The following is a 72,089-nucleotide window of genomic DNA, read 5'->3' as shown; positions in this document are numbered from 1 at the left end:
GCTGTGTGCGAGGCAACCCGCATTTATTTAATTTCGCATTCGTTCTACTTTATTATGTTAACTCAATTTCTTAGTTAAAATTTTTAATTTTCTATATTTAAGTACTAATTTTAATCGTTTTATTTTTTGCAGGTTATTTATATATATAAAAAAAATGTGAAAATACAGATGCATGCGCGCCCCTGGCGCGACTTCTCGCGCTGCAGCGCGCCCAGAACCAAGAGCGATCACAGCTGCTAGCGCGCCATCGCGCGACTTCTCGCGCGGCAGCGCGTTAATTATCAGAGGCAAGGGACAGAAACCCGCGCGCCCCAGCGCGAGTTCACACTCGACCGCGCGCGCATACTTAGTCGCAGATGAAAGAAACCTAGCGCGCGGTCGTGCCACTTCTCGCGCGACCGCGTGCATCGTACAGATTTTTTTTTTAAACAAAACCCTACCTCTCGATTTTGTGTACTCACAAATCTCTCTCCACAACAAACAGCCGCCACCCTCACAAATCCTCTCCAAATCATACTCCACCACCTCCATAACTCAATCCAACTCCTTCTTTCACCATCAAACCTTCACACAACTCATCTCCATCATCAAACCACCGCCGCCTTCCACAGCACCCGCCGCTCCTTCACCCAGCCGCCGCCGTCGTCGCCGCACTTCCAGCAGCAAGTCATCGCCGCCGCCTTCCCCGGCCGCTGGGTATCATCTCAAGCTATTGTCTTCAAGGGTACCGTTTCTTCTACATTATTATTGTTTGGGATAATTTTCCGATTTCAAGCAATTGTTGGTGGGTTTGTGCTCTATATTTGTTAATTATTGGTGTGAACATAAATTGAACATTATGCCGCCGAGAAAAAGATCAAAGGATGGGGCTTCCTCGTCTCGTTCCTACGATGCTCACAAATTTTGGAACGAGGAAGCCTTTCGGGTATATGAAAGCACCATGTCTCGATCTATCATTAATGAAAGAGGGCTAGATATGACCCACCTTGACTGTAATATAATTGAGGAAGTTGTGCGAAGGGGATGGGTAGATATAGCACAGTCTCCGCCAGACGCCGTGATATCCGTAGTCCGTGAATTTTATGCGAATTTGAGAATCAAACATGAGGAGTACGGAGTTTTGGTGCGAGGGCAACTCGTCTATTTTGATTCGGCCACCATTAATGCAATCTACAATCTGCCGGATTTTGAGAATGACGGGTACACTGAGTTGATCACTGGGGATGTGAACTACGATCAGATTATCAGGACCTTATGCATCGACGGTGCAGAGTGGCGATTGAATCAGGGCTCCCCGGTTACGCTGAAGAAATCTGATTTACACCGTGACCCACGCCGCTGGGCATCTTTTATTCTCTCACGGATCATGCCCTCCTCCCATCAAACTGAAATTACAAAAGATAAAGTGGCGTTGATTTACGCCATCATGACTGGGAAAACCGTCGATCTTGGGAAGCTCATTCACAGTTATATCATGCGTGCTGGTACGGGACTCATGACCGTCAGTCTCCCTTGTGCACATACTATCACCGCCTTATGTCTTCATGCCGGTGTGCAATGGGGCGCCGATGAACATGTTTTGAAAGCCAAGGGCCCAATCACAGTATTTGAAGTAGACCGTTCATGCTTTGGATACAAAATAGAACGACAAGAGGCCAGGGCAGAGTACAACTAGAGGGCCAGAGCACGCAATCCGCCACCACCACCCTCGATCCCTCGATCAAGTTTGGGAGATCGCATGTTCCGACTAGAACAGGATATGCGGGTCGAACGCCAAGAGCAAGCTGAACACCGACACACTACTGGTGTCTTCATGTCTTTTATGATGGACTTCACATCAGTGCTTGCCCAGCGTTTCCCACCTACTGGACCCACGGATGTTCCCTATCCACCACATCCAGTCTGGCCACCACAGTACCCCCCACCAGTTCTATCACCACCGCAGCCCATGGATGATGATGATGAAGAGGCTTCGAACGATGACTCGAGCCCCGAGTTCTGACACTTGGGAGCGAGGTATGTGTTGTCATGTTCTTCATTTCTATACATTGAGGACAATGCATACTTTAAGTTTGGGGGGGTGCAATTGCTTTGTTAGTTAGTTTTTTTTATATATTGCGTAGTATTAGTTAATTTGAATTTTTTTTATTGCATGTTAGAACTTGTTAGGTAGAGTCGTGGATAAGTAAATGTGTGGCCGATGATGAAAATTGAATTATGGTCCTGAAGTTTATATGTGTTCATGATAACTTAAGAGTCACAATTATTCTGCACTGTCGTGTTTGTTGATACTATCATTGCTCAGAGACAAGTTGCATGCCTGTGATGCTAAATAGACGATGGAGATCCGATTCTTGGTAAATCTTGCATGACATTGATTGACACTTTTGCAGACATAGAAATGATCTAGGCAATTTTTCACAATATCTTTGGGCCTGTCTTCTTTGTCTAACTGTCAATTGTAGCCCTTTAAGCCTCGAAGTGATTGAGATGCTTAAAATTTCTTTTATACCTACCTCGTATATCATTTTGATTGAAAATTGCATGTGGCTGGTTTGTATGGGTTGATTAATGGATTGACGGTAATCTAGAACTTGTTTGAACACTTTTCGAGGCGAAATACGGATAATATGTGACATAGGAATGATTTAGGCGATCTTTGAAATCGTTGAGCCTTCGAACCTACCAAATGAACATGAAATATCCCTAGTGTCCCATTTTGAGCCAACTGAAAAATCAAGTGGTGTGTGTCAACGACATACAATTAGCCCCCACTTGTATCTATTCTATATCCCACAACAACTACCAAATGAAGCCCATACACTTATTTCCCTACCTGATTTTGAGAGAAATAAATTCATTGGTGTTGTAGTGATTCAAATTCTCCTTAAAAAAGAAAAAAAAAGAAAAAATTAAAGTGTGCAAAAAGGAGTTGGCAAAGAAAAGAAGAAGAAAAACAAAGAAAAGGATGAATCAAAAGTGGTGAAAAAGAAAATATATGGGAGATGAAGGATATGAATGAAAAACAATAAGTGGATGGCAAATGAAAAGAGAATGAAAAGGAGTGAAATTGATGAAGATTTAATTATTTCTCTCAAATTTTGAATTCCATACCTTTTATTGTAGCCGTGAGCTGTGGCCTAACGTTACAAGCCTACAAGACCTATTAACCTTGTCACATTTATCTAATATACTAGTGGAGAAAAGTTGTTCAATTCAAGCCTATGGATACCTGAAAAACATTGTCATCGAGTATAGACTTTAATCACTTGCTTGCGAGCATCTCATTGTGTGATTTCATCTTTGGCATACGTGTGTTGACCATCTTTCGAGCCAAATAATCACCGATAAAGTCCTATGTGATCTATGAATGCGAATTTATATTTTGATGAAGTGTGAGTTGAACTAAACTGATGATTTCTTGATTCTGTAAGGTGGATGGGCATTATGACTCTATTTGAGCACTCGATGGGGTAAACGAACATTGACTTATCACACATACACGTGACTCTTGGGAAATCATGAATTACATTAAAATAGATAAAGTCTGAGGCCAATATCACTTTTTACGAATCCAGGACTGTTAAGAGTTTCATTACTTGTTAATTGTCTTCCTTTTTTTATTCTATTTTGCTCGGGACTAGCAAAAGTTTAAGTTTGGGGGGTTTGATAAGTGCAAGATTTGCACTTAATTTATATTAGAATCCATTTTGAATTATGCTGGTGTCGAACAGAATTATGCATTTTTTGGTTTGTTTTTGTTGTCATTTCAGGAATGGAAAAATAATTGAAGACGAAACCAAGTGGACCAAGAAATCATAAACCGAGCCGCGAGTACAAAAGTTGTCGTTTCTTGGAATTTTAGCCAAGAAATCAGAAATCATAAACCGGTTTTACTGTTCACGGTACAGTAGCGTACTGTTCACCCGAAAAAAAAATTAATTTTGAATCGGGTGTTTCTTGGAATTTTAGCGCTTATATTTCAGAGTTAATTTTGTCCTTGTCGTTTAGTCGCATTCTAGTCAATTTTCAAAGTTGCTTGTTCTTGTGTGGTCTAAGTGAGTCGAATTTCAAGCATCACAGGATTGATCTCATAAGTTTGATACGTGGACGCCACGAGACTTAAGCGCCCCCTTGAGAATTCTCACTTGAGTGAAAATATTTGAGTGGAGTGAATTTTCATTGGAGTGATTTGTGAGATTTTGTGGTGAGGAAAAAACAAAAGACGAGTGCGAGCGAATTTTCATTGGAGTGACTAGTGAGAATTTGTGGTGAGGAAACTTTATTCTTTTATTGTTTTACACTAACCTTTTCTTGCAGGTATAATGGTTGACGATCGTCAATTTAAAACGATGTTAGGAGGGTTGGATAGAATGTGGGAGAAGGAGTTCAAGCCTCTACGAAAAAAATATCGGAGGTGTGAAGAAGAGGAGATGTATGATATGCATATTGATGAGAATAGGCGAGGTAGTAGAGTTGGAGGAGATAAGTTGTTGCACGTGGATCGTTATGATGATAGGAGATTTGATGAGGATAAGGGGTATAGAAGCCGATAAGGGTATAGACTGAGTGGCACGAAGATGACCATTCCATTTTTCAGTGGGGAAGCCGATCCAAAGGCGTACCTTGAGTGGGAAGAGAGAATGGAGTGTGTATTTGAGAGTCGGGAGGATTATACCGAAGCAATGAAGGTAATACGAGCTTGCAGTGAGCTTGCCGACTATGCTACTACTTGGTGGGATAAATTAGTACTGCGTAGGAGACGATGTAGGGATGACCCTATAGTTACATGGGATGAGATGAAAATGGTGATGAGGAAGCAGTTTGTTCCAAATCACAATAATAGGAGAGGCGATAGAAGAGATGAGCGTGGCTTGTATGAGACTCCTTTGACATCCAATGGGAGGACGAGCTTGGAAGAGAAACACTGCGGTAGGCAAAAGAAGGAGTCGAGACGTGAAGCTAGTAAATATGAATATCAAGGTACATTTAAAAATTCAAATTTTAGTACTTGTGATATTATATGTTGTTGGTGTTTAGAAGTTGGGCATGATATCACCCAATGTCCACATGAGGAGATTACTGTAATAAAATCGCCAGTTGAGTTTAATTCTCAAATGGAGGTTGATGTTGTGGTTGATAAAGTTGTTGATGATAGTAGTCTATTAGTTGATGAGTCGGAGGATGTTGAACAACACATTGTGGAAAGTGAATCATTGAGTAATGAAGTTTTTAAGTTGTCTACTATGGAGGAGGAAAGTAGGCAAGAGAAAGTTATGTTGCATACATGTTTGGAAGAATCTTGTGCTTCTCTTGTTCAATTGAATCCTAAAGGAGTCCTTGAGGTTCAATTAACACTTCATGAATTGAGCGAAAAAGAAATTAAAATGACCGAAAGAAAGAGAGAACAAAAGAGTGAGATGGCCATAGGAAAGAAAAAAAAGAGAAAAGATGAAAATGCAAAAGAGGCCCAAGAAAAAGAAAAGAAAAATGAATTAAAGGCCCAAAAGAGTGAAAAGAGTGAGGATGAGAGTGATTTAATTTTGTATAAATCTCTCCAAGTACCTATGTACAAAGATGAGATTTACATATCTAGTGATGATATAGCCGGTTCAATCCCGAGCAGTATTAATTCTTCTTTGCAGGACTTTGGCGACCTCATGATGAGGGGAAGAGCAAGTGTTGATGATTTTGGAAAGCCATGGGATGATCCATATGACTTCGAGAGCAATCAAGGTGAGGTAAGGTTAGTTGCCAACGCAACAACCATGAGGTATGACTTCCGTCCTTATCTTACTTCTTTGATGTATCGTTTTCAAGAACTTGGAAAGCATGTTGAAAATGTGGTGGTTAAGGGGTCGGATGTAAATTTACCCTTATTCCTTGATTGTTATTAATTTGAGACCATGGATGAATTGCATGTACCTATTATGAATTTTGATGTCTCAGTATTTACTAAGTTGATGGGGTTTGCTGGCTACAATGGTTTATATACATTAGACTTAGATTTTTGTGATGAGATGAGATATTGCATTGATAGTACATGAGACGTGTCTTATTTCCATGATTTATATTTTAGTGGTGATGGTTGTGAAGATTACATGGGTAGTACATTTAGTGTGTTCTATTTGCATGATTCACATTTGTTTGATGATGGCTTTGGAAATAGCATGAATGAATATAAGAATTTTTATGTGCATAATGAGTACAATTTTAAGGAGAATAAATTCTTCATTCTATATTCATTGCATGAGTTACGTACTAGTGATGCATATAGTGGTGTTTTTATCTTTGATAAAATGCATGATTATATGTGTTGGTTGCATATGAAGAGGTATGTTGAGTGGGATTGTGAGGCATGCATTGCACATAAAAGATTGACATTTGTGCTAGATTCTTATATCATGCATGAACTATGTCTTATTCCTAGTGAGCTATGGTCGTACACATGTATGGATTTCATTTTTGTGTTAACTAGGTCTAAGAAGGGGAGAAACCTTATTTTTGTGATATTTAATGGTATTTTATCATTTGGTGTCCTTTATTCTTTGGTATGAGGTAAAGTTTATGAGTTTATAGGAAAGACAACGGTGATGCTGGGAATTCCAGTGCTAAGGGAGCGGGCAAACAATAGCACCTACAAACTTAAATTTAAAGGTAAGCATGTTGATAATTTAATTGTTTTTATTACTAACTTGCTTCGTTTTTGCGTAGGTAGCCAAGATTTGAGGACAAATCCTTTTCAAGAAGGGGAGGATGATGCGATCATGGAAGCGTTGCATGGGTCTATGATGTATCAAGGAGGGTTTAAGTGCAAGGAGCAATGTTCCAAAGGAGTCGTGATGCATCGGAGTGCATGGGAAAGCCAAAGGAACATTATTCAAGCATTGTTCAAAAGAACCGAGGCTGCACGGACCCGAGCACGGACCCATACACGGGGTCCGTGTCCATTACACTTGAGGAAGAGGAACCCCGAGCCTACACGGACCCAAGCACGGACCTTTACACGGGGTCCGTATCCATTGTTTTCCGGAGAGTAATTTTACAGAGCCTACACGGACCCTCACCCGGAGGCCTACACGGTGTCCGTGCACTTTACGTTTGGACGAGATTTATTTTCCTATTTTAGAGTTTTTATTATCTTGGAAAGTAGATAGCATATCTTGTGATTTGGTATCAATATATAGACGAATTTTATTGATTGTAAAACAACTTTTGTTCATTATTGATTTGATATCAAATTGCGAGATTTTCTCTCAACCAAAAAGCGAAAGCTTTTGTACACTTCGGTGTTTTAAAAATCAAACTTATCAAAAGATTTATCTTTTGTGGCGTTTGTCAATCGAACAGCACGAGGGTTGCCAAGGACGGGTTCTTTGGAGGTTCTCTTGAACGAGATTGTTTCCATCGTTGATCAATTGTTGCTAGACCGCGTGATCTAGAGGCGATTATCACACCTATCAATTACTTGTCTCAAAGATTGGGAAAAATCAGAGATCTCGTGGGCGGGATCGCATCAGGGGGGCTCTGGGCTCGGTTGAGGGCTGGCTAGGTGGTCTATACGGTGGTCAAGGATGGTCCAGTGAAGGTCAGGAAGGGCTGGGCTCGGTGGTTGGGGCCCTAGCAGCAAAGACGCACGATACGTGAGTTGTGGCAGCAAGTTAAGGCGAGGGGGATGCTTCTGGTTTAGGGGCTTCGTTGATGAGTTCCAGGGCTTGGGTTGGCCTAGGCTTGGGTTAGGCGTGGTCTAGCGAAGGTCAGGGTCGTGAGGGGTCAAGTGGTTGAGGGCTGGGAGAAGTCCTAGACTAGTTAGGAGTCTTATGGGCCATGGGAGACTCACGCTTGAATCGTGCAGAAATTGGGGTGAGTTTCCAGCAAGTTTTGGTCGGGCCAGGGCTTGTTTTCCGGGCTGGGCTTGGTCAGTAGGGTCCCTAGGTGGGTTGGCTAGGTTTTGGCTCAAGGTGGCTCGGGCGTGGCTCGAGTAAATTAGAAGATGGCTCGGTGCGTTCGGTAGGGTGTCATATTTCAAAAATAAAGAACTAAAAAATGATCCAAGGGTCCACTGGGGTGGCTCATGACTTGGAAGGGTAGAATAAATCATAAAAAGGTTATGTTTAAAATTTGAGATCAAAATAATGAGTTTTTGGTATTTTTCGGGATTTAATCGCCGCACGAAACGCTAATTAACGAGTTAATTGAAAAGCCTAGTTTTATGCCTCATAAAATTATGAAAAATTATATTTAATCTTAAATAATTATTAGAATTCTAAGTTTATAATTTTGGAATTTTATATTAAGGTTTGGTTTAATTCGGGATTAAAACGCATTAATATGTTATAGATAAAGATTAATTTAAAAGTCATCGAATTAAGCCAAATAAAAATATGGGAAAATTATGTAAGCTTAAATAATTATTTGGGACATGTTAGAGTCAATGAAATCAAGAAAAAGTCAAATTCGAGGAATTTTACGTCTAGGAGTAAAACGATCTTTTTACACCTAGAAATTAGTAAAGGTCATGGCAGTGCCCGAAATGCTGTTTTTTTGCAAATATGATTATTTTTATATGTTTATGAATTTCCCATGATTTAAGTATGATTTTTAAATGTCTAAGGGATTTTACGATTTTAAGAAGACATTTAAAATGCATGTTGCATGCTTGGTTTCAAAATGAAAATGTAAATATTATTCACGATTTTTATAAAGTGATGTGAATGAAAAATGTTGAAGGAAGTGAAGTGATTGTGACTAATTCGTTAGAAATGGCGACGTCGTGAGGGTGATGGTCCCAGTGGGAGCCCGACGATCGTGTTTCAATTATTACGAATATGAGGTTATGAGGATTTGAGGTTTGAGGTAAGAATGGGAATGTCGTGAGGGGAGAAGGCCCCAGAGGGAGCCCATTTATGGGAAAAGGCCCCAGAGGGAGCCCCGACGATCGTATTTCTATTCGATAATGATAGGCCAAGGCTCAGTTGACCGGTGAGAGTGTCGCTGATGTCCCCGCCGCCCAGTACTGTGGTTTTATGTAGATGGATCCATCGTCATGTCATGTCATGTTGAAGAAAGTCACAATTAACGATCTGAATTTAACAAGGGAAAAAAGAAAAAATGTTTATGATCATGAAAAATGTTATATGTCATGTCATGTTGAGGAAAAAGGGAAAAGGTTAAGGTTTATGAAATGCATCATGAATATGTTTATGTTTAAATTTATGCATCTTCATGAAAATGATATTTTAAGTACAAGTATTTTTCACTGTTATATGTTAACTATATTACGTATTATTTGTTATAAAGATTATGGTGTGTTGAGTCTTTAGACTCACTAGGTGTGATGGATGGAGCTGAGGTTGAGGAAGGTCTTGACAGATTATTTGACTGGACTGATGGCGCACACAACCCGAGGACCAGCTCTTCTATTTTTCCGCATTTACGTTTATGATTCATGATTTAAGCTAAAGATTTTTCGACTTTTTATTTATGTTTTGAGAAATTATAGTATGGGCTTTATTTCTCCAAGGTATAGTGGGTTGTTTTATTTAAAAATGATCTCCAAAATATTTTATGAAAATATTTTTATATATGGTAAGGGTTCGGCCGATTTAGTGAGGTTTATTTTAAAAAAATTTCTAGTACTTTTAAAGCAATAAAAAGGGCAGACATTTCAGTTGGTATCAGAGCAATGGTTCTGTGAAGGGTTTTGCCACCATCAGTGCCGGGAAGATCAGTCGTCAAGCCTCAAATTTTTAAGTTTACATGCTTTATATGATTTTATGATGTTACCTGAATAATTATATGGATTATGTGTTTACGTCGCATGTTTAATAGTTTTATGATAAGTTAAGATTTATATGCTTTGAATTTTTATAAGTGATACGATATGAAATGAAAAATTATTTTATTTTATCGCATGTTGGTTTGGTGGTGGAATTAGACGATGTTGATTTTTGGTTTCTGGTATTGACGTTTTGGGCTATAAGTTAATCGGGAATATTATGAATGTTTTATGGGACACGTAGATTTTTCTAAGAAAATACTGATGATTCATGGTTATTAGTTGAATTAATTTTTGGGAATTAGACATAAGGAATAATTATTCGAGTATTGCAACGACTTTGGGAATAAGAAAATAAATAAATTGGGATTTTAAGTTGATGAAAAGTTAGATTGGTTATAGAAATTTATTTTTGGATAAATAAGTTTAACCTTATTGAAATTATGTCATGGGAAAAATGTAGAAGAAAATTAAGAATACCGAGAATTTATGGGTTAACTATATGATTTTTGAAATTAAGGACCAATTAAGCTAATTTTGAGGAAATTAAGAATTAATTTGGTGAATATTAAGGAATTTGGGGACTATTTTAGCATTAAAGGATAATTAAATGGCTTAAATAATAAGAATTTTGATGATTTAGACTTTTAAGAATATTTAAAACCTTGGAATATCTTGGTTATACTGTTATAAGGAATGTTAATCATGGGTTTTTAAGGATGAATCAATACTAAGCTTGAAAAATCTATGAATTTGAAGGTGAGCTTGGGATTTAATATTGAAATTTGATAAGTTGATGAATATTTTGGTATAAAATAAGGAAAATAATATACGATAAGTATGGCACTCCATCTTTTAATATTGGGAATCGTAAGAAAAATTTAAATTCGAGGTTATAATAATAATAACACTAAGTATTTGGGTCTTTTTAAGTTGTGATTTGAAAAATAAGGATTTAAGATGGAAAATTTAATTGGGATAAAGAGACGTAAGGACATTCTAGAGTTTAAGTTCTATCAGAGTAAGCGCAGCGGAAACGTGGATTTTTGGGATACTAGAACTAAGTCTAAACTTTGGGTTATTAAGGATACGCGAATTTCGAGGACGAAATTCAATTTAAGGGGGGAAGATTTTAACGCCCCGAAAATTTAAAAGTCCACGAAAACTACATGCATACAATTATTAAATTCTCCTGTATTTTAATTAAATGTTTTAACTGCCTTAATTAATTATGTTGTGCATGTTTACATGTTTAAAATATATTTTCTACATGATTGCATTAAAATGTATTTTTGAAGGTTATTCGAGTTGCGATCGAGGAACGGAGACCGAGGGCTGAAAAATTGTAAAATGTTTTTATTAAATAATTGTTTTAATTCGTTTAAATTAAGGGTGATGCTTTTTCTTATTTTTGAAAATATGGGGTTTATGCAGTGATTTTATACGCCGGGACGTAAATTTTATCGGTGTTGGTTTTTCAACAAAAATGCGAACGTTTTCGCAACCCGACTAATAAATTCACAAATTATTTAAAAGAAAAACCTTGATAATATTTTATTAAATCCTAATTAAAACTAATGGTCTTAATTTAGGGGCTTAATAGGACTAAAGCCTATTTAGTTGTTTAATTAGAATTTAAAAAGCTAGAAACCCTTTTCTTTGCATCACAACTTCACGCCTCACAATTTTAAAAATTCAGAACTCTCCCCAAACCCTCCCACGAGCTTTTTACACGGCACACACAATTAAATTGAGGGAAAAACATCAAAGGTTTGCAAGGAAATTCAGGCCATCGTTTCTTCATCGCCGTTCTTCGTCGTCAACGATTTTTCGTGCGTTTAAAACGCAAAGGCACACCATATTTCTTTCTTTCAAACATCTATCACACCATAATATTTATTTGATCATGATTTGAAAGAAAACATGACACACAAATTTATTTTCGTAACTATGTGTATATAGGTGTTAAACTTGTGTTATTTGATTCCAAAATCATGTTTTATGTTGTTCAAGGGGCTGCCATGGTTAGGGTATGGATTAAGCATGTTTTTACACGAGTTAGGGTCCAAATAACACAACCAAAACGTTGCAAAAAATTAAAAAGAACAAAGCTGGAACAAGGGAAGAGGCAACCGTGAGTATGGTTTCGGTTTTGTAAGGTGGAAGGTTCGGTTGTTTCGCATGTGTTGGAAACGAAATTCCGGCGTTTGACAAAAGATTGACCAACTGATTCTAGCAACTGAATTGGGCCAACTGATCGACGTAACTGAACATGTCATCAGTCAACTGATCGCTTCAACTGAAAGTATATTTCTTCGTCAACTGATCTTTACTAGCTGATCTCTCAGCTGTACACGTCATCAGTTGACAGCGACAACCGACATATAGTACAACCATCTGCAACTGGTAGTTGCTCGCCGCATTTCAGAAATGAACAGTGTACTATTGTCAGGATATATCGACGTGGCAATCAACGGTTAGAATATTCAAATATCTTTAATGTTACCGTTGAAAGGGAAGCCTATAAATAGTCGAAGGCAGTAGCTGAAGCACAATCGCATTCTTAGTTATCTCACTTGCTGTTACGCTGCAAAAATATCCGCTCATACTCAGAAATCAAGCCCACGTTTATCAGTTTTATCAGTAGTATTCTAGACTACGTTCTTGAGCTTTCATAGCACATTGTAATAGATTGATAGAATTTCTAAATTGTGCTAAGATCAGTTACGATCTGTAAAAGTGTTGTATGCTAAGAGTCTCAGTATTGGCAAAGTGATAAGTCCAAACTGAAGTGGGTCAGTACACTGATTTGTATTTGATCAAAGTATTTTAGTGAAAATCCTATCTGTGTGATAGAAGGGGTGACGTAGGAGTTGTTCAAGTCTCCGAACATCCAGAAACAAATTGTGTTGTTATTACCTTCAGTTATTATTTTCAGTTAGATACTCTATCCTTCAGTCAGTTAGTTTTTCCGCAACTGTTTATTCAGTTTAACTGATTGTTGTTGACCGAAAGAATATTTTTAGATTCAGTTTGTAATACAACTGAAATCAGTTTGTCGAAGAATTATTTCAATTGAGCAGTGTTTATTCAACCCCCCCTTCTAAACACTCTTCACTCGATTCACCGATCCTTTCAGCATGGTCCAGTGGGGCTTGTCCAGGACTATCAGGGGCTCGAAGAGGGTCAGGGTAGAGGGTCTAGTAGAGTCCTAGCACGGCTAGGACACGAGGGAAACGCTAGGGAAGAGTCCACGGCAGTAGGGACTCCTCTCCTTGCGCGAACAGGTGGGCATCAGGCTGGGGGGCTCTGGGCTCGGTTGAGGGCTGGCTAGGTGGTCTAGACGGTGGTCAAGGATGGTCCAGTGAAGGTCAGGAAGGGCTGGGCTCGGTGGTTGGGGACCTAGCAGCAAAGACGCAGGATACGTGAGTTGTGGCAGCAAGTTAAGGCGAGGGGGCTGCTTCTGGTTTAGGGGCTTCGTTGCTGAGTTCTAGGGCTTGGGTTGGCCTGGGCTTGGGTTAGGCGTGGTCTAGGGAAGGTCAGGGTCATGAGGGGTCAAGTGGTTGAGGGCTGGGAGAAGTCCTAGACTAGTTAGGAGTCTTATGGGCCATGGGAGACTCACGCTTGAATCGTGCAGAAATTGGGGTGAGTTTCCAGCAAGTTTTTGGTCGGGCCAGGGCTTGTTTTTCGGGCTGGGCTTGGTCAGTAGGGTCCCTAGGTGGGTTGGCTAGGTTTTGGCTCAAGGTGGCTCGGGCGTGGCTCGAGTAAATTAGAAGATGGCTCGGTGCGTTCAGTAGGGTGTCATATTTCGAAAATAAAGAACTAAAAAATGATCCAAGGGTCCACAGGGGTGGCTCACGACTTGGAAGGGTAGAATAAATCATAAAAAGGTTATGTTTAAAATTTGAGATCAAAATAATGAGTTTTTGGTATTTTTCGGGATTTAATCGCCGCACGAAACGCTAATTAACGAGTTAATTGAAAAGCCTAGTTTTATGCCTCATAAAATTATGAAAAATTATATTTAAGCTTAAATAATTATTAGAAGTCTAAGTTTATAATTTGGGAATTTTATATTAAGGTTTGGTTTAATTCGGGATTAAAACGCATTAATATGTTATAGATAAAGATTAATTTAAAAGTCATCGAATTAAGCCAAATAAAAATATGGGAAAATTCATGTAAGCTTAAATAATTATTTGGGACATGTTAGAGTCAATGAAATCAAGAAAAAGTCAAATTCGAGGAATTTTACGTCTAGGGGTAAAAGGGTCTTTTTACACCTAGAAATTAGTAAAGGTCATGGCAGTGACCGAAATGTTATTTTTATGCAAATATGATTATTTTTATATGTTTATGAATTTCCCATGATTTAAGTACGATTTTTAAATGTCTAAGGGATTTTACGATTTTAAGAAGACATTTAAAATACATGTTGCATGCTTGGTTTCAAAATGAAAATGTAAATATTATTCACGATTTTTATAAAGTGATGTGAATGAAAAATGTCGAAGGAAGTGAAGTGATTGTGACTAATTCGTTAATAATGGCGACGTCGTGAGGGTGATGGTCCCAGTGGGAGCCCGACGATCGTGTTTCCATTATTACGAATATGAGGTTATGAGGATTTGAGGTTTGAGGTAAGAATGAGAATGTCGTGAGGGGAGAAGGCCCCAGAGGGAGCCCATTTATGGGAAAAGGCCCCAGAGGGAGCCCCGACGATCGTATTTCTATTCGATAATGATAGGCCAAGGCTCAGTTGACCGGTGAGAGTGTCGCTGATGTCCCCGCGGCCCAGTACTCTGGTTTTATGTAGATGGATCCATCGTCATGTCATGTCATGTTGAGGAAAGTAACAATTAACGATCTGAATTCAACAAGAGAAAAAAGGAAAAAAAATTATGATCATGAAAAATGTTTTATGTCATGTCATGTTGAGGAAAAAGGGAAAAGGTTAAGGTTTATGAAATGCATCATGAAAATTTTTATGTTTAAATTTATGCTTTTTCATGAAAACGATATTTTAAGTACAAGTATTTTTCACTGTTATATGTTGGCTGTATTACGTATTATTTGTTATAAAGATTATGGTGTGTTGAGTCTTTAGACTCACTAATTGTGATGGATGTAGGTGAGGTTGAGGGAGGTCTTGACGGATGATTTGACTGGACTGATGGCGCAGACAACCCGTGGACCAGCGCTTCTATTTTTCCGCATTTACGTTTATGATTCATGATTTAAGCTAAATATTTTACGACTTTTTATTTATGTTTTGAGAAATTATAGTATGGGCTTTATTTCTCCAAGGTATAGTGGGTTGTTTTATTTAAAAATGATCTCCAAAATATTTTATGAAAATATTTTTATGTATGGTAAGGGTTCGGCCGATTTAGTGAGGTTTTTTTAAAAAAAATTTCTAGTACTTTTAAAGCAATAAAAAGGGCAGACGTTTCAGTTGGTATCAGAGCAATGGTTCTGTGAAGGGTTTTGCCACCATCAGTGCCGGGAAGATCAGTCGTCAAGCCTCAAATTTTTAAGTTTACATGCTTTATATGATTTTATGATGTTACCTGAATAATTATATGGATTATGTGTTTACGTCGCATGTTTAATAGTTTTATGATAAGTTAAGATTTATATGCTTGGAATTTTTATAAGTGATACGATATGAAATGAAAAATTATTTTATTTTATCGCATGTTTGTTTGGTGGTGGAATTAGACGATGTTGATTTTTGGGTTCTGGTTTTGACGTTCTACTTTTTGGGCTATAAGTTAATCCTGAATATTATGAATGTTTTATGGGACAAGTAGATTTTTCTAAGAAAATACTGATGATTCATGGTTATTAGTTGAATTAATTTTTGGGAATTAGCATAAGGAATAATTATTCGAGGATTGCAACGACTTTGGGAATAAGAAAATAGATAAATTGGGATTTTAAGTTGATGAAAAGTTAGATTGGTTATAGAAATTTATTTTTGGGTAAATAAGTTTAAGCTTATTGAAATTATGTCATGGGAAAAATGTAGAAGAAAATTAAGAATACCGAGAATTTATGGGTTAACTATATGATTTTTGAAATTAAAGACCAATTAAGCTAATTTTGAGGAAATTAAGAATTAATTTGGTGAATATTAAGGAATTTGGGGACTATTTTAGCATTAAACGATAATTAAATGGTTTAAATAATAAGAATTTTGATGATTTAGACTTTTAAGAATATTTAAAACCTTGGAATATCTTGGTTATAGTGTTATAAGGAATGTTAATCATGGGTTTTTAAGGATGAATCAATACTAAGCTTGAAAAATCTATGAATTTGAAGGTGAGCTTGGGATTTAATATTGAAATTTGATAAGTTGATGAATATTTTGGATATAAAATAAGGAAAATAATATACGATCAGTATGGCACTCCATCTTTTAATATTGGGAATCGTAAGAAAAATTTAAATTCGAGGTTATAATAATAATAACACTAAGTATTTGGGTCTTTTTAAGTTGCGATTTGAAAAATAAGGATTTAAGATGGAAAATTTAATTGGGATAAAGAGACATAAGGACATTCTAGAGTTTAAGTTCTATCAGAGTAAGCGCAGCGGAAGCGTAGATTTTTGGGATACTAGAACTAAGTCTAAACTTTGGGTTATTAAGGATACGCGAATTTCGAGGACGAAATTCAATTTAAGGGGGGAAGATTGTAACGCCCCAAAAATTTAAAAGTCCACGAAAACTACATGCATACAATTATTAAATTCTCCTGTATTTTAATTAAATGTTTTAACTGCCTTAATTAATTATATTGTGCTTATTTACATGTTTAAATTATATTTTCTACATGATTGTATTAAAATGTATTTTTAAAGGTTATTCGAGTTGCGATCGAGGAACGGAGACCGAGGGCTGAAAAATTGTAAAATGTTTTTATTAAATAATTGTTTTTAATTCTTTTAAATTAAGGGTGATGCTTTTTCTTATTTTTGAAAATATGGTGTTTTTGCAGTGATTTTATACGCCGGGATGTAAATTTTATCGGTGTTGGTTTTTCAACCAAAATGCGAACGTTTTCGCAACCCGGCTAATAAATTCATAAATTATTTAAAAGAAAAACCTTGATAATATTTTATTAAATCCTAATTAAAATTAGTGGGCTTAATTTAGGGGCTTAATAGGCCTAAAGCCTATTTAGTTATTTATTTAGTATTTAAAAAGCTAGAAACCCTTTTCTTTGCATCACAACTTCACGCCTCACAATTTTAAAAATTCAGAACTCTCCCCAAACCCTCCCACCATCTTTTTACACGGCACACACAATTAAATTGAGGGAAAAACATCAAAGGTTTGCAAGGAAATTCAAGCCATCGTCTCTTCATCGCCTTTCTTCGTCGTCAACGATTTTTCGTGCGTTTAAAACGCAAAGGCACGCCATATTTCTTTCTTTCAAACATCTATCACACCATAATATTTATTTGATCATGATTTGAAAGAAAACATGACACACAAATTTATTTTCGTAACTATGTGTATATAGGTGTCAAACTTGTGTTATTTGATTCCAAAATCATGTTTTATGTTGTTCAAGGGACTGCCATGGTTAGGGTATGGATTAAGCATGTTTTTACACGAGTTAGGGTCCAAATAACACAACCAAAACGTTGCAAAAAATTAAAAAGAACAAAGCTGGAACAAGGGAAGAGGCAACCGTGAGTATGGTTTGGGTTTTGTAAGGTGGAAGGTTCGGTTGTTTCGCATGGTCCAGTGGGGCTTGTCCAGGACTGTCAGGGGCTCGAAGAGGGTCAGGGGAGAGGGTCTAGTAGAGTCCTAGCACGGCTAGGACACGAGGGAAACGCTAGGGAAGAGTCCACGGCAGTAGGGACTCCTCTCCTTGCGCGAACAGGTGGGTATCGGGCTGAGGGGCTCTGGGCTCGGTTGAGGGCTGGCTAGGTGGTCTAGACGGTGGTCAAGGATGGTCCAGTGAAGGTCAGGAAGGGCTGGGCTCGGTGGTTGGGGCCCTAGCAGCAAAGACGCAAGATACCTGAGTTGTGGCAGCAAGTTAAGGCGAGGGGGCTGCTTCTGGTTTAGAGGCTTTGTTGCTGAGTTCCAGGGCTTGGGTTGGCCTGGGCTTGGGTTAGGCGTGGTCTAGGGAAGGTCAGGGTCGTGAGGGGTCAAGTGGTTGAGGGCTGGGAGAAGTCCTAGACTAGTTAGGAGTCTTATGGGCCATGGGAGACTCACGCATGAATCGTGCAGAAATTGGGGTGAGTTTCCAGCAAGTTTTTGTTCGGGCCAGGGCTTGTTTTTCGGGCTGGTCTTGGTCAGTAGGGTCCCTAGGTGGGTTGGCTAGGTTTTGGCTCAAGGTGGCTCGGGCGTGGCTCGAGTAAATTAGAAGATGGCTCGGTGCGTTCGGTAGGGTGTCATATTTCGAAAATAAAGAACTAAAAAATGATCCAAGGGTCCACAGGGGTGGCTCACAACTTGGAAGGGTATAATAAATCACAAAAAGGTTATGTTTAAAATTTGAGATCAAAATAATGAGTTTTTGGTATTTTTCGGGATTTAATCGTCGCACGAAACGCTAATTAACAAGTTAATTGAAAAGCCTAGTTTTAAGCCTTATAAAATTATGAAAAATTATATTTAAGCTTAAATAATTATTAGAAGTCTAAGTTTATAATTTGGGAATTTTATATTAAGGTTTGGTTTAATTCGGGATTAAAACGCATTAATATGTTATAGATAAAGATTAATTTAAAAGTCATCGAATTAAGCCAAATAAAAATATGGGAAAATTCATGTAAGCTTAAGTAATTATTTGGGACATGTTAGAGTCAATTAAACCAAGAAAAAGTCAAATTCGAGGAATTTTACGTCTAGGGGTAAAACGGTCTTTTTACACCTAGAAATTAGTAAAGGTCATGGCAGTGCCCGAAATGCTGTTTTTATGCAAATATGATTATTTTTATATGTTTACGAATTTCCCATGATTTAAGTATGATTTTTAAATGTCTAAGGGATTTCACGATTTTAAGAAGACATTTAAAATACATGTTGCATGCTTGGTTTCAAAATGAAAATGTAAATATTATTCACGATTTTTATAAAGTGATTTGAATGAAAAATGTCGAAGGAAGTGAAGTGATTGTGACTAATTCGTTAATAATGGCGACGTCGTGAGGGTGATGGTCCCCGTGGGAGCCCGACGATCGTGTTTCCATTATTACGAATATGAGGTTATTAGGATTTGAGGTTTGAGGTAAGAATGGGAATGTCGTGAGGGGAGAAGGCCCCAGAGGGAGCCCATTTATGGGAAAATTATTATGGTGTGTTGAGTCTTTAGACTCACTAGGTGTGATGGATGCTGCTGAGGTTGAGGGAGGTCTTGACGGATTATTTGACTGGACTGATGGCGCACACAACCCGAGGACCAGCGCTTCTATTTTTCCGCATTTACGTTTATGATTCATGATTTAAGCTAAAGATTTTACGACTTTTTATTTATGTTTTGAGAAATTATAGTATGGGCTTTATTACTCCAAGGTATAGTGGGTTGTTTTATTTAAAAATGATCTCCAAAATATTTTATGAAAATATTTTTATGTATGGTAAGGGTTCGGCCGATTTAGTGAGGTTTTTTTTAAAAAAAAATTCTAGTACTTTTAAAGCAATAAAAAGGACAGACGTTTCAGTTGGTATCAGAGCAATGGTTCTGTGAAGGGTTGTGCCACCATCAGTGCCGGGAAGATCAGTCGTCAAGCCTCAAATTTGTAAGTTTACATGCTTTATATGATTTTATGATGTTACCTGAATAATTATATGGATTATGTGTTTACGTCGCATGTTTAATAGTTTTATGGTAAGTTATGATTTATATGCTTGGAATTTTTATAAGTGATACGATATGAAATGAAAAATTATTTTATTTTATCGCATGTTGGTTTGGTGGTGGAATTGGACGATGTTGATTTTTGGGTTCTGGTATTGACGTTCTACTTTTTGGGCTATAAGTTAATCGTGAATATTATGAATGTTTTATGGGACACGTAGATTTTTCTAAGAAAATATTGATGATTCATGGTTATTAGTTGAATTAATTTTTGGAATTAGACATAAGGAATAATTATTCGAGGATTGCAACGACTTTGGGAATAAGAAAATAGATAAATTGGGATTTTAAGTTGATGAAAAGTAAGATTGGTTATAGAAATTTATTTTTGGGTAAATAAGTTTAAGCTTATTGAAATTATGTCATGGGAAAACTGTAGAAGAAAATTAAGAATACCGAGAATTTATGGGTTAACTGTATGATTTTTGAAATTAAGGACCAATTAAGATAATTTGAGAAAATTAAGAATTAATTTGGTGAATATTAAGGAATTTGGGGACCAGTGGCGTAGCCAGAAATATTTTCTCCGATGGGCAGAATGTTTTTAAATTTTAATTTGAACTTCATATAATAGAAATAAAAAAAACTATAGAAACATACCTAATTCTTATAAATATTAATTTAAACTTCACATAATAGAAATAAAAAAGAAGTTAAAAAGAACATACTAAATTTTTATTTAAGCCGAATTTTGCGATTTTTCAATACATCAAACTTGTTTATGATAAATTCTGTATCAATACCCAGAGCGATATCTCTCTCTATATAAACAACCATGGTATTGGTAAGAAAGGTCATTTTCCATTGTATTACGAAATAGCGTCTTGTTTTTATTTTTTCAATAATGATATTACAATCTACACATAATAACATTTTGAATTCGATTTTAAATCTGTACATTTAATTACCCATTTGAAGTGGGCTTTAACCATTAATGGACTTTAAAATTCAATCCATTATTTTCTTGTTTTTTGTGAGATAATGGTTCTACAAATTTAATAATTACCTCTAAATAAATTGGACTTTAAAATTGGGCTTTATACATGCATACCTAGGCCTAAAATTTTAAAAAAAATCTGCTGGGCTTATGCCCAGCTTTGCCCACAGTGTTCTCCGCCCTTGTTGGGGACTAGTTTAGCATTAAACGATAATTAAATGGTTTAATTAATAAGAATTTTGATGATTTAGATTTTTAAGAATATTTAAAACCTTGGGATATCTTGGTTATAGTGTTTGATGATTTAGATTTTTAAGAATATTTAAAACCTTGGGATATCTTGGTTATAGTGTTATAAGGAATGTTGATCATGGGTTTTTAAGGATGAATCAATACTAAGCTTGAAAAATCTATGAATTTGAAGGTGAGCTTGGGATTTAATATTGAAATTTGATAAGTTGATGAATATTTTGGATATAAAATAAGGAAAATAATATACGATCAGTATGGCACTCCATCTTTTAATATTGGGAATCGTAAGAAAAATTTAAATTCGAGGTTATAATAATAATAACACTAAGTATTTGGGTCTTTTTAAGTTGCGATTTGAAAAATAAGGATTTAAGATGGAAAATTTAATTGGGATAAAGAGACATAAGGACATTCTAGAGTTTAAGTTCTATCAGAGTAAGCGCAGCGGAAGCGTAGATTTTTGGGATACTAGAACTAAGTCTAAACTTTGGGTTATTAAGGATACGCGAATTTCGAGGACGAAATTCAATTTAAGGGGGGAAGATTGTAACGCCCCAAAAATTTAAAAGTCCACGAAAACTACATGCATACAATTATTAAATTCTCCTGTATTTTAATTAAATGTTTTAACTGCCTTAATTAATTATATTGTGCTTATTTACATGTTTAAATTATATTTTCTACATGATTGTATTAAAATGTATTTTTAAAGGTTATTCGAGTTGCGATCGAGGAACGGAGACCGAGGGCTGAAAAATTGTAAAATGTTTTTATTAAATAATTGTTTTTAATTCTTTTAAATTAAGGGTGATGCTTTTTCTTATTTTTGAAAATATGGTGTTTTTGCAGTGATTTTATAAGCCGGGATGTAAATTTTATCGGTGTTGGTTTTTCAACCAAAATGCGAACGTTTTCGCAACCCGGCTAATAAATTCATAAATTATTTAAAAGAAAAACCTTGATAATATTTTATTAAATCCTAATTAAAATTAGTGGGCTTAATTTAGGGGCTTAATAGGCCTAAAGCCTATTTAGTTGTTTATTTAGTATTTAAAAAGCTAGAAACCCTTTTCTTTGCATCACAACTTCACGCCTCACAATTTTAAAAATTCAGAACTCTCCCCAAACCCTCCCACCATCTTTTTACACGGCACACACAATTAAATTGAGGGAAAAACATCAAAGGTTTGCAAGGAAATTCAAGCCATCGTCTCTTCATCGCCTTTCTTCGTCGTCAACGATTTTTCGTGCGTTTAAAACGCAAAGGCACGCCATATTTCTTTCTTTCAAACATCTATCACACCATAATATTTATTTGATCATGATTTGAAAGAAAACATGACACACAAATTTATTTTCGTAACTATGTGTATATAGGTGTCAAACTTGTGTTATTTGATTCCAAAATCATGTTTTATGTTGTTCAAGGGACTGCCATGGTTAGGGTATGGATTAAGCATGTTTTTACACGAGTTAGGGTCCAAATAACACAACCAAAACGTTGCAAAAAATTAAAAAGAACAAAGCTGGAACAAGGGAAGAGGCAACCGTGAGTATGGTTTGGGTTTTGTAAGGTGGAAGGTTCGGTTGTTTCGCATGGTCCAGTGGGGCTTGTCCAGGACTGTCAGGGGCTCGAAGAGGGTCAGGGGAGAGGGTCTAGTAGAGTCCTAGCACGGCTAGGACACGAGGGAAACGCTAGGGAAGAGTCCACGGCAGTAGGGACTCCTCTCCTTGCGCGAACAGGTGGGTATCGGGCTGAGGGGCTCTGGGCTCGGTTGAGGGCTGGCTAGGTGGTCTAGACGGTGGTCAAGGATGGTCCAGTGAAGGTCAGGAAGGGCTGGGCTCGGTGGTTGGGGCCCTAGCAGCAAAGACGCAAGATACCTGAGTTGTGGCAGCAAGTTAAGGCGAGGGGGCTGCTTCTGGTTTAGAGGCTTTGTTGCTGAGTTCCAGGGCTTGGGTTGGCCTGGGCTTGGGTTAGGCGTGGTCTAGGGAAGGTCAGGGTCGTGAGGGGTCAAGTGGTTGAGGGCTGGGAGAAGTCCTAGACTAGTTAGGAGTCTTATGGGCCATGGGAGACTCACGCATGAATCGTGCAGAAATTGGGGTGAGTTTCCAGCAAGTTTTTGTTCGGGCCAGGGCTTGTTTTTCGGGCTGGTCTTGGTCAGTAGGGTCCCTAGGTGGGTTGGCTAGGTTTTGGCTCAAGGTGGCTCGGGCGTGGCTCGAGTAAATTAGAAGATGGCTCGGTGCGTTCGGTAGGGTGTCATATTTCGAAAATAAAGAACTAAAAAATGATCCAAGGGTCCACAGGGGTGGCTCACAACTTGGAAGGGTATAATAAATCACAAAAAGGTTATGTTTAAAATTTGAGATCAAAATAATGAGTTTTTGGTATTTTTCGGGATTTAATCGTCGCACGAAACGCTAATTAACAAGTTAATTGAAAAGCCTAGTTTTAAGCCTTATAAAATTATGAAAAATTATATTTAAGCTTAAATAATTATTAGAAGTCTAAGTTTATAATTTGGGAATTTTATATTAAGGTTTGGTTTAATTCGGGATTAAAACGCATTAATATGTTATAGATAAAGATTAATTTAAAAGTCATCGAATTAAGCCAAATAAAAATATGGGAAAATTCATGTAAGCTTAAGTAATTATTTGGGACATGTTAGAGTCAATTAAACCAAGAAAAAGTCAAATTCGAGGAATTTTACGTCTAGGGGTAAAACGGTCTTTTTACACCTAGAAATTAGTAAAGGTCATGGCAGTGCCCGAAATGCTGTTTTTATGCAAATATGATTATTTTTATATGTTTACGAATTTCCCATGATTTAAGTATGATTTTTAAATGTCTAAGGGATTTCACGATTTTAAGAAGACATTTAAAATACATGTTGCATGCTTGGTTTCAAAATGAAAATGTAAATATTATTCACGATTTTTATAAAGTGATTTGAATGAAAAATGTCGAAGGAAGTGAAGTGATTGTGACTAATTCGTTAATAATGGCGACGTCGTGAGGGTGATGGTCCCCGTGGGAGCCCGACGATCGTGTTTCCATTATTACGAATATGAGGTTATTAGGATTTGAGGTTTGAGGTAAGAATGGGAATGTCGTGAGGGGAGAAGGCCCCAGAGGGAGCCCATTTATGGGAAAATTATTATGGTGTGTTGAGTCTTTAGACTCACTAGGTGTGATGGATGCTGCTGAGGTTGAGGGAGGTCTTGACGGATTATTTGACTGGACTGATGGCGCACACAACCCGAGGACCAGCGCTTCTATTTTTCCGCATTTACGTTTATGATTCATGATTTAAGCTAAAGATTTTACGACTTTTTATTTATGTTTTGAGAAATTATAGTATGGGCTTTATTACTCCAAGGTATAGTGGGTTGTTTTATTTAAAAATGATCTCCAAAATATTTTATGAAAATATTTTTATGTATGGTAAGGGTTCGGCCGATTTAGTGAGGTTTTTTTTTAAAAAAAATTCTAGTACTTTTAAAGCAATAAAAAGGACAGACGTTTCAGTTGGTATCAGAGCAATGGTTCTGTGAAGGGTTGTGCCACCATCAGTGCCGGGAAGATCAGTCGTCAAGCCTCAAATTTGTAAGTTTACATGCTTTATATGATTTTATGATGTTACCTGAATAATTATATGGATTATGTGTTTACGTCGCATGTTTAATAGTTTTATGGTAAGTTATGATTTATATGCTTGGAATTTTTATAAGTGATACGATATGAAATGAAAAATTATTTTATTTTATCGCATGTTGGTTTGGTGGTGGAATTGGACGATGTTGATTTTTGGGTTCTGGTATTGACGTTCTACTTTTTGGGCTATAAGTTAATCGTGAATATTATGAATGTTTTATGGGACACGTAGATTTTTCTAAGAAAATATTGATGATTCATGGTTATTAGTTGAATTAATTTTTGGAATTAGACATAAGGAATAATTATTCGAGGATTGCAACGACTTTGGGAATAAGAAAATAGATAAATTGGGATTTTAAGTTGATGAAAAGTAAGATTGGTTATAGAAATTTATTTTTGGGTAAATAAGTTTAAGCTTATTGAAATTATGTCATGGGAAAACTGTAGAAGAAAATTAAGAATACCGAGAATTTATGGGTTAACTGTATGATTTTTGAAATTAAGGACCAATTAAGATAATTTGAGAAAATTAAGAATTAATTTGGTGAATATTAAGGAATTTGGGGACCAGTGGCGTAGCCAGAAATATTTTCTCCGGTGGGCAGAATGTTTTTAAATTTTAATTTGAACTTCATATAATAGAAATAAAAAAAACTATAGAAACATACCTAATTCTTATAAATATTAATTTAAACTTCACATAATAGAAATAAAAAAGAAGTTAAAAAGAACATACTAAATTTTTATTTAAGCCGAATTTTGCGATTTTTCAATACATCAAACTTGTTTATGATAAATTCTGTATCAATACCCAGAGCGATATCTCTCTCTATATAAACAACCATGGTATTGGTAAGAAAGGTCATTTTCCATTGTATTACGAAATAGCGTCTTGTTTTTATTTTTTCAATAATGATATTACAATCTACACATAATAACATTTTGAATTCGATTTTAAATCTGTACATTTAATTACCCATTTGAAGTGGGCTTTAACCATTAATGGACTTTAAAATTCAATCCATTATTTTCTTGTTTTTTGTGAGATAATGGTTCTACAAATTTAATAATTACCTCTAAATAAATTGGACTTTAAAATTGGGCTTTATACATGCATACCTAGGCCTAAAATTTTAAAAAAAATCTGCTGGGCTTATGCCCAGCTTTGCCCACAGTGTTCTCCGCCCTTGTTGGGGACTAGTTTAGCATTAAACGATAATTAAATGGTTTAATTAATAAGAATTTTGATGATTTAGATTTTTAAGAATATTTAAAACCTTGGGATATCTTGGTTATAGTGTTTGATGATTTAGATTTTTAAGAATATTTAAAACCTTGGGATATCTTGGTTATAGTGTTATAAGGAATGTTGATCATGGGTTTTTAAGGATGAATCAATACTAAGCTTGAAAAATCTAAGAATTTGAAGGTGAGCTTGGGATTTAATATTGAAATTTGATAAGTTGATGAATATTTTGGGTATAAAATAAGGAAAATAATATACGATAAGTATGGCACTCCATCTTTTAATATTGGGAATCGTAAGAAAAATTTAAATTCGAGGTTATAATAGTAATAACACTAAGTATTTGTGTCTTTTTAAGTTGCGATTTGAAGGATTTAAGAAGGAAAATTTAATTGGGATAAAGAGACGTAAGGACATTCTAGAGTTTAAGTTCTATCAGAGTAAACGCAGAAGCGTGGATTTTTGGGATACTAGAACTAAGTCTAAACTTTGGGTTATTAAGGATACGGAATTTCGAGGACGAAATTCAATTTAAGGGGGGAAGATTGTAACGCCCCAAAAATTTAAAAGTCCACGAAAACCACATGCATGCAATTATTAAATTCTCCTGTATTTTAATTAAATGTTTTAATTGTCTTAATTAATTATATTGTGCTTATTTACATGTTTAAATTATATTTTCTACATGATTGTATTAAAATGTATTTTTAAAGGTTATTCGAGTTGCGATCGAGGAACGGAGACCGAGGGCTGAAAAATTGTAAAATGTTTTTATTAAATAATTGTTTTTAATTCTTTTAAATTAAGGGTGATGCTTTTTCTTATTTTTGAAAATATGGTGTTTTTGCAGTGATTTTATACGCCGGGATGTAAATTTTATCGGTGTTGGTTTTTCAACCAAAATGCGAACGTTTTCGCAACCCGGCTAATAAATTCATAAATTATTTAAAAGAAAAACCTTGATAATATTTTATTAAATCCTAATTAAAATTTGTGGGCTTAATTTAGGGGCTTAATAGGCCTAAAGCCTATTTAGTTGTTTATTTAGTATTTAAAAAGCTAGAAACCCATTTCTTTGCATCACAACTTCACGCCTCACAATTTTAAAAATTCAGAACTCTCCCCAAACCCTCCCACCATATTTTTACACGGCACACACAATTAAATTGAGGGAAAAACATCAAAGGTTTGCAAGGAAATTCAGGCCATCGTCTCTTCATCGCCGTTCTTCGTCGTCAACGATTTTTCGTGCGTTTAAAACGCAAAGGCACGCCATATTTCTTTCTTTCAAACATCTATCACACCATAATATTTATTTGATCATGATTTGAAAGAAAACATGACACACAAATTTATTTTCGTAACTATGTGTATATAGGTGTCAAACTTGTGTTATTTGATTCCAAAATCATGTTTTATGTTGTTCAAGGGACTGCCATGGTTAGGGTATGGATTAAGCATGTTTTTACACGAGTTAGGGTCCAAATAACACAACCAAAACGTTGCAAAAAATTAAAAAGAACAAAGCTGGAACAAGGGAAGAGGCAACCGTGAGTATGGTTTGGGTTTTGTAAGGTGGAAGGTTCGGTTGTTTCGCATGGTCCAGTGGGGCTTGTCCAGGACTGTCAGGGGCTCGAAGAGGGTCAGGGGAGAGGGTCTAGTAGAGTCCTAGCACGGCTAGGACACGAGGGAAACGCTAGGGAAGAGTCCACGGCAGTAGGGACTCCTCTCCTTGCGCGAACAGGTGGGTATCGGGCTGAGGGGCTCTGGGCTCGGTTGAGGGCTGGCTAGGTGGTCTAGACGGTGGTCAAGGATGGTCCAGTGAAGGTCAGGAAGGGCTGGGCTCGGTGGTTGGGGCCCTAGCAGCAAAGACGCAAGATACCTGAGTTGTGGCAGCAAGTTAAGGCGAGGGGGCTGCTTCTGGTTTAGGGGCTTTGTTGCTGAGTTCCAGGGCTTGGGTTGGCCTGGGCTTGGGTTAGGCGTGGTCTAGGGAAGGTCAGGGTCGTGAGGGGTCAAGTGGTTGAGGGCTGGGAGAAGTCCTAGACTAGTTAGGAGTCTTATGGGCCATGGGAGACTCACGCTTGAATCGTGCAGAAATTGGGGTGAGTTTCCAGCAAGTTTTTGTTCGGGCCAGGGCTTGTTTTTCGGGCTGGTCTTGGTCAGTAGGGTCCCTAGGTGGGTTGGCTAGGTTTTGGCTCAAGGTGGCTCGGGCGTGGCTCGAGTAAATTAGAAGATGGCTCGGTGCGTTCGGTAGGGTGTCATATTTCGAAAATAAAGAACTAAAAAATGATCCAAGGGTCCACAGGGGTGGCTCACAACTTGGAAGGGTAGAATAAATCACAAAAAGGTTATGTTTAAAATTTGAGATCAAAATAATGAGTTTTTGGTATTTTTCGGGATTTAATCGCCGCACGAAACGCTAATTAACGAGTTAATTGAAAAGCCTAGTTTTAAGCCTTATAAAATTATGAAAAATTATATTTAAGCTTAAATAATTATTAGAAGTCTAAGTTTATAATTTGGGAATTTTATATTAAGGTTTGGTTTAATTCGGGATTAAAACGCATTAATATGTTATAGATAAAGATTAATTTAAAAGTCATCGAATTAAGCCAAATAAAATATGGGAAAATTCATGTAAGCTTAAGTAATTATTTGGGACATGTTAGAGTCAATGAAACCAAGAAAAAGTCAAATTCGAGGAATTTTACGTCTAGGGGTAAAACGGTCTTTTACACCTAGAAATTAGTAAAGGTCATGGCAGTGCCCGAAATGCTGTTTTTATGCAAATATGATTATTTTTATATGTTTATGAATTTCCCATGATTTAAGTATGATTTTTAAATGTCTAAGGGATTTCACGATTTTAAGAAGACATTTAAAATACATGTTGCATGCTTGGTTTCAAAATGAAAATGTAAATATTATTCACGATTTTTATAAAGTGATTTGAATGAAAAATGTCGAAGGAAGTGAAGTGATTGTGACTAATTCGTTAATAATGGCGACGTCGTGAGGGTGATGGTCCCCGTGGGAACCCGACGATCGTGTTTCCATTATTACGAATATGAGGTTATTAGGATTTGAGGTTTGAGGTAAGAATGAGAATGTCGTGAGGAGAGAAGGCCCCAGAGGGAGCCCATTTATGGGTGAAGGCCAAAGAGGGAGCCCCGACGATCGTATTTCTATTCGATAATGATAGGCCAAGGCTCAGTTGACCAGTGAGAGTGTCGCTGATGTCCCCGCCGCCCAGTACTGTGGTTTTATGTAGATGGATCCATCGTCATGTCATGTCATGTTGAGGAAAGTCACAATTAACGATCTGAATTTAACAAGGGAAAAAAGGAAAAATGTTTATGATCATGAAAAATGTTTTATGTCATGTCATGTTGAGGAAAAAGGGAAAAGGTTAAGGTTTATGAAATGCATCATGAATATGTTTATGTTTAAATTTATGCATCTTCATGAAAACGATATTTTAAGTACAAGTATTTTTCACTGTTATATGTTGACTGTATTACGTATTATTTGTTATAAAGATTATGGTGTGTTGAGTCTTTAGACTCACTAGGTGTGATGGATGCAGCTGAGGTTGAGGGAGGTCTTGACGGATTATTTGACTGGACTGATGGCGCACACAACCCGAGGACCAGCGCTTCTATTTTTCCGCATTTACGTTTATGATTCATGATTTAAGCTAAAGATTTTACGACTTTTTATTTATGTTTTGAGAAATTATAGTATGGGCTTTATTACTCCAAGGTATATTGGGTTGTTTTATTTAAAAATGATCTCCAAAATATTTTATGAAAATATTTTTATGTATGGTAAGGGTTCGGCCGATTTAGTGAGGTTTTTTTTTAAAAAAATTTCTAGTACTTTTAAAGTAATAAAAAGGACAGACGTTTCATGCATAATTTCTAGTATTTAAATTAAAATGATTTTATTTCATGAGTATTTAAATTCTTTTCTTTAAATCTATTTATTTTATTCAGTAGTTTAAGTGCTAGCTTTTCAGTTAATTAAGTGAGGCCGGACCGGAGTTGGAGTAAAGAGATAAATGTTAATATTAAGAAAACATTCCTAAAAAAAATTATTTAAAATAAATAATAAGTTAATTTATTGTAAAAGAAGGTTTAAGAAATTATTTAAATAAGTTGAGATAAGTAGTAAATATAATTAAATGATTAATTCCTTAATTCTCTAAAATATTTAATGAGTAGATAAAACACTAAAGATTTAAAACACAATATTTAAGAAATATTTTCCCTCCATTTTAGATGCAATTTTCGGCCCCTCTTTAATTAAATTAAAATTAGTTGTCAACCCATTTATTTAATATCTTTCCCTATCCATTTCATGATAGTTAATTCCCAAAATATTATTCAACACTAATTAATATTTAAACAATATTCCTACCCAAATTTTAGATGATAATTTTCGGTCATCACAATTTAAAATTTTCTTTTGACAACTCAACCTTAATCCTTTTTCCATATCTTTTCCTTGTTAGATAATTCCCTAAAAAAAAAAATTAATCTCCACTAATTAATATTTAAGAAATCTTCCACCCCATTTTACTAGCTAAAAATCTGCCATCCCCTAATTTAAAAATTTAAATTAACTTAACAACTCATTCCTTAATTATCATTCCCTTAATCTTTTCTAGGTAGATCTTTTTCCCCACTTTAAATCACCAACAAATAATTTATTTAAGAAATTTTATCCCTTGTTCCTAGACCTCATTATCGACCAAGTGCACCTTAATCACCCCTAAAGATCTTTGGATATTATTCTTGGTTCCTATTTAACAAATAAACTAGGATATAAAGAATATTTCCTTTCCATTTATCTTGTATCTTCCCCTAATTTCTCCCAACCATTCTCCCCATCCCTTTCACCAAAATTTAGAGAAATTCCAGAGCATTATTCAATGCAAAAACAGTGAGAAAAATAGGAGAGAAAATCGAGAGAAACAAGATAGAAAAGAGCACTCCTCTTCCTCTTCCGCGCCGCGTCGTCGTTCGTTTGTTTTCCTTTCGAAACAAAAATATCCAGGCATGTATATATTTTTGTTTACTCCTCAATCAAGTAATATATTGATCTTTCCATTTCATGAGCATGGATTTTAAATCATAAAAACCGAAACCATATGACAGAATTTTTAAAAGTCTGCACATAATTATTTCGGCTCACTCCTATGCTTCACGGGTTGGTTGTTTCTGATGATTTCAGGTTATGGTTCGATCCTAGGCTCCCCAGGGCTGCTTATTTCATGTCCTAGGGTATGTTAGGGTCAAGTTTGATCAAGGGTTTAAGTCCCAAAACCGTGAGTTAAAGGCTCCAAATCCGCAAGCATGAACAAGTGCCATTTTGAAACTCATTTGCTGTCAATGGTTTGTTTAGGGTAGAGATCGAGCCATGGCTGGCCAGGGGCCGGTAGCCACGGCTGGAACCCTTCCATAACAAGCCTAGGAGTCGACCTTAAATGGCTTGAGCCACGCCCCAAGTTGTTTGGACAACAACAACAACACAAGTCCCATTCGGTTATGTTTCTTTTCTGATTTCGGGTGTGTGAGTGTGAGTTCGATTTTGTGGTGTGGTGTGGTGTGGACCTTGATTGGCCAATGGCCCTTAGCCCTGGTTCTCACCCTACCTCTTGATGTCTAGATAATGCCATGGTCAACCAAATGGCCACTGTAATGGTCCATGACAGCAAACCGCTGCAACATCCCATGCGCAGAATTAGTGCTCGGTTGGGACGTATGGTTTGTTTCTGGTGTGATTCGAATTGTGGCTGGCCTAATGCCCTTAGCCATGGTTCCAACCATTCTTTAGGATGTTGTTAAGAGGTTCTGGTCGGTGGTTCAAGCCTCAATGGCCATTAGCCTCGCAAACGACGCAAAGAAATCACTCACGCACGCTGCTGTATTTTTGACAGCAAGGGTGCTGCGGTTCAGAGGTATATTTCGGGTTCTTGGTTGGCTTTTAGCCTATGGACTTAGACTGGACAGTACCTCATCGAGTTGGTAAGGCCTTGTTTTTTGCTGTTTGTGATTCGGTTAAGTTTAGGGGTCGTACGAGAATTTACGGTGCAATGTGACAAAGTGACTCTCGAAAGAGCGTTTCATATTTTGGCCTCCATTCACTTAAATTAGAAGTACTATAATTTTAGGAGCATTATTTCATCATTTCAGGTGTATTTTAATCATGACTAAATGATGGTTTGGTGTTGGTTCGGGTTGGCACGGAGTCATGATTAAATACCTAGTCATCGGGCGTAATTGTCTTGTTTTTGGATTCAATTACAAAGTTTGGTCAAGTTAAATCATTTGCATATTTTCACATTATATTTAAGTCGCAGAGAGCCTGGGAACGATCCAACCCATATGGTAAAATTAATACAGGACTTTTAATTACGTTATTTAATTATATTACGTGCAAAAAAATAAAATATTCTTTTTTGAGATTTATGCGATATTGCTTGTGGCTACTTCACTATCATGGTTTCACCCGGTGGTCACTTACCGGTTCAGTTCACTTCATCCTGGTGGTCACTTACCGGTCCCACCCAGTATACTGTGGCATTAGTTTGATAATACGGTTATTACTTCACCCGGTGGTCACTTACCGGTCAGTTCAGCTCAGTTCAGTGCAGGGGCCATTTGCGTAGACCATAAACTCACCAGAAATTTTTTCATGCTATTTCATTACAGGGCTCCAAGGAGCAAAAATTTTCACTATTATTCTCAGTTCAGTTATGCACGTATTATAATTGCTCATGATAAGTTATTTTCACGTTATGCCTCATGACATGATATTTTTACTCTCATGCAATTTTATTATATTATTTACTCGTTATTTACGATATATGCATGCTGAGTCTTTAGACTCACTAGACTTGATTGTTGTAGGTACTGATGAGGTCGGGACCGAGGACGGGGGCCAGTGAGCTAGCTTGGGTCGGCAGTAGTGGGACCCGAAGACCTCATGTTCCAGCATTTATTATTTTATGATCAATAATTTTTATCTATCGTTGGATTATTTTTAAACGGTTGTGTCGCATACATTAAAATCTTCCGTTGCTATTTTGAATATTAAACTTTATTTATCAGTTTAACTTATGAATGAGACATTTTAATTATTTAAAAAGAAAATTTTTAATTTTTCCGCTAATTTTTAAACGCGAATTTTCGAGCCATTATAGCTGGTATCAGAGCCGAACTCTCTTAGTACGGTATGGTTCGGGGACGAACCAAGCGAAAGCTGGTGGGCATGTGAGGCCCGGGGCCGAAGAGGGCGGGGGGTGATCACCGGTGCCATCAATTGCACGAACAATGAGTGGCTCTTGACAGGCTTCTAGGTGGAGGGAACATGAATGAACCGACCCACACGGGAATGAGAGGGATTCCGAGACTGTTCAATGTAATGGACTGTACAGTTGAAGAGGGGTTAAAAGATTTGATTTGTACTACTCATATCACGAAGGTGCATCTTCTTTTCGGTAGCTCATCACATAAGAACTCCAAAGTTAAGCATGCTTGACTTGGGGCAATTTTGGGATGGGTGACCTCCTGGGAAGTTTCTCAGGGTGCGAGTGAGTGAAGACAGAAGCATGCTGGAAAGACTCGTCTTGGTACAGTGAGGACAGTCGTCGAATCTGGGGCGTTACAAGTGGTATTAGAGCAATGATTTTGTATAGGGTTGTACTACTACTGACCACGAGAAGCTCACGAAGTCACGTCTTCGGTCTGTAAGTTTTACATTTATGTATTTTATTTAAAGCATGAATTTTTTTATCAGAATGTTTCGTAAAATGTTTTTACGTTCAGATTTTAATTGTTCAATATTTATTCAAACTTAAAATAAATTATGGAATTATGCATGTTGGTTACGTATGGGTTATGTATGGAACAGTATGCCCCTTAGACGCCTTGTTGGACGCCCGAGAGGTGATGATGAGCCTCGCCCACAGGATGGTGAGGAGCAGAGACAGGAGAGGCAGGGACATCCACCCCCTCCACCTGACATGAATGCACAGATGCTAGCTGGGATGACACAGTTCTTCGCACAGTTTGCGGGGAACAATGCTGTGGCAGCAAGGACGACAGGGCCCGAGGCTACTTATGAGCGTTTCATGAAGATGAGGCCGAAGGAGTTTTCAGGGATGTCTGATCCCATGATTTCCGAGGGCTGGATCAAGTACCTCGAGGTTATCTTCGAGTTCATGGAGCTTGGAGATGCAGACAGAGTTCGTTGTGCTACCTATTTATTTGGAGGAGATGCCCGCTTATGGTGGGAAGGAGCATCAGTAGCCCTGAACTTGGCTACGTTGAGCTGGACACGCTTCACGGAGGTATTCTACTCCAAGTATTTTACTGAGGAGGTGCGCACCAGGTTGACCACGGAATTCATGAGCCTGAGACAGGGAGATCTGACTGTTACGGAGTTCATCCGTAAGTTTGAGAGGGTTTGTCATTTTGTGCCCCTCATCGCGAATGATGCTAAAGCCAAGTTAATGCATTTTCTGCTGAGTCTACGGCCGATCTTGCGCCGTGATGTTAGGGTGGCTGACCCTACTACTTATGAGGTCGCCGTCTCCAGAGCTCTAGCTGCAGAGCAGGATCAGTATGATATTGAGAGGGATCGCCAGGGCAAGCACCCAATTCAGGTACCGCACCGCCCTCCTCCTCAGCAGCAGCACCACCAGGACAAGAGGCCTTATCACGGCCCGCCCAGAAATAGAGGAGGACCACAGCAGCCACAGGGACGCACAGTCCCTAAGATTTTTGAGCATCCAGTCTGTCCTAAATGCTCACCCCGCCATCCTGGAGCATGTATGTATGGCTCGGGGAAGTGTTACAAGTGTGGTAGCCCAGACCACGTGCTGCCACAGTGCCCTCAGAGGAACCTACCGACCCAAGGCAGAGTTTTCGCTCTCCATGCTACGGAGACGAACCCAGATACGATGCTCATGACAGGTACCTTTACGTTTTAAGTTTATATTTGGGATTTAATGTATTGGATTAATATTTTGAACATAGAGTTGCAGTAGGATCACATGCTCTACTCAGTGCTATTTTGAGAATTTAAAATAGAAGAACATTGACCTTTGCATGTCTATAAGCTTAGTACTTGTGATATTGGGTTTAGCTTAGTGTTCTAACCTTTCAGGGAGAATTTTTATATCTGGTTCCGCTACGAAAGCCTTGATAGAATCAGGGGCCACTCACTCATTTATTTCAGAGGTCTTTGCTAATTTCCTCAAGGTCAAGACCGTTGGGATAGATGTAGCCTATTCAGTAGTATTGCCTTCTGGTGAGGAGATGGCAGCTACCAATGTGATCCGAGACATAGATCTTGAGCTCCATGGCAACCTCGTTTATGCGGATCTGATCGTGTTGCCGATGCCAGAGTTTGACATCATTCTGGGAATGGACTGGCTTCTAAGGAACAGAGTTTTGATCGACTTCCAGCGGAGATCTGTTCTAGTCCGACCGCCTGGGATGGCACAGTTCTTATTTGAGCCAGACAGGTACTTTCCTTTACCGCACATTATACCTTATGTCCAGGCTAGGAAGCTTATGCATAGAGGGTGTCAGGCGTTTCTAGCGACTTTTATATCTCTCCCGAGGCACCTAGTCAGTCAGCCACAGATGTTCCTATTGTTAAATATTTCCTACACGTTTTTCCTGAGGACGTCACCAGTATGCCACCCGAGCGAGAAGTGGAGTTTTCTATTGAGCTTATGCCAGGCACGGCTCCGATCTCCAAAGCGCCGTATCGACTAGCACCGACGGAGATGGCAAAGCTGAACAAGCAGATTCAGGAACTTCTTGACAAGGAGTTTATTCGCCCGAGTTTTTCTCCATGGGGCGCGCCAGTCTTGTTTGTGAAGAAGAAGGATGGCTCTATGAGGCTTTGCATTGATTACAGGGAGTTGAACTAGGGTGACAGTGAAGAACAAGTATCCACTTCCGCGGATTGAGGACTTATTTGACCAGTTGCAGGGAGCTTTGATTTTCTCCAAGATTGATCTGCGTTCAGGATATCACCAATTGAGGGTGAAAGATACTGATGTTTCCAAGACTGCTTTCAGGACTCGTTATGGCCACTACGAGTTCCTTGTGATGCCGTTCGGTCTGACGAATGCGCCAGCGATCTTCATGGATCTCATGAATCTCGTATTCCAGCCGTATCTTGATCATTTTGTGATAGTATTCATAGACGACATTCTCGTCTACTCCAAGAATCGAGAGGATCACAGCAGACATCTGACCACAGTGGTGCAGACCTTGCAGAAGCATAACTTATTCGCAAAGTTCAGTAAGTGCGAATTCTGGTTAGAGAAGGTGGCATTCTTAGGCCATATTGTTTCTAGCAGCGGTATTGAGGTAGACCCAGCGAAGGTTGCAGCAGTCAGAGATTGGGTTGTGCCGCCGAATGCATCAGAGATCCGCAGTTTTCTTGGGCTAGCAGGATATTATCGGAAGTTCATTAAGGGATTCTCCTCTATTGCCGTTCCACTCACATCATTGACCAAGAAGAATGCTAAATTGTGTGGAGCGAGGAGTGTCAGAAGAGCTTCGATACTTTGAAGCAAGCTCTTATCTCAGCACTAGTTTTGGCCATGCCGTCAGGGCCAAGAGATTTTGTATTGTATACCGATGCTTCGAAGCTCGGTTTGGGCGCAGTATTGATGCAGCATGGGAAGGTGATAGCTTATGCTTCTCGTCAGCTGAAAATCCATGGGAAGAACTACCCTACCCATGATCTAGAGTTGGCTGCCGTAGTTTTTGCCTTGAAGAATTGGAGGCATTTTCTGTGTGGAGAGAAGTGTCAGATCTTTACCGACCACAAAAGCCTCAAATATTTCTTTACGCAGAAGGAGCTGAACATGCGTCAGAGGCGTTGGTTAGAACTTGTGAAGGATTATGACTGTGACATTAGCTACCACCCGGGTAAAGCTAATGTAGTTGCGGATGTATTGAGCAGAAAAGTCGCAGTGATGGCTCATTTGACGGTTTCAAAACCTCTTCAGACTGAGATGCAGAGGTTTGGTCTAGGGACTTATCCTCGAGGTAGAGTTGCTCGTCTATCTACCTTGACTATTCAGTCCTCTCTTCTATACCGTATTCGCAGTGGTCAGTCAACAGATGAGCAGTTGGCAAAGTGGAATCAGAGAGATGAGGCCAAGGGCAGTGTCTTGTATACAGTGAGCAACGGTATAGTGAGATATCGAGACAGGATGTGGGTTCCTAGCAGTGTTTCTCTCCGAGCAGATATTCTATCAAAGGCCCACATGTCGCCGTACTCTATTCATCCAGGGAGTACGAAGATGTACCGAGATCTGCAGTTATTGTATTGGTGGCCTGGGATTAAGAAAGACATCAGACGGTTTGTATCCGAGTGTCTGTCTTGTCAGTTAGTGAAGGCGGAGCATCAAAGACCAGCAGGTTTGCTCAACCCTCTTCCCATTCCCGAGTGGAAGTGGGAGAATCTTAAAATGGACTTCGTGACCGGTTTGCCGAAGTCACTCAGAGGATCAAATGCCATGTGGGTGATTGTAGATCGTCTTACCAAATCAGCTCACTTTTTGCCTATTAAGACGACTTTCACCATGATTCAATATGCAGAGTTGTATATCCTTGAGGTACTCCGACTTCATGGTATTCCAGTTTCTATCGTATCTGACAGAGACCCCAGATTCACTTCCTCATTTTGGAAGAGTTTGCATTCGACTATGGGTACGAAGTTGCTGTTTAGCACAGCTTTCCATCCGCAGACAGATGGGTAGTCAGAGCGAGTTATTCAGATTTTAGAGGATCTTCTCCGTGCTTGTGTTATTGATTTCTCAGGGAGTGGGGAGTCGAACTTGCCATTAGTGGAGTTCACCTATAACAACAGTTTTCAGTCGTCTATAGGTATGGCTCCGTATGAAGCACTGCATGGTCGCAAGTGTAGATCTCCTGTTCATTGGGATGAAGTAGGAGAGAGATCAGAGTTGGGTCCAGAGATTATTCAGCAGGCTGCCGAGGTAGTAGTCAAGATCCGTGATAGGATAAGGACTGCTCAGAGTCGACAGAAGAGTTATGCAGATCAGAGGAGGAGAGATCTATAGGTCGCCGTCGGCGACCATGTCTTTGTGAAGATAGCACATATGAAAGCTGTTATGAGATTTGGGAAGAAAAGAAAGCTCAGTCCGAGATTCATGGGACCATTTGAGATCCTCGACAGGGTTGGGACGTTAACTTATCTTGTTGCTCTTCCGTCGAATCTGGCCGGAGTACACAATGTGTTCCACGTCTCTATGCTGAGGAAGTATATGGCAAATCCTTCGCATGTCCTGAACTTTGAGCCGTTGCAGCTTACTCCGAACCTGTCTTATGAAGAGAGACCAGTGCAGATCTTAGACAGCCAGGAGAAGAAGCTTCGGAACAAGCTAGTTAAGCGAGTGAAAGTCAAATGGCCTAACCATTCAGAGGAGGAAGCTACGTGGGAATCTGAGCCAGAGATGAGGAGTCGTTACCCCGAGTTATTCGGTTAGTTTTAATTTCGAGGACGAAATTTCTTTTAAGGGGGGGAGGGTTGTAGAACTCGTAAATTAGACTATGTATAAGTCATGCATAATTCCTAGTATTTAAATTAAAATGATTTTATTGCATGAGTATTTAAATTCTTTTCTTTAAATCTAATTATTTTATTAAGTAGTTTAAGTGCTAGCTTTTTTCAGTTAATTAAGTGATGACGGACCGAAGTTGGAGTAAAGAGATAAATGTTAATATTAAGAAAACATTCCTAAAATATATTTAAGATAAATAATAAGTTAATTTATTGTAAAAGAAAGTTTAAGGAATTATTTAAATAAGTTGAGATAAGTAGTAAATATAGTTCAATAATTAATTCCTTAATTCTCTAAAATATTTAATGATTAGATAAAACACTAAAGATTTAAAACACAATATTTAAGAACTATTTTCCTCCATTTTAGATACAATTTTCGGCCCGTCTTTAATTAACTTTATATTAGTTGTCAACTCATTTATTTGATATTTTTCCCTATCCATTTCATGATAGTTAATTCCCAAAATTTTATTCAAGACTAATTAATATTTAAACAATATTCCTACCCAAATTTTAGATGATAATTTTCGGTCATCACAATTTAAAATTTTCTTTGACAACTCAACCTTAATCCTTTTTCCATATCTTTTCCTTGTTAGATAATTCCCTAAAAAAATTAATCTCCACTAATTAATATTTAAGAAATCTTCCACCCCATTTTACTAGCTAAAAATCGGCCATCCCCTAATTTAAAAGATTTAAATTAACTTAAAAACTCATTCCTTAATTATCATTCCATTAATCTTTTCTAGGTAGATCTTTTTCCCCACTTTAAATCACCAACAAATAATTTATTTAAGCAATTTTATCCCTTGTTCCTAGACTTCATTATCGACCAAGTGCACCTTAAGCACCCCTCAAGATCTTTGGATATCATTCTTGGTTCCTATCTAACAAATAAACTAGGATATAAAGAATATTTCCTTTCCATTTATCTTGTATCTTCCCCTCATTTCTCCCAACCATTCTCCCCCTCCCTATCACCGAAATATGTATATGTTTTTGTTTACTCCTCAATCAAGTCATATATTGATGTTCCATTTCATGAGCATGGATTTTAAATCAAAAAACCGAAGCCACATGACAGAATTTTTAAAAGTCTGCACATAATTATTTCGGCTCACTCCTATGCTTCACGGGTTGGTTGTTTCTGATGATTTCAGGGTATGGTTCGATCCTAGGCTCCCCAAGGCTGCTTATGGTCATGTCCTAGGGTATGTTAGGGTCAAGTTTGATCCAGGGTTTAAGTACCAAAACCGTGAGTTAAAGGCTCCAAATCCGCAAGCATGAACAAGTGCCATTTTGAAACTCATTTGCTGTCAATGGTTTGTTTGGGGTAGAGATCGAGCCATGGCTGGGACCCTTCCCTAACAAGCCTAGGACGTGGTCAAGTCGACCTTAAATGGCTTGAGCCACGTCCCAAGTTGTTTGGACAACAACAACAACAACACAAGTCCCATTCGGTTATGTTTCTTTTCTGATTTCGGGTGTGTGAGTGTGAGTTCGATTTTGTGGTGTGGTGCGGACCTTGGTTGGCCAATGGCCCTTAACCCTGGTTCCCACCCTACCTCTTGGTGTCTAGATAATGCCATGGTCAACCAAATGATCATTGGGATGGTCCATGACAGCAAGAACCGCTGCAACATCCCACGCGCAGAATTAGTTCTCAGTTGGGACGTATGGTTTGTTTCTAGTGTGATTCGAATTGTGGCTGGCCTAGGGCCCTTAGCCATGGTTCCAACCATTCCTTAGGATGTTGGTAAGAGGTTCTGGTCGGTGGTTCAAGCCCCAATGGCCATTAGCCTCGCATACGACGCAAAGAAATCACTCACACACGCTGTTGTATTTTTTACAACAAGGGTGCTGCGGTTCAGAGGTGCATTTCGGGTTCTTGGTTGGCTTTTAGCCTATGACATTGGACTGGACAGTACCGTCGTGATTCGGTTAAGTTTAGGGGTCGTACGAGAATTTACGGTGCAATGTGCCAAATTGACTCTCGAATGAGCGTTTCATATTTTGGCCTCCATTCACTAAAATTCTAAGTACTATAATTTTAGGAGCATTATTTCATCATTTTAGGTTTATTTTAATCATGACTAAATGATGGTTCGGTGTTGGTTCGGGTTGGCATGGAGTCATGATTAAATACCTAGTCATTGGGCGTAATTGTTTCGTTTTTGGATTCAATTACAAAGTTTGATCAAGTTAAATCATTTGCATATTTTCACGTTATATTTAAGTCGCAGCGAGCCTGGAAACGATCCAACCCATATGGTAAAATTAATACAGGACATTTCATTACATTAATTTAATTATATTACGTGCAAAATATAAAATATTCTTTTTTTGAGATTTATGCGATATTGCTTGTGGCTACTTCACTATTATGGTTTCACCCGGTGGTCATTTACCGGTTCAGTTCAGTTCATCCCTCCTATTTTTTATGAAGAGAATGAAGTCCCACCCAGTATACGGTGGCATTAGTCTGATCAGACGATTATTACTTCACTCGGTGGTCACTTACCGGTCAGTTCAGTTCAGTTCAGTGCAGGGGCCACTTGCGTAGACCATAAACTCACCAGAAAATTTTTACATGCTATTTCATTCCAGGGCTCCAAGGAGCAAAAAATTTCACTATTATTCTAAGTTCAGATATGCACGTATTATAATTCCTCATGATAAATTATTTTCACGTTATACCTCATGACATGATAATTTTACTCCCATGCAATTTTATTATATTATTTACTCGTTATTTACGATATATGCATGCTGAGTCTTTAGACTCACTAGACTTGATTTTTGTAGGTACTGATGAGATCGGGACCGAGGGCGGGGACCAGGGAGCTAGCTTGGGTCGGCAGTAATGGGACCCGAGGACCTCATTTTTCAGCATTTATTATTTTATGATCAAACATTTTATCTGTCGTTGGATTATTTTTAAACGGTTGTGTCGCAAACATTAAATTCTTCCGCTGCCATTTTGAATATTAAATTTTATTTATCAGTTTAACTTATGAATGAGACATTTTAATTATTTAAAAAGGAAAATTTTAATTTTTCCGTAAATTTTCAAACGCGAATTTTCGGGTCATTATAACTTTAATCATTATTGCATTTAAGCCACTTGTTTCTGCTTTTAATTGACCCTATGTGACATGTCATAACACCAAAAGCAGCAGATGATCAGCTTCAAAAATTCTTAAGAGACAAGAGAAGAACAATAAAAGGCAAAAAATTGAATATCAAAAAGTAGGTAGCTTGCCTTGTATCTTTCTAAACTAAGAACTACCACAACAGAATATACTCCGTCATCATCATCATTCTCTATCTTGACAACAGTTCCAACTGTTGGTTGTCCCAAGACCAAGTCGACAAAACCACTAAGATCCCACTGTTTATGGTAAAACTATGTTTGTAGCAGGACCTTAATTCCATGGAAGTCGCCAGGTTTTGGATCAAAGAAGACAAAATCTGCTTGCACAACTCCCTTCCCACACAAACAAATTATTTATTTGCACACGACTGAAAGGACACATTGCTCTAAATCATTTACTATCAACCACGAAAGGAATCAATGGTAATATGAAGGTGAAAATATAAGCAAACCTGAAATTCTTCATCCACGGAACTGTCTGACAGCTTAACTTTACCATTACCTAGGAACAGATGTTGGTTTCATAAAGGCCGACGGATAATAAATAAAAAATACCAGCTGAAACAGCTAAAATTATGGGAAAAACCTACCAGAAGCACTTTGTACGTCTTTATTTCTTCACTTGATTTGTTGACTCTGGTTCTTGGCCTTCTTAGCACATGCAATCATAGCCATTGAACGAGCAAATGGAGAAACGCTGAGCGGTCGATGTCTTAATGATTTATGACACCTCAATGGTTTCCGAGGCATTGCTTTAACAACTTGGATAATATAAGGCCAGGAGGAAAAGAGAAGGTAAGATATTTCACCAAGAAAGAATGACAAATGATGTATATACCGAATTTATGACATCAACATTCTTTTTAGGACAAGCGAAAAGGTGGTTCAAAAATCAATATTCTTCTGTGTAGGACCGAGCGCTTGCCGATTTACCAAAAGCTATAGCTAGTAGTATTGGTGAAACTCAAATCTTTTAAACCGCACAGCAGCTCAAGCACCATAGTTCGATCGCTCTATCAAGTAAGGACAATTATTGTACCCAACAACATCCCTCCCAATAATTGCACTCCTTGCAATCAATGGGAATCGAACCCGTGACCTTGGCTCTGATACCAATTGTAGGACCGAGCGTTTAACGCTTTACCAAAAGCTATAGCTGGTGGTAATGGTGCAACTCAAATCTTTTAAACCGCACAGCAGCTGAAGCACCATGGTTCGATCGCTCTACCAAGCAAGGACAATTATTGCACCCAACATTGTGCCTCAAAGGGACACATTTAAAAGTAATTTAAAGTACATAACTCTATAATAAACTAATACTGCACACTTTGAAGTTAATGCCACTCACTTTTTTCAGCCAAACCAATGTTCAAAATTCAAATAGCCTCTGTTCATTCAGCCGTACATCAACCAACCCAATAAAATCAAAAATATTTTGTAAATTTAAAAGTATTATTTAAAAAAATACTCAAAACAGAGAAATTTATACTACGATAGTTTACCCTTGTCCTAGTAAAAAAATTTAATCCTTCACCTATTAAAAAATACTCTACTTTTTCAAGAACCTAGATGCCAGGTTGTATAAACAAATCAGTATTAATCAAACAACATTAAAACAATATGATATGAATATCAAACTAAAAACTGAATCGGTTTGCGGCTCTTCAGTTTTTCTGAGAAGGATGAAATTCTTGCCTTAATGGAGGGATGATAACTAGAGACCAATTTTTCTTTAAGAATAAACACTTGAAATTTGTTCACGTGCCAAAAGTGTGCAGACAGAAAGGAGAAGAGGTGGAATGAAGACTAGAAAACGTCGAGAAATATTCTCTTTCAAATATGTTAGAAATATCCAAGAGCAAGAACAAGTCTAACGGTCTAACATTGGGATGAAGAATCACATCAAAGATATGAATGATATTGAAGATGAGATTTATCTGACATTTGAAGGGTGTTACATTGGTTATGTGTATGGTGGTGTTACTCATTAAAAATTCATTCAAGCACATCCACAAACACCTTCAATACACATAGAATAATGGGGAAAGTGCAGAGCAAAGAAGTGTGAAGTCAAACAGATATGAAGTCATATACATTGTTAGCATCTGTCATTGGAAATGTGGTTAAGGAAGATTACACTATAGAAACTCAATTCAACAAGCTTTTGATTTAACAAAAGTCTCTCTTAAATTAAGCAATATGGAGTATAAAAATTTCATATGCACCTCAGAAAAAACACCAAACACCTTAAATGCAAATGGATGAAAAATTTACGAATTTCCAAGAGATCTGCAACTTTATGTGAGGAAGATTGAATAAGGAATTCTGGATCATGATGTGGAGGGGCAGTATGAAGTCAAATGAGTTTGTTGAGTTTACAGTTGAAATCAATGAAAATCGAATAAGAGCATTGTGCAAGGCAAGGTGGTGACCCAAGTGTGGTGAAGAGCTGACGATGAGTTTTAGAAGATGTGGTTGAAGTGGGGGAACACATCTTTATTTATTTTCTTCCTAATCCTCAAATATTTTGTCTTATTACTTTGGGCCCATAATTTTAAGTTTGGCTAAAGCAATAGGGTTGAACTTCTGTAAATAGCCAAATTTGCTTAATGATTAAATTGGCTACAAGGGCATTTGTTGGACCTAAAATTAAATAACAAGTTAAAAACAAAGCCCATCAGGTTAAGGTGCATTAAGTTGAAATATTTGGTTGGTATGAGAAGATAGACTTTATGTTTGTGCACGTTGATTGTGCACTGGTGATACTACCCGTGTCATCTCTAGCCCGGGTTCTAGGAAATCAGTGAAACAGGGAAAGAAGCCAGCCCATATGAAGTTAAGCAAACCGTCCAGTGCTCAGAAGAGTCGGACTCTCAGCTGACACCCGAGCTGCGTGAGCTCGGGTAGAAGAATTAGTAGGCACTGCTACACGTTACGATCATCCACCTGAGCACCCCGACACAGGTGTCACTTCTGGGCCCACATGTATGGGACGCCATGTTTCAATAATTATTGGCAAGTGTTTTTGAAACGTCCAATACTAGTTTTTCTTTAAAATATACTAATTTTTTTTTAAAAAAAAACTACTCTCGGCCCTACACATATATAAATATAAATTTGCAACTCCTTTAAAATAAATTTACCAATTAACAATTTAAAATCTAAAAGAACATAAATCCAACATAAAATCATAAATCGTCTCCAAACCTAAACTAGCAATAGTTCAAAATGACTTAACTCACAGTCTTCTCCAAAACATCTCAAAACCATCATATAAATCATAAATAAAATCTCAAAGTACTCAATAATTCATAATCTTCTCCAAACCTAAACTGGCAATAGTTCAAAATGACTTAACTCACAGTCTTCTCCAAAACATCTCAAAACCATCATATAAATCATAAATAAAATCTCAAAGTACTCAATAATTCATAATCATATCTATAGACTTAATATGCTGAAAACTGACGACGATCCTCGGGTTATGTGCACCTTCAGTCTGTCTAGATCAACCATCAAGTCCTCCATTAACATCTACATCATGCTCATCCTCACATGCATCCATCACACCTAGTGAGTCTATTGACTCAGCAAAACCTCAACCATGATAACAAATAATACATATCCATCTACAAGCAACAGCGAAAATACTTTTTTCTTAAAATAGTTTTTCATGAATATGCATAAATTTAAACAATTTCCTTTCATCATATCATATCATATTTCATTTCATCATAAAAGTATATGTTTTCCTTTAATTAAATTTGGATCGTTAATTGTGACTTTCGTATCAGCTGAAAGTCGATGGATCCATCTATGTGTAACCACAGTACTGGGCGGCGGGGACATCAGTGACACTCTCACCTGTCAACTAAGCATTGACCTTACATATCATTGTATCATCATAATCATCGTAATAGTCACAATTATTTCACTTCCTTAAACTTTTCATATTTTCATTACTTATTGCTGGAACATTTCATGTTCGCAATCTTGATTTTGATGTTAACAAAACTTTTTATTGTGTTTCTAACATATTTACTCAAGTGTGAAGTTGCAAACACAAGAAGCAAGCTGAAACTGAGTCTGCACAAACTGAATTTCTGGCAAGCTTCGGTATTTTGATGATATATCTTAACTGGACAATCCAAATGACAATCCGTTAATTGGACTGATCAGAAAACTCAATTTGGAACAAGTTGTATTTCACGTTAGTTGTGAAAAATCGGATGTTATCATGGTCTAACTGATCGCTCAATTACCGAACTGATCACACGAAAACAACAATCAGTTGGGTTTGAGCAGCTGTGGTATTTTGGTCATATCTTTCAGCTCGGTTATTGAAATGAAGCGATTCAGTATGCTGTTAGAAAGATAAGACAAAGATCTACAAATCATCTTCAGAAGTCAAATTCTGAATCGAAGCTTACGATGCTGATAAATGACGATCAAGCTACTGGTTTTACACAAACTGAAATCAGCATAGCTGATTTCAGCACACCAACTGCTGACCAGTTGAACTGAACTAGCTGCTGACCAGCTGAACTGAACTGAACCAGCAGTTGACCAACTGAACTGAACTGAACCAGCTGCTGACCAGTTGAACTGAACGACCAGTTGAGTTGACCAGAGTTGACTAGTTGATCAGAGTTGACTAGTCGGGAAAACGCCCAGCAAGCTGAATTTGACCGTTGCAATCTCAGAAACAGTACAAAAACTTTTCAAACGGTCATATTCTTGTGTCTAACGTATATATCATTGTTGGGGCTTATAAATACAACATATTGAAGATCAAACAAGAGCTTTTGAAGAGGATTCAAAGTATTGGCACTTAGCATGAATATATCAGCTAGTTGAGAGCACAAGCCCTTGTGTGAGGATAAATTTGAGATGTACACTGTAACTGATAAATTCCTCACACACGATCACTAACACATATACAAGAGAGTTGAAGTTCAAAGATTAGTTGAGTGAGTCTTGCATAAAGACGTAAAACTTGTGTATGTAGTCTTTGTATATGAGACATTAAACAATATGCTGATTGTGAGGTGCTGCCTAAAATCTTGAGTGCTAGGAGTTCAGTTTAGGCAGTGGGTAAGTCCTAGCTGAAGGGTTTGTACAAAGTATTGTATAAATCAAAGTCTTCTAGTGAACCCTTCCCAAGGGGAAGAAGGGGTGACGTAGGAGCATTTGAAGTCTCCGAACATCCATAAACAAATTCGTGTCTATTTGTTTTTTGCATTTACTTATCATTTTTATAGTTTTAAAGATGCATTGTTGAAGCATTTTTATGTGTTCTTCAAATACCAAAATATTGCGTACCAAGTGTTTGATAAAATGCTTCAACTGAAATACTTTTACTCATTCAACTTGCATATATTTTAAATGCTTTACAAAATATTTAATCGGTTTCTACGAAGGATTATTTCGAGTATTTTCCGCTTGGTTTGAACACCAAACTCGATTTAATTCATCGGTGTACAATATTTCAAGAACCGAGCTATCAAAAATCATGCATATATAAATCATTTTTCTTTTAATTCAAGCATGCAATATGTCTTTTATTTAGCATTAATTGAAACGTCCACTACTTGATTTTCTTTAAAATACACTAGAAATTTTTATTTTTTCTTAATTCACTACTCTCAGTCGAAATACATAAATACATGTATAAAACATTTTGACACCATTTTAAAATAAAACATAACAACTATATTTGAAATTTTAAAAGGAAGTATTAGAAACATAAATTCGTAAATCTTTTACAAACCTAACTTACCAATATTTCAAAATCAACCTAACTTTAATATCCTCTCAAAACCACTCAAAAGCATCATAATAGTCGTGAAAATCTTTAACGTAAATTAAATGTCAATCATAATCAAAATTAATATCATAAACATAATGCGGAAAATCTAGCTCTGGTCCACGGGTTGTGTGCATCTTCAGCCCTGCAAGATCAACCATCCAAACCTCCATCATCATTAATATCATGCTCACTGCATCCATCACACCTAGTGAGTCTAATGACTCAGCAAACCATAATCTTTATAACAAGTAATACATATACAACCACATGCAACAGTGAAAATACTTTTACATAAAATAACTTGTCACGAACATGCATAAATATAAACATTTTTCCTTTCATCGTTTCATATCATTTTTCATTTCTTTATAAGAATTTTCTGTAACGATCATGGACCATTAGGCTGAACCAACAGAGGCCTCGGCCCATACCCACGCACCACTACTGGTCATGGGTCGTTAGGATGGTCCAGCATGGGCCTCGGCCCATGCCCATGCACCGCCACTCACAGAATATCCCACTCCTGGAAAGTGGTTTCTTTCGCCTTCCCCAACACTTGAACCTAGGACCTCCAGGATAAGTACCTAGATTCCTAAGTGTTGGTACCATTTGGGCTAGTTAATTGTGACTTCTGTTCCATCATAATGTCGATGGATCTATCTACATGTAACCACAGTACTGGGCGGAGGGGATGTCAGTGACACTCTTACCCATCAACTGAGCCTTGGCCTATCATCATCATATGAAAATACGATCGTCGGGATCCCTCTGAGGCCTTCTCCCATAGACGGGCTCCATTTGGGTCATCTCCCATAAATGGGATCCCTCCGAGGTCTTCTCCCGTGAATAGGCTCCCTCTGGGGCTTTTTCCCTCACGATATCCCCATTCATATCATCATATCATAGTAATAGTCACAATTACTTCACCTCCTCCACGTTTCATATTTTCATCACTTACAAAAATCATGCATATAAATATAATTTTTCTTTTAAACCAAGCATACAACATATCGTTCAGCTTTAACATTTTATCATAAAATTTCTTAAACATTTAAAATAAGCATTTAAATCATATATCACAGCATCGGGGCACTGCTATGACGCCTACCCATTTTTCAGTGTAAAATGATTGTTTTACCCCTAGACGTAAAAGTTTTTTATTTTAATTTTTTCTTACTTTCATTGACTCTAAACCATCCTAAATAATTATTTAAGCTTGAATTAGTTTTCTTATATTTTATTTAGCTTAAATTCTAGGATTTCGATTTAATTTTGTATTTATTAATTCGTATAGCATTTTAATTCCGAATTAATTCAAACTTGATTATTAAATTCTCAACTGTAAAACATAGACTTTTATTACCTATTTTACCCTTGTGACCCATGGACCACCCCGTGGACCCATGGTTCAAGACTTAACCATTTAAACCCCTTAATTTAAACCCTAAAACTAACCTAACCCTCGAGCCATCTCTTGTTTTCTTCGAGCTGCACCCAAGCCACCCCGATCCAGCCTCTTCCCAGTCCCTATATGAACCCTAATGGACCTATTGGACCGAGCCTAACCTGGTGCAGCCCCATGCACGATGCACAGGAGTCGCGCGAACCTAGCAGCAAATCCTAGGACTCTTCGTAAATTGACTAGGACCCTCACCCTCGAGCCACCACCAAGACCTCACTCTCTGGACCCTCACAGGACCTTGTTAGAACTAGCCCAGACCCCTGGCCAAGCCGCAATCCCCCTGCACATGGCTGTCATCCTCGGTTGGCTTGGGAAGAGTCCTAGCTCGCTTGGTCTCTTCCCTAGCCGCTGTGCTTGAGTCCTAGCATGGCTAGGACTCTCCCACACACCCAACCACATTCAGGCCCAAGCCCAACCCTAGTCAAGCCCTGGACGAGCCATGCAATGGTTTCCCCTATAACCAAACCCTTGTGCCATCAAGCAATAATTTTTGTTCCAGCTTGATTCTTAGTGTGTGCAGGCACCCCTTAACCGTGCATCTTATGGCCTTTAAACTCATGTAAAAACGTCTCTCTATGATCCTTTAACATGGCAGTCCCTACATTCTATTATATATTAAGTTTTAGAACAAGAATCAAGAATTAGTCACATTTCTATGCATAAAAAAAATATTAATAAGGAAATCATTTTTTCATGCAAACGTAATTCAAAACAATATGGTGTGATATATGAGAAAAAGATAGTTAAGGCATGTCTTTGAGTATACTACGCAGGAAAATACATTGAGATGTGTAGAACGGCGACGAACGGTGGACCCTGCTGAATTCCTTTGAAAACTGTGGCTTTCCCTGTGCTGAAATTACGTGTGTGCATGTGTTTTGAGGGGAGGGAGAGTTTGTGTGTGTAAGGCGTGAGTTTTGAATGGTTTGAGGTAGGGTTTGTCGGATCTTTATTGATAAATAAATATGTGTGCAAGCTAGGGCCCATTAGTCTAGTATAATAGGCCCAATAAGCCCATTGGTGCATATTCAAAATATTTCGTTTAGGAAAGTTTGTAAAAATATTAGTAGAGTTCTCGAAAAATTCATATTTTAGTCGAAAAAAATACCGTTAAAAATTACGTCTCGGCGTATAAAATTACATCAAAACTCCTTATTCTTAAAAATATCATAAAGCATCAACCTCATTTTAAATAATTAAAAAAAATTATTTAATAAAAATATTTTCTATTTTTTCGCCCTCGGTTTCCGTTCCTCGATCGCAACTCGAATAAGCTTTAAAAATACAGTTTTATTCATGCATGTAAAAAGTACATCCTAACCATATAAACATATCAAATACAATTAATTTAAGCAATTAAAATCATTTAATTAGCTATTTTCCATTTTCCCTAGATTCGCATGTAGTTGGATTACGTCGTCTTATTTTTGGATCTTACAATTCCTCCCTCCCTTAAATGAAATTTCGTCCTCGAAATTAAAACTTACCGAATAAATTCGGGTAGCGACTCCTCATGTCCCTCTTAGTCTCCCACGTAGCTTCTTCCTCTGGGTGATTTAGCCACTTGACTTTGACCATTGGAATAAATTTGTTGCGTAATCTTTTTTCTTGTCTTCCTAGGATTTGTGTAGGTCTTTCTTCATATGACATATTTGGAGTCAAGTGCAGAGGCTCATAGTTTAGTACATGTGAGGGATTCGACATGTGCTTTCGCAGCATCGAGATGTGGAACACATTATGCACTCCGGCTAGCATCGGTGGTAATGCCATCATATAGGCTAGTGTTCCAGTCTTTTTCAAAATCTCAAATGGTCCAATGTATCTCGGACTGAGCTTTCTTTTTTTGCCAAATCTCATAACACCCTTCCTAGGAGCTATTTTCAGAAACACATGGTCACCAACGGCAAGTTCTAGCTCCCTTCGACGCTTATCGACATAGCTTTTTTGTTGACTCTATGCAGTCTTCATCATATCTCGTATCTTGACTACTTACTCAGTGGTGTGCTTAATAAAGTCCGGGCCAAACTCACCTCTTTCACCAACCTCGTCCCAATGTATGGGTGATCTACACTTCCTCCCATATATTGCCTCGTATGGAGCCATCCCTATCGATGATTGATAACTATTATTGTAGGTGAATTCCACTAAAGGTAATTTAGGCTCCCAACTTCCTTGAAAATCGATCACACATGCTCGAAGTAGATCCTCCAATATTTGAATAACTCTTTCAGACTCACCATCAGTTTGTGGATGTAATGATATTCTGAATAATAATTTAGTCCCCACTGCTGCATGCAGACTCTTCTAGAAGGATGATATAAATTTTGGATCTCTTTCAGAAACAATAGATGCAGGAATCCCATGCAGACGAACTATCTTTCAAATATACAAATCGACATACTATGTCATAATGAATGTCATCTTGATAGGTCGAAAATGCGCTGATTTCGTAACACTGTCCACTATCTCCCATATAGCATTAAATCCCTTGATAGTCTTCGGCAATCCCACAACAAATTCTATGATGATATTTTCCCATTTCCACTCGGGAATAGGAAGTGGCTTAAGTTTTCTTGCTGGCCTCTGATACTCTGCTTTTACTTGTTGAAATGTCAAACATTTGGATACAAATCGCAAGATATCATGCTTCATGTCCGGCCACCAATATATTAATTGCAAGTCTTTATACATCTTCGTACTTCCAGGATAGATGGAGTATGGTGTATCATGCACTTATTTCATAATGATTTCTCTAAAAGAATTGCCACTAGGAACCCATAGTCGATCTCGGTATCGAACAATGCAATCTTCTTCAAAATACAGCTTCCGACCGTTGGTTTCATCTCTCAATCTCCAGTTCTGCAATTGCTCGTCAGTAGACTGCACCTCACGTATTCTATCCCTAAAATTCGACTGCACTATCATGGTGGCAAGATTAGGGGCCTCCCCCTAGCATATACTGCTAGCTCAAACCGCTAAATCTTGGACTGAAATGGTCGCTGAAGTGATAATTGATTAATAACTGTTGTCTTTCTACTCAATGTGTCTGCTATTACATTAGCGTTTACTGGATAGTAGCTAATGTCACAGTCGTAGTCTTTCACAAATACAACCATTTTATTTGCCTCATATTCAACTCATTTTGTGGGAAGAATTATTTCAAACCTTTATGGTCATTGAAAATCTTGCACTTCTCTCCATACAAGTAATGTCTCCAAATCTTTAATGCAAAAACGACTGCTGCGAACTCAAGATCATGTGTAGGGTAATTATTCTTATGCAGTTTCAATTGTTTTGACGCATAAGCTATAACTCGGTCATTTTGCATTAGAACTGCGCCCAAACCAAGTTTCAAAGCGTCGGTATACAGAACATACTCTCCTTGACCCGATGGCATCGATAACTGGCGCTGAGATCAAAGCTTGCTTCAACTTGTTAAAACTTTCTTGGCACTCAGATCCCCATATTAACTTTGCATTCTTCTTTGTCAAGGCAGTCAAGGTTACCACAATAGATGAGAATACATGAATAAAATTTCGATGATAGCCAGTTAGTCCCAAGAAACTACGTATCTCGGTCACACTCTTAGGTACGGGCCATTTTTTCACTGCTTCAACTTGGCTCGGATCACCCTCCACTCCCTCTCTAGAAATGATGTGGCCTAAGAACACCACTCTCTCAAGCCAAAACTCGCACTTGCTGAATTTTGCATATAACTTCCTATCTTGCAGTAATTGCAGTGATGTCCTCAAATGCTGACTATGCTCCTCCTTGCTCTTGGAGTAGATCAAAATATCATCAATAAAAGCGATCACGAATTGATCTAGATACGGCTGAAATACGTGATTCATGAGATCCATGAAGATCGTTGGCGCATTGGTCAGACCGAATAGCATGACCATAAATTCATAATGCCCATAACGAGTTCCGAACACCGTCTTATGAACATCCGACTCTTTCACTTTCAACTGATGGTATCCAGAACGAAGATCTATCTTTGAGAATATCGATGCTCCTTGTAATTGGTCGAATAAGTCTTCAATTCTTGGTAAATGATATTTATTCTTGATGGTGACCCTATTCAACTCTCTATACTCGATGCAAAGTTGCATACTATCATCCTTCTTCTTTACAAACAATACTAATTCGCCCCATGGAGAACAGCTACGGCGAATGAGACCCTTGTCTAATTCTTGGATTTGATCTTTTAATTCTTTCATTTCGGCGGGCGCTTGACGGTAGTGTGCTTTAGAAATTGGTACAGTGCCCCGCATCAACTCAATAGAAAATTCCACATCACGGTCTGGTAGAATGCCAGAGACGTCATCAGGAAAGACACTAGGAAAATCTCTGACGATATCAACATCCTCTAGTTTTTGACTGTCGGAAACATGTGCTAAAGTACCACATGCTCGAAAAGCTTGGCATCCTCTCTTCATAAGTTTCCTTGCACAAATACAAGAGATAATGTATGGCATTTGCTTGTTCCTCGCTGCCTCAAATATAAAATACTTCCCACTTGGCGGTCAAATAGACACTGTCCTCTGCCAAAAATCTATCGAATTTTCACTCGATGTCAACCAATCCATGCCAAGTATAATGTCAAATTCAGGCATCAAAAGTACGATAAGATCTGTCCGATCCACATCTTTATATAAACGAAGCTCTAGATTCTTCACTATGCTTGATGTGACCATTTGATCACCAGAAGGAATAGAAACCAATCTCATATCCTTGGGTATAATATTTAGTCTCTTGATGAATGTATCAGATATAAATGACTGGGTAGCACCTGAATCCAACAATAAGTAGGTAGCTACACCTTAAATGAATATCTTTCCAATGATAAGGGTCGTGTCTAGCTCCTCCCCAGCTTCTTCGGCATGCATAACATAAGCTCTACCCACTTTAAACGTCCACTACTCGATTTTCTTTAAAATACACTGAAATTTTTTTCTTCTTAATTCTCTACTCTCGGTCGAAATACATAAATACATATATAAAACATTTTGACACTATTTTAAAAGAAAACATACCAAATATATTTGAAAATTTAAAAAAAAAAAGTAATTTGAAACATAAATTTGTAAATCTTTTCCAAACCTAACTTACCAATATTTCAAAATCAACCTAATTCTAACATCCTCTCAAAACCACTCAAAAGCATCATAAAGTTGTGAAAATCTTTAACGTAAACTTAACCGTAAATCATAATCATAATCAACAATCATAAACATAATGTGGAAAATCTAGCAATGGTCCTCGGGTTGTGTGCACCTTCAGCCCAGCAAGATCAACCATCCAAACCTCCATCATCATTAATATCATGCTCACTGCATCCATCATACCTAGTGAGTCTAATGACTCAACAAATCGTAATCTTTATAACAAGTAATAAATATACAAGCACATGCAACAGTGAAAATACTTTTACGTAAACATGAACATGCATAAATATAAACATTTTTCCTTTCATCGTTTCATATCATTTTTCATTTCTTCATAAGCATTTTCCTTTTCATCATATAAAATTTCCTTTTATTGAATTTGGATAGATAATTGTGACTTTCGTTTCATCATAAGGTCGATGGATTCATCTACATATAACCACAGTACTGGGCGGCGGGGACATTAGCGACACTCTCACCAGTCAACTGAGCCTTGACCTATCATCATCATATGGAAACACGATCTTCGGTCTCCCTCTGGGGCCTTTTCCCATAGACGGGCTCCATCTGGGGTCTTCTCCCATAGTTGGGCTCCTTCTGAGGCCTTCTTCTGTTAATGGGATACCTTTGAAGCCTTTTCCCTCACGATATTCCCATTCATATCATTGTATCATCGTAATAGTCACAATTACTTCACCTCCTCCACATTTCATAATTTTACCACTTTTAAAAATATGCATATAAATATCATTTTTCTTTAAACCAAGCATGCAACATATCGTTTAGCTTCAACATTTTATCATAAAATTCCTTAAACATTTAAAATAAGCATTTCATCATATATTACATCATTCGGGGCAATGCTATGATGCCTACCCATTATTTAAGCTTAAATTAATTTTCTTATATTTTATTTAGCTTAATATCTAGGCTTTCGATTTAATTTCGTATTTATTAATTCTTACAACGTTTTAATTCCGAATTAATTCAAACTTTATTATTAAATTCTCAACTTTTAAACATAGACTTTTTATTACCTATTTTACCCTTTTCACCCATGGACCACCCCCGTGGATCCACGGTTCAAGCCTTAACCATTTAAACCCATTAATTCTAACCCTAACGCTAACCCTCGAGCCATCTCATGTTTTCTTCGAGCTGCACCCGATCCACCCTGAGCCAGCCTCTTCCCAGACCTTCTATGGACCCTACTAGACCCACTGGACTGAGCCTAACCTGCTACAGCCCCATGCGTGATGCACAGTAGCCACGCGAACCTAGCAAAAAATCATAGGACTCTTCGTAAATTGGCTAGGACCCTCACCCTCGAGCCACCACCAAGCCCTCACTCTCTGGACCCTCACAGTACCCTGTCAAACCTACCCAGACCCCTGGCCAAGCCACGATCCCCCTGCATACGGCTGTCACCCTCGGTTGGCTTGGTAAGAGTCCTAGCTCGCTTGGTCTCTTCCCTAACCGTTGTGCTTGAGTCCTAGCCTGGCTACGACTCTCCCACACACCCAACCACGTCCAAGCCCAGCCCTGACCGAGCCAAGCAATGGTTTCTCCTATAAACCTTGTGCCATCCAGCAATAATTTTGTTCCAGCTTGATTCCTAGCGTGTGCAGCCCTTAGCCATTTATCTTATGGCCTTTAAACTCATGTAAAAACGTCCTTCTATGATCCTTAAACATGGCAGCCTCTTCAAACTAATATATATCAAGTTTTGGAACAAGAATAATGAATTAATCACATTTCTATGCATAAAAATGATAATATTAATAAGGAAATCATGTTTTTCATGCAAACATAATTCAAAATAATAATATGGTGTGATAGATGAGAAAAAAATAGTTAAGACGTGCCTAAGCGTAAATTACGCAAGAAAATATGTTGAGATACGAAGAACAACGACAAACAGAGGACCCTTGCTGAATTCCTTCAAAAACCATGGCTTTCCCTTTGCTGAAATTACGTGTGTGTGTGTTTTGAGGGGAGGGGAGAGTTTGTGTGTCTGAGGTGTGTGAGGCGTGAGTTTTGAATGGTTTGGGGTAGGGTTTGTAAGCTCTTTATTAATAAATAAACATGTGTACAAGCTAGGGCCCATTAGTCTAGTATAATAGGCCCAATAATCAAGTGCATATTTAAATTTTTAGTTTAGGAAAGTTCATGAAAATATTAGCCGAGTTCTCGAAAAATTCATATTTTAGTCGAAAATCGAATACCGTTAAAAATTACGTCTCGATATATAAAATCATCTCAAAACTTCTTATTCCTAAAAATATCATAAATCATCAACCTTATTTTAAATAATTAAAAATAATTATTTAATAAAAATATTTTCCATTCTTCAACCCTCGGTCTCCGTTCCTCGATCGCAACTCAATAACCTTTAAAAATACCGTTTTATACATTCTTGTAAAAAGTACATCATAACCATGTAAACATATCAAACATAATTTAAGCAATTAAAATCATTTAATTAGCTATTTTTCATTTTCTCTAGATTTGCATATAGTTGAATTACATCGTCTTATTTTTGTACCTTACATTAACGTTTCATCACAAAATTTCATAAACATATAAAATAAACATTTTAACATTAGTTATAGCATTCCGGGGAACTGCCAGGACGTCTAACCATTTTTAGGTGTAAAATTACCGTTTTACCTTTAGAAGCATGATTTTTCGTATTTATCCCTAGATCTCGAAACGACGTCCAAAATCATTCCAAACTTGACCTGTTACCTTAAAAAACTCCCTCAAATATTTCTTAGATTTAAAAATTTAGGTTTTCATTAACTTCCTCGATTTGTTTTTAAACTTAGACGTACATCCCGATTTTGACTCGTATTGACTCGAAACTTTCACAAAACTTACCAACCTTGGACCGAAGCTTAATAACACATACTTAATGTAACGTCCCGAAAACTTGAAGGTCCACGTAAACCAAATGCATGCAAGTTATTAAATTTTTTTGTATTTTATTAAATTATTTTAATACATTAAATGCATGTTTATTTCTTGAATTTGTGTTTTAATTCATGTGTTATTTAAAGTTCATGCATAAGGGCTTTTTGTAGCTTTCGCGCTCGAGCGAAGAACGGAGACCGGGGATATTTAAGAAAAATATTTTTATTGAATAATTAATTTTAATTATTTAATATAAGGTGTATTTAAGGGAGAATTTCGAAAATGGGCCTTGGTTGGGTATTTTTACTCGCCGGGCCGTATTTTAAACCAGTATGCAAATTTAACGAATCGGTGGACTTTTTGGGGGCTCGGGAAATATTTTCTAAAATCTACCTAAACGAAATATTTTTAGGGAGTTTTATTGGGCTTGTTGGGTTTGTTTTGATGCTTAATAGGCTCAAAACTTTTTTAATCCTTTTAAAATCCAATTTAGGGCCCATTAGTGTTTCGCATTTTAATTAAACCCGATTAAACAAACCCTAAACCTAAGTGTTACAAGGTGGCGGCCCTTCCCCCCCATCAGCAACCATTTCAAAGCAAAAACCAGCAGCTTTTCTCGAAATCCTCTCAAGTTATCCAGAAAGTTCCTTCCCCGCTTCTCCGGTGCAAGTCCTACGCGCGCATCTTCAAGTTTTCTAGCGTAAAAACATCAAGGCATGCTATATATCTCCTTTCTCATCATTTACACCATGTATATGAATGATTTTATATATATATATATATATATATATATATATATATATATATATATATATATATTCTTGATAATTTGTTGGTCCCCCTTATAGCATCACTTTAGTAAAGATTTTGACATGTATATGCGTATAACTTGCGCACAACTAACAGTTTCTTGCTTTGTTGCAAAGGGCTGCAAATTTTATGTTGCTAAGGGCTGTACACGTCGAGTAAGTGGGGGACATTAGGCTGGAATTGAAGTTTGTGGGTTTTAGGAGAGGGCCGATCAATATCTTTAGCCTTGGGGTGAAATTTCCGTGTCACAAAATCCGTCACCCTATGTTATTTCGAATTTTGCGACTTATAAGTTAGTTTTCTGGAAATGTGTTCAACATATTATTTGTAGCACTCTCTGTTATCTTCGTTTTGATAGCGAATTCATAGTTGTTTGATAGGAAACGAGGGAGATATGATTTTTATTGTAAACCCGCACAAGCTGTGAAATTTCTGTGTCACAAAACTCGTCACCCTTTGTTATTTCTAATTCTGCAACTTATAAGTTGGTGACCTGGAAATATGTTCAACTTATGATTTGTATCACTCTGCGTTATCTTCAATTTGATAGCAAATTCATAATTTTCTGATAAGAAACGAGGGAGATATGATTTTTATCGTAAAACCACACAAGTTGCGAAATTTCTGTGTCACAAAACCCGTCACCTTCGATTATTTTGAATTCTGCAACTTATAGGTTGGTTTTCTGGAGATGTATTCAACATATGATTTGTAGCACTCTGCGTTATCTTTTATTCGATAGGAAATTCGTAATTTTCTGATAATAAATGAGAGAGATATGATTTTTATTGTATCATCGCTCAAGCTGAAAAATTTGTGTGCTTACACTGAGATTTCCAGCAACCTTTGGGCTTGTTGTGTGGGTCATAAGAGTCTGTAATACGTGATTTATAGGCTGGTCATGTAGGCGTAAGTCACGGTAAAATTTGGGAGAAATTTGGTTAAGTTTCGAGTCGATTCAGGTTAAAATTGGGACTCCGGTCCAAGTTTTAAAATGAATCAAATTATTTTTGAAACAAGCTCGCGTTTACGTCTAAGAAATGTTTTTAATATGTTTTGGGATGTTTTAAGGAGCTTGGTAAGCTTTGGGTCGAATTTTAGAGGTCCAGGGGTAAATCAGTCATTTTAGGTTCTCAGGGGCAAAATGGTCATTTTGCACACTAGGTGAGATTTTGGTCCTGGCAGCGCCCTGAGCACATTTTACCATGTTTTAAATGTTTACGCATCACATTTATGATTTTTATGAAATTATTATAAATACGGTGCATGCTTGGTTTTAAGAAAAAAATTACGTATATGCATGTTTTTATTAAGTGGTGAATATGATGATGTTTTTGAAGGATGTGAATTAGTTGTGACTGATTATGTATATGTATACGATGATATGAGATATGATGAGCTGAGGCCAAGGCACAATGGACGGGTAAAGCTGTCGCTGATGTTCCCGCCGCCCGGTACCGTGGTTATACGTAGATGGATCCATCGAATAGAGCTGATAATATAGAGCTGATACGAAAGTCACAACCAATGAACTAAATTAAATTAAAAAGAAAATGTATACGTATATGATGACATGATGAGACATGCTTTGATACGTTACGATTTTATACGACACGTATATGTTATGATTTTAAATTCATGAAATATATGTTAATTATGATATTTTTCACTGATGTGTGCCATGTATATGTACTTGCTATTAACGTTGCAGGTGTGTTGAGTCTTTAGAATAACTAGATGTGAATGATGTAGGTGAGCTTATTGATGTGGAGGCTGGAGGTGATGATGACTGAACGGGCGGAGCTGGTGTAGCACGTTAACCCGAGGACCTTGTATTCTTCCGCAATAATATGCTTTTATAGGAACACGTTTAAATTTTTTTAAATTGATTGATGAATTTATTTTTCTAAGGGTTTTTGACAGATTTTTATATGCTGGACATTTTATATTTTTAAATGGTAAATTGTTTAGGTTGGTTACTTTTTTCATAATTTTAACTGCATTTATTTTATTCAGCAGTGTGATGATTTTACAAAATGTATGTTTTCGAATTTTATAGTTTTATATGGACATGATTTCGGCCATAGAAAAAAAAATGTTCAGTAGAATTTTAAAATGAGCAGACGTTTCACTTAAACTATTTTATACCCAACTCAAGCCCCGTAAGACCTTCGAACACCCTAGGTTGCCTGCTGAAACTTTCTGCACAAAGAGTCCTAGTTCTATGGGGTTTGAACCTTAGTACACCTTGGCTCCAGCCTTTACCAGCGAGTCCAGCCCCTAACCATCATCCCTAGGACCCTAACCAAACCCCCAACATGCTACTGGACAGAAACTAACCCCTCATAGAAGTCGCAGCCCTTCATCGGTGCCCTAGGACTCCTCGCGCGACCTTCCTAGGCGCGGGTTGTGCCTAGCCCTTGATCCATCCACTGTAAAAACTCCCTAGGATCCTCACGCAACCCCCTGGATCCCTCTGGTCATTCTCTATCAGCTGCAAGGAGCCACAGGCCCCTGAAAGCCCTCGTCGAAACCCTAGTTCCCCAAGGCATGAAATTTTTGTTCAAGCATCAACCCTACTTGTTTAGCCCTTGTTTAGGCTTCTATGGACGCTCAATACATTGGAAAACATCCCTCCAAGTTACCCTATCATGGCAGCCCCTTGGTGCATCATTAAAACAAGTTTGGAATCATAAAATCATGAGTTATATGCATGGGTATCCATAAAAGCAGAAATACAACAAATTTATCATGTTTTGAATGTAAACATCTATCAAGCATATATTATGGTGTGAAGGATGAGAAAAAGGAGATTAGGGCGTGTCTTTGCGTATTTTACACATGAAAACAATTCCTTGACGCGAAGGACGTTGACAGAGCGACAGGGAGGGAGTTATGCTAAATTATCCTTGCCTAATTCACGTGAAGGTGCTGGTGTGTGCTGTGTTTGGCCGTGTGCTGCTGTTGGGAGGAGTTCTATTATTTTTTCTAGGGGTATGCGTGAGTTTGGTTGCCAAGGTTAGGGTTTTGGATATTAAGGTTTAATATAAAACATGTGTGCAAGCTTAGGACCCTTAATCATAGTATAATAGACTCATTAAGCCCATTAATGAATATTAAAAATATTTTGTTTAGGAAATTTCATGAAAATATTAGCCGACTTCTCAAAAAGTTCATAGTTTCGTCGAAAATCGAATATTGTTTAAAAATACGTCTCGGCGTATATAAACTCCTCAAAACACCTCATTTCAAAAATTACATAATAAAATGCACCACACTTTAAATAATTAAAAATATTTATTTAATAAAAAAAATTCTCTTATTTGGTCCCCGGTCTCCATTCCTCGATTGCGTCTCGAATAACCTTTTAAACAATGTTTTAATGCATTCATGTAGAAAGATATATTTTACACATGTAAACATGCACAACATATTAAGTTCATGCAATTAAAACAATTTAATTAATCATTTTCTATTTCTCTTAGATTTGCATGCAGTTGGATTATGTTATCTTATTTTTGGACCTTACAATTCCTCCCTCCCTTAAATGAAATTTCGTCCTAGAAATTAAAACTTACCGAATAACTCCGGGTAGCGACTCCTCATGTCTCTCTCCGTTTCCCAAGTAGCTTCTTCCTCAGAGTGATTTAGCCACTTGACTTTGACCATTGGTATAACCTTGTTTCGAAGTCTCCTTTCTGGCCTTCCCAAGATTTGTGTAGGTCTTTCTTCAAATGACATATTTGGAGTCAAATGCATAGCTCATAATTCAGTACGTATGAAGGGTTCGACATGTACTTTCGTAGCAACAAGATGTGGAACACATTATGTACTCCGGCTAACATCGGTGGTAATGCCACTGTAGAACCCGTAACTTAGACTACGTATAAGCCATGCATAATTCTAATATTTAAATTAAAGTGATTTTTTATTGCTTGAGTATTTAAATTTAATTATTTTCTGTAGCAGTTTAAATTTTTACATTTCAGTTAATTCAGTGAGGCCGGACTGGAGTTGGAGTTTGAAGATAGATTTTAAGATTCATAAAACATTTCCAGAATTTATTTTAGCTAATTAATAAGTTAATTTAAATTAAAAAGAGGTTTAGGGAATTATTTAAACAACTTGAGGTGAGTAGAAAATAAGTTCATTTAAGTTCCATAATTAAGAGTTAATTCACTAAATTATTTAAAGGATAGATAAGGTTTTTAAGGGTTATAAGTTTACTAAATAAACAACATTTTCCCTTCATTTTATTTCTAATTTTCGGCCACCCCTTAGTGGATTAAGCAATGATATGCCAACTCACCTTTGACCCATTCTATGTTATTTTAGCATGCTAACCTTTTTAATTATTAATCCACCTTAATTAATTAATACTAGATCACTATCCTAACCTTATGTTGACATGTAGAATTCGGCCATATGCACCCTAACAAACACCCCAACAAATATTTGATATCAACCAAAATTCAAATTTCAAAATAGGAGACTTGGTCTAGCATTTTTCCCATTATATTTGCAACCATTTCCTCACTCCCCTAACCAATAATTCTCCTCCCCTCTCCACCAAAATCTGAGAGAAAATTCAGTGTTAAAAACCATGGGTTTCATAGCTAGAAACAAGAGGAAAAATCAGAAGCAAACAAGGTAGCAAGAACGCTCCATCCCTCCGCGCCGAGTCGTCTTATTCTTTCGTTTTTCTTTCAAAAGGAAACCAGGCATGCATATGTTCTTCCTTGAATCTTCAATCATGTCCTATTATCATTATTTAACATTACATGATCATCATTTCCATGCAAAAACCGAAACACGTCAAGGAATTTTCAGAAAAATAATCATGCAGATTTCGGCTTTCTATGACAAGCTTCACGGGTTGCTTTGTTTTGTGGGTTTCAGGTATTGGTTTGATTCCAGGCTCCCAAGGCTGCTCCTAGGCATGTACTAGGAAATGTTAGGAAAACATTTATCCATTGGTTTGAGTCCCATGCTAGCCGAGATCAAGGGATGACAGCAACTCCCCAAACATGTCCCAATTGCATTGGAAATTCTGTTTTGCTGTCATAAAGGAAATGAATCTAATCATGGCTCCCCAAGGCCTATAGCCTTGGTTAGAACACTTCCCCAGAATGTCTAAGACGTGACTAATTCGCCCTTTTTGGAGGCTTGGTCCATGGTGAATAGGTTTTTACAAACAAACACAAGAACAGACCTCCCCCTTCGGCTTCCTCATTTTTACAGCTAATGTGTTTCAAAAATGGTGGAATGGTGTGGATCTTGGTTGGCCTACGGCCCTTAGCCACGGTTCATACCATAGATGTCTAGATCATGCCATGGTCAATCAAATGGCCACTGGAACGACACGAGACAGCAAACAAAGCCCAACACTCCACACGCATGCAAGGTGTTCTCGGGTGAACCTTTCGGGTTATTTTTGGAATGGTGCGAATTGTGGCTGGCCTAGGGCCCTTAGCCATGGTTCAAATCATTCTTTGGGATGTTGGTAAGAGTCTCTGGTTGGTGGTTAAAGCCCCAATGGCCGGTAGTCTCGAAAACGACGCAAGAAACCAAAGCAAAGTTGCTGTATTTTGTGAACAGCAACTTGCTGTGACGGTTCAGTGTCTCGTTCGAGTTCTTGGTTGGATTTTAGCCTATGGACTTGAACTGGACAGTGCCTCATCAAGTTAGGAAGGTCATGCTTTTGGCCGTTTGTGATTCGGATCATTTTTGAGGTCGTACGAGAGTTTACGGTGCGATGTGCCAAATTGACTATCGAAAGAGCGTTTCATGTTTTAGCCTCCATTCACCTAGATTTCGGCCCTCACTATTTTAGGAGCATTATTTACTCATTTTAGGCGTATTTTAATCATGACTACTTGATGGTTCGGTGTTGGTTCGGGTTGGCACGGAGTCATGATTAAATACGAATTTGTTAGCCGCAATTGTCTCAGTTTTCGGATTTAATTGCATAGTTTGGTCAAGTAAAAGCTATTGCATATTTTTCATGGCATTTTTAGGTTGCAGCGAGCCTGGGAGTGATCCAATACAATCAGTAAAATTATTACAGGATATTTAATTATGTCAATTAATTATATTACGTGCAAAAATATTCATTTTGAGATTTATGCGATATTGCTTGTGGTCACTTTACTATCAGTACTTCACCCGGTCGCCAGTTACCGGTTCCGGTCGCCAGTTACCGATCAGTTCAATTGTACCACCCAGTATACTGTGGCATTAGTCTGATCAGACAAACATTATTAATCCCGGTCGCAGTTACCGGTCCGGTCGCCATTTACCGGTCAGCTCAGTTCAGTTCAGTTCAGGGACCACTTGCGTAGACCATAATCTCACCAGAAAATTATTACAAGTTATTTCATGACAGGTCTCCAAGGAGCAACCATTTTCATTTATGACTTCTCAGTTCAGTGATGCACGTATTATAATTAATCATGACACGACATTTTTGCGTTATGCCTCATGATATGATATTTTCACTAGCATACAATTTTACTATTTATTTACTTGTTATTTACGATATATGCATGTTGAGTCTTTAGACTCACTAGACTTGATTGTTGTAGGTGCTGATGATGTCGGGATCGAGGGCGAGGACCAGTGAGCCAGCTCGAGTCGGCAGTAGTAGGACCCGAGGACCTCAGTTCAGCATTTATCATTATTTGATTGCTCAAACATTTTAATTATTGTTGGATAAACTTTTTACTGTTATTTCGAAAATGTTAATTTCTTCCGCTTCCATTTTGAACATCAAACTTTATTTATCAGTTCATTTATGAATGAGGCAATTTTAATTATTTGAAAAGAAAAATTTTAAATTTTTCATAAATTTTCAGACACGGATTTTTAGGCCTTTACAGCTGGTATCAAAGCAATGATTCTAAAAAGGGTTGTACTATACTGACCACGAGAAGCTCATGAAGTCACGTCTTCGGTCTGTAAGTTTTACATTTGTGCATTTTATTCAAAGCATGAATTATTTGACAGCATGTTTTCATGAATTATTTTACGTCCAGATTTATTTTATTGTTCAGTATTTGAATTTAAATAAATTATGGAATTATGCATGTTGGTTATGTATGGGCTATGTATGGAACAATATGCCCCCTAGACGCATTCTCGAGCGCACTAGAAATGAGGAGCCTCGCCAAGAGGACAGGGAGGAGCAGAGGCAGGAGAGAGACTTACCACCTCCTCCACCCCCTCCACCTGACATGAATGCCCAGATGCTAGCTAGGATGACGCAGTTCTTCGCACAGTTTGCGGGGCACAATGCCGTGGCGACCAGGCAGACAGGGCCCGAGGCTGTCTACGAGAGATTCATGAAGATGCGTCCGAAGGAGTTTTCAAGGGACATCTGATCCCATGATTTCCGAGGGCTGGATCAAGTCCCTCGAGGTTATCTTTGATTTCATGGAGCTTGGGGATTCAGATCGAGTTCGTTGTGCCTCTTATCTGTTCGGAGGAGTTGCCCGCTTATGGTGGGAAGGAGCTTTAGTAGCCCTTAACTTGGCTACACTGACTTGGGCACGCTTCACGGAGGTATTCTACTCCAAATATTTCACTGAGGAAGTGCGCACCAGATTGACTACTGAGTTCATGAGCCTGAGGCAGGGAGATATGACTGTTACGGAGTTCATCCGTAAGTTTGAGAGGGGTTGTCATTTTGTACCCATGATCGCGAATGATGCTAAAGCCAAGTTGATGCATTTCTTGGTGGGTCTACGGCCGATCTTGCGCCGCGATGTTAGGGTGTCTGACCCTACTTCTTATGAGGTCGCTGTCTCCAAAGCTTTAGTCGCAGAGCAGGATCAGCGTGATATCGAGAGACACCGCCAGGGCAAGCGCCCAGTCCAGGTACCACACCGCCCTCCTCCTCAGCAGCATCAGCAGCAGAACAAGAGGCCTTTTCACGGGCCGCCTAGAAACAGGGGTCAGCAGCAGCAGCGGGGACGCCCAGCCCCGAGGACTTTTGAGCACCCAGTTTGCCCTAGGTTCTCACGCCGCCATCCTGGAGCATGTATGTTTGGCTCATGGAAGTGTTACAAGTGTGGTAGCCTAGACCACACGCTGCCGTATTGCCCTCAGAAGAACCTGCCTACCCAAGGCAGAGTGTTTGCTCTCCATGCGTCAGAGACGAACCCCGATACTATGCTAATGACAGGTACCTTTAAGCTTTAAGTTATTATTTTAATTTCAGTGTTTTGGGAACCGGAATTAAGATTTTGAACTTAGAAACCGTTATAGGATTGCATGCTCTACTCAGTATTATTTTGGGAATTTAAGTTAGAAGAACTTTGGCCTCTACATGTCTATAGGATAGTTCTTGATATTTTGGTTTCAGCTTGATGTTCCAAAATTTCAGGGAGAATTTTCATAGCTAGCTCAGCTACGAAAGCCCTGATAGATTCAGGGGCTACCCACTTATTTATTTCAGAGGTCTTTGAGAACTTTCTAAAAGTTAAAACCATCGGGCTAGATGCAGCCTATTCAGTATCATTGCCTTCTGGAGAGGAGATAACAGCCACCAATGTGATCCAAGGCATAGACCTGGAGCTGCATGGAAATCTTGTTTATGCGGATCTTATCTTATTGCCGTTGCCAGAATTTGACATCATTCTGGGGATGGACTGGCTATTGCGGAACATAGTTTTGATCGACTTTCAACGGAGATCTATTCTGGTCCGACCGCCTGGAATGACGCAGTTCTTATTTGAGCCGGACAGGTACTTTCCTTTACCGCGCATTATTCCGTATGTTCAGGCTATGAAGCTCATGCATAGAGGGTGTCGGGCGTTTCTAGCGACTTTTATATCTTTCCCCGAGGCACCCAGTCAGTCAGCTTCAAATGTTCCGATTGTTAGAGACTTCTTAGACGTTTTTTCTGAGGAAGTCTCTGGTATGCCACCTGAGAGAGAGGTGGAGTTTTCTATCGAGCTTATGCCAGGTACGGCTCCGATCGACTTGCACCGATAGAGATGGCAGAGTTTAAGAAGCAGATTCAGGAACTTCTTGACAAGGAGTTCATTCGCCCTAGTTTCTCACCTTGGGGCGCGCCAGTTTTGTTTGTTAAAAGAAAGATGGCACGATGAGGCTTTGTATTGACTATCGGGAGTCGAACAGGGTTACAGTGAAGAATAAATACCCACTTCCGAGAATTGAGGATCTGTTTGACCAGTTGCAGGGAGCTTAGATTTTCTCTAAGATTGATCTGCGTTCAGGTTATCACCAGTTGAGGGTGAGAGACGCCGATGTTTCGAAGACAGCTTTCAGGACTCGTTATGGCCACTATGAGTTCCTTGTGATGTTGTTCGGTCTGACGAATGCGCCAGCGATCTTCATGGATCTCATGAATCGCATATTTCAGCCGTATCTTGACCAGTTTGTGATAGTGTTCATAGACGACATTCTCGTCTACTCCAAGAATCGGGAGGATCACAGCAGGCATCTGACCACAGTGTTGCAGACATTGCAGAAGCACAAATTATTCGCAAAGTTTAGTAAATGCGAATTCTGGTTAGAGAAGGTGGCGTTCTTAGGCCACATTGTTTCCAGCAGTGGCATTGAGGTAGACCCAGCGAAAGTTGCAGCAGTCAGAGATTGGGTTGTGCCGCAGAATGCATCAGAGATCCGCAGTTTTCTTGGGCTAGCAGGATATTATCGGAAGTTCATTAAGGGGTTCTCTTCTATTGCAGTTCCACTCACAGCATTGACCAAGAAGAATGTGAAATTTGTGTGGAGCGATGATTGTCAGAAGAGCTTCGATACTTTGAAGCAAGCTCTTATCTCAGCACTAGTTTTGGCCATGCCGTCAGGGCCCGGTGATTTTGTTCTGTATACCGATGCTTCAAAGCTCGGTCTTGGTGCCGTATTGATGCAGCATGGGAAGGTGATAGCTTATGCTTCTAGACAGTTGAAGACTCATGAGAAGAATTACCCTACCCATAATCTAGAATTGGCCGCAGTAGTTTTTTCCTTGAAGATTTGGAGGCACTACCTGTATGGAGAGAAGTGCCAGATCTTTACCGACCACAAGAGCCTAAAGTATTTATTTATGCAGAAGGAGCTAAATATGCGTCAGAGGCGTGCGTTGGAGCTTGTGAAGGACTATGATTGTGACATTAGCTACCACCCGGGTAAAGTTAATGTAGTTGTTGATGCATTGAGCAGGAAAGTTGCAGCGATGGCCCATTTGACAGTTTCGAAACCTCTTCAGTTTGAGATGCAGAGGTTTGATCTTGAGACTTATCCTCGAGGTAGAGTTCCCCGTCTATCTACCTTGACCATTCAGTCTTCCCTTCTGGACCGTATTCGCAGTGGTCAGTCAGCAGATGAGCAGTTGGCCAAGTGGAAGTAGAGAGATGAGGCCAAGGGCAGTGTCTTGTATTCAGTCAGTGATGGTATTGTGAGATACCGAGACAGGATATGGGTCCCTAGCAGTGATTCTATCCGAGCAGATATCTTATCAGAAGCCCATATGTCGCCGTACTCTATTCATCCAGGGAGTACGAATCTGATGTACAAAGATCTGCAGCTATTTTATTGGTGGCCTGGTATGAAGAAAGACATCAGACAGTTTGTATCCGAGTGTCTGACTTGCCAGTTAGTGAAGGCCGAGCATCAGAGACCAGCGGGTTTGCTCAAGCCTCTTCCTATTCCCGAGTGGAAGTGGGAGATTGTTACCATGGACTTTGTGACTGGATTGCCGAAGTCAGCCAGAGGATCGAATGCTATCTGGGTGATTGTAGATCGTCTTACCAAATCAGCGCACTTCTTGCCTATTAAGACGACTTTCACCATGATTCAGTATGCGGAGTTGTATATCCAAGAGATAGTCCGACTTCATGGTATTCCAGTTTCTATCGTATCTGACAGAGATCCCAGATTTACTTCCTCATTTTGGAAGAGTTTGCATTCGACTATGGGGACAAAGTTGCTGTTTAGCACAACTTTCCATCCGCAGACAGATGGGCAGTCAGAGCGAGTCATTCAGATTTTGGAGGATCTTCTCCGTGCTTGCATCATTGATTTCTCAGGGAGTTGGGAGTTGAACTTGCCATTGGTTGAGTTCACCTATAACAACAGATTTCAGTCTTCTATATGAATGGCTCCGTATGAAGCTTTGTATGGTCGCAAGTGCAGATCTCCTGTTCATTGGGATGAAGTAGGAGAGAGAGCAGAGTTGGGTCCAGAGATTATTCAGCAGACTGCCGATGTAGTAGTCAAGATCCGTGATAGGATGAGGACTACTCAGAGTCGACAGAAGAGTTATGCAGATCAGAGGAGGAGAGATTTAGAGTTTGCTGTCTGGGACCACGTATTTGTGAAGGTGGCGCCTATGAAGGGTGTCATGAGATTTGAGAAGAAAGGGAAGCTCAGTCCACGATTCATTGGACCATTTGAGATCCTCGACAGAGTTGGGACGCTAGCTTATCGTGTGGCTCTTCCGCCGAATCTGGCCGGAGTACACAATGTCTTCCACGTCTCTATGCTGAGGAAGTACATGGCGAATCCTTCGCATGTCTCGAACTTCGAGCCGTTGCAGCTTACTCCGAACCTATCTTATGAGTGCAGATCTTAGATAGACAGGAGAAAAAGCTTCGGAACAAACTGGTGAAGTGAGTGAAAGTCAAATGGCTTAACCATTCAGAGGAGGAAGCTACGTGGTAGCCTGAGCCAGAGATGAGGAGTTGGTACCTTGAGTTATTCGGTGAGTCTTAATTTCGAGGACGAAATTTCTTTTAAGGGGGAAGGATTGTAGAACCCATAACTTAGATTACATATAAGCCATGCATAATTCTAATATTTAAATTAAAGTGATTTTTTATTGCTTGAGTATTTAAATTTAATTATTTTCCTTAGCAGTTTAATTTTTATCATTTCAGTTAATTCAGTGAGGCCGGACTGGAGTTGGGGTTTTGAGATAGAATATAAGATTCAGAAAACATTTCCAGAAGTTATTTTAGCTAATGAATAAGTTAATTTAAGTTAAAAGGAGGTTTAGGGAATTATTTAAACAACTTGAGGTGAGTAGAAAATAAGTTCATTTAAGTTCCATAATTAAGGGTTAATTCACTAAATTATTTAAATGATAGATAAGGTTTTTAAGGGTTATAAGTTTACTAAATAAACAACATTTTCCCTTCATTTTTATTTCTAATTTTCGGCCACCCCTTAGTAGATTAAGCAATGATATGCCAACTCACCTTTGACCCATTCTATGTTATTTTAGAATGCTAACGCTTTTTAATTATTAATCCACCTTAATTAATTAATACTATATCACTATCCTAACCTTATGTTGACATGTAGAATTCGGCCATATGCACCCTAACAAACACCCCAACATATATTTGATATCAACCAAAATTCAAATTTCAAAATAGGAGACTTGGTCTTGCATTTTTCCCATTATATTTGCAACCATTTCCTCGCTCCCATAACAAATAATTCTCCTCCCCTCTCCACCAAAATCTGAGAGCAAATTCAGTGTTAAAAACCATGGGTTTCATAGCTAGAAACAAGAGAAAAAATCAGTAGCAAACAAGGTAGCAAGAACGCTACATCCCTCCGCGCCGAGTCGTCTTATTCTTTCGTTTTTCTTTCAAAAGGAAACCAGGCATGCATACTCGATCGTTTTGCATCAGAACTACGCCCGAACTAAGTTTCGAAGCGTCTGTATAAAGAGCATACTCTCCTTGCCCCGATATTGGCGCTGAAATCAAAGCTTGCTTCAAATTGTCGAAAATTTTTTGGCATTCGGATCCCCACATAAACTTTGCATTCTTCTTTGCCAAGGCGGTAAAGGGTACCGCAGTAGAAGGGAATCCTTGTATGAACTTTCAGTAATAGCCAGCTAGTCCCAAGAAACTACGGATCTCGGTTGCGCTCTTAGGTATGGGCCATTCTTTCACTCCCTCAACTTTACTCGGATCGACCTCAACTCTATCTCTAGAAATAACATGGCCTAATAACGCCACTCTCTCAAGTCAAAACTCGCACTTGCTGAACTTAGCGTATAATTTCCAATCGTGTAGTATTTGCAGTGTTGTCCTCAAGTGCTGACTAAGCTCCTCTTTACTTCTCGAATAAATCAGAATATCGTCGATGAAGACTATAACAAATTGATCCAGATACGGCTGAAATACGCGATTCATGAGATCCATGAAGATCATTGGCGCATTGGTCAACCAAAATTGCATGACCATAAACTCACAATGTCCATATCAAGTTCTGAACGTTGTCTTATGAACATCTGACTCCTTAACCTTTAATTGATGATATCCAAAACGAAGATCTATTTTGAGAATATCGATTCTCCTTGTAGTTGATCAAATAAATCTTCGATTCTAGGTAGATGATACTTATTCTTAATGATGACTCTGTTCATCTCTCTATAGTCGATGAAAAGCCGCATACTACCATTATTTTTCTTCCCAAACACAAACAGTACTTGAGCACCCCATGGAGAACAGCTAGGGTGAATGAAACCCTTGTCCAATAATTATTGTATTTGATCCTTTAACTCTTTCATTTCAGCGGGCGCTAGATGATAGGCTGCCTTAGAGATCGGTACAATGCCCGACATGAACTCAATAGAAAATTCCACCTCACTATCTGGTGAAATGCCATAAACGTCCTCAGGGAAGACGCTAGGAAAGTCTCTGACAACCTCAACATCCTCTAGCCTCTGACTGTCGGGAACAAGCGATGATATAACACATGCTAGAAAAGCTTGAAATCCTCGTCTCATAAGTTTCCTCGCACACAAACAAGATATTATGTGCGGCATTTGCTTGTTCCTTTCTGCCTCAAAAATAAAAGACTTCCACTGGGCGGTCGAATAAGTACTGACCTCTGCCGAAAATCTATCGAAGCTCCATTCAATAATAGCCAATCCATGCCAAGTATGATGTCAAATTCAGGCATTGGGAGTACGATAAGATCTGTCCGAACCACATCTTTTTGAAAACAAAGCTCCATATCCTTCACAATGCTCGAGGTGACCATTTGATCACCGGAAGTAATAGAAACTTTGAAGCCCAATCCCATATCCTTGGGTATTATATTTAGTCGCTTGATGAATGTCTTGGATATGAATGAGTGTGTAGCTCCCGAATCCAGCAATGCGTAGGTAGCTACACCTAGGATGAATATCCTTCCTGCGACGAATATACTGTCAAATCTATCCGTATTGCGGCTTAAGGAATTTCTATCATTATTTTCTCAAAATTTTGGAAAATTTTAATTCTTGCACCCTATTATTTATAGAAAAAATTGCATTTTAACCTCTTGAATTTCTCGAAAATTACTTTTTCATCCTTGAAGGTTTTCGATTTGCCATTTAGTCCCCAAAAGTTTCGAAAATTGCATTTT

This window comes from Primulina eburnea, chromosome 7 (genome assembly GCF_022965805.1).
Source record: "Primulina eburnea isolate SZY01 chromosome 7, ASM2296580v1, whole genome shotgun sequence".
In the NCBI taxonomy this organism is placed as follows: domain Eukaryota; kingdom Viridiplantae; phylum Streptophyta; class Magnoliopsida; order Lamiales; family Gesneriaceae; genus Primulina; species Primulina eburnea.
This window is presented reverse-complemented; position numbering follows the sequence as displayed.